This window comes from Dendrobium catenatum, unplaced genomic scaffold (assembly GCF_001605985.2).
Source record: "Dendrobium catenatum unplaced genomic scaffold, ASM160598v2 fragScaff_scaffold_1659, whole genome shotgun sequence".
NCBI classification, from domain to species: domain Eukaryota; kingdom Viridiplantae; phylum Streptophyta; class Magnoliopsida; order Asparagales; family Orchidaceae; genus Dendrobium; species Dendrobium catenatum.
In genome coordinates this window covers 273263-345005 of record NW_021320121.1, presented here as the reverse complement: position 1 = coordinate 345005, position 71743 = coordinate 273263, and the positions used below count along the sequence as shown (strand labels likewise).

The following is a 71743-nucleotide window of genomic DNA, read 5'->3' as shown; positions in this document are numbered from 1 at the left end:
ATGGTTGATTTGTTGCTCTGGTAATGGAGACTATGCTATGCTAGTATGAAAACTCTTAGAAAGATTAACTAAAATGGTGTAATTTCAGGCATTCCCAAGCTAGATTTCTATGGGGATCATCTCTATTATGCTTTTTAATTAGAAAAGCAATCCTGGAAATTGTTTTATTTCATTAAAGATATCACTACCACTAGACCTTTAGAGATCCTTCTCATGGACTTGTTAAGGCCTATTTGTATAGCTTGTCTAGGTGGTAAGAGTTTTTACTTTATGATTGTATATGACTTTTCTAGATTCACTTGATTCAGATTCTTAGCACATAAAAGCGATTCTTTTAATGAATTTAAGTAGTCTCCACTTGGATTTAGAGAAAGTTAGAAGTTTTGATTTCTATAATTTGAAGTGATCATGGTGGAGAATTTTAGAATGAGAAATTTAAATTATTTTATAAAGGGCGAGGAATTGATCATGATGTTTTTTCCCCTTGGACCTTGCAACAGAATGATATTGATAAAAGAAAAAATATGACACTAGTGGAGACTATTAGTGTTATTTTAGCTGAGTGTACCCCACACAGATATTTTTGGGTAAAAGTAGTGATTACAGCTTACTATATGATAAATATGGTGAATGTTTGATCTAAGTTAAATAAGATACCTTATGCATTGCTTAAGGGTAGGACACCTAAGCTTTCCTAGTTCATATCTTTAAGTTTAAGTATTTTGTGCCCATCAATGGTAAGACTCCTTAAGGAACATTTGATTCAATGTTAGATGAAAGAGTCATCTTAGATTATTCCTTAGTAATGAAAGCCTATATGGCCTTCAATAAAAGAACCTTAGTTATATAGGAAACCACCTATGTTATGTTTAATAAATCAAATAGAGTAGTTCAGCCTAGGTTACAATATAATGACGAGTTAAAAATTACCTATGGATTTGAGGCGGTTGACATAGGAGATAAAGAAGCTCATGAGGACCCTTTGCCTAGAGAGTGAAATTGTTCCTCAAATCTCTATAGGGATCATATCTTAATAGATCCATCAGTAAGGGCTAGGACTAGGCAAGGCCTTAGAAATGAATTCACCCATATAGATTTTATTTCCATGGTTGAATTAACTAACATAAATTAAACCCTTAATCATAAATTTTGGATCTCATCCATATAAGTGTAATTCATAAAGTTAATTAGGATTGATGTACAGGAGCTAGTTAGTAGACCTTTTAATAAAAGTGTAGTTGGCACTGAATGTGTATCTAAGAAAGTTTGAATGATTAAAATTTGTGATTATGAATAAGGCTAGATTAGTAGCTAAGGGTAACAATCAGATAGAAGGAATTGATGTTTAGGGGACCTTTTCCCCTTTAGCTTGATTAAAATCCATTTAGAGGCTTCAATGGGGTGATTATATATAATGTTTATGCTGAACAAACCTTGGGTTTTGAAAATTCATCATTTCTCAACCATGCCTACCAATTTAAGAGAAGTTTATATGGATTAAAACAATAACCTAGGACATGGTATGAGAGACTTAGCTCCTTTCTCCTAAATAGATCATTTATTATAGGTAATGTAGACACTACCCTATTCTTTAAAAAAATAGCTGATCATATTCTTATAGTTTAAATCTTTGTGGATGACATATTGTTTGGATCTACAATTGAAAATATATGTAATGAATTTTCAACTACTTTGAGTAAAAAAATTGAGATGATATGATGGGTGAATTGAGCTATTTTCTTTGATTTAGTGTAAAGAAGAAGAAGAATGATACCTTCCTTAGTTAGGCTAAAAATATTTGAGAGATATTAAAAAATATTATATGGAAGGTTATAAAAGTATAAATTCACCATTAAGCTCAACCCTCCAGGTTGATAAGGATGTAAATGAAAAATTAGTGGATCAAAAAAAAAAAAGGAATAATAAGACACTTCTTTACATGTCTACTAGAAGACCTGATATATATTTAGTGTTTATTTTTGTGCTAGATTTTTGGCTGATATAAAAGAATCCCATATGATTACTGGAAAGAGAAACCATAGGTATCCCATAGGTACCCAAAACTTAAGCATATGTTATCCTATATATAGCCACGGTTATGAAATCATAGGATATTCATATTCAAATTTTATAGAGTGTAGAGTAGATTGGAAAAGTACTTCTAGTTAATATAAGCTTCTTTGTTGATTTATGTTGTGTGTTCGTTTATTTTATGTTATGTTTTATGTTTTCTTTGTCAAAATTATTTGTCTTTATTAAAAATAAATATTATTTGTGAGTATTTTTGGCCTATGGAATTTTTCCTGATCATCAGACATAAAACCCTAAAAAATATGTTCATATTGTACTATACGATATAGGCATTATCAAGCACGCTATAATGTCTCTTTACTCTGGCCCCCGAGGAGATTCCCAGGCGATCTAGGTTTTCCTCTTTTGTGATCTTGGTTTTTCCCTTATGGATTGGATTTCTTTATGATTTTCATTTTCCTCCTTCGTTTTCCTCTGTTCATTCTCATTCTGTTGCTGGTTTTGAGGCTGTTTTTCAGTTAATTGCTATGGGAGATGACCACTCCCTCGTCATCTAACCCGTTAACTTCTTCTCTTATCAAAGGGAAATCTCGCTTTTTCAAAGACATGCTGGCCGATTCTTCGTCATCTTCATCTAAGTTAAATTTTGTTCATTCCTCTTTTAAGGGTTGTTTGGCCTTATTTTTTGAGGATTGTATTATTGAGAAGTAGCTACTCTTTATGCCTTAATGCTGATGGGTAAATTTCTCTTAAGGCAGAAAAATCTTGATGTTATACAAAATCTTTTTCTTAACATAAAACTTTTTGGATCATTTCACATTGGCTTATTGGATCAAAGGCATGTTGCTATCCAAATATCAAATGATCTTGATTAAAATCATATATTTTCTAGAAGATCATATTATATTCAAGCTTGGCAAATGCGTTTATGTAAATGGACGCTAGATTTTGATGTTAGGAAAGAATCTCCTATTGCACCTATATGGATTTCCTTCCATAATTTGAGGCTTCATTTCTTTAGTACTCAAATTTTATTTGGTTTGGCTTAGTTTTTGGAAGGTCGTTACAAATGGATCAAGCCACTGCTTCTGTTTCACAGCCTTCTGTAGCCCATGTTTTGGTGGAATTGGATGTTTCTAAGAAACATCCTAATGAGATATGGATTTGGTCGGGGGTGAAAGGTTATTTCTAAAAAGCATAATTTTAAAATTTATCCATCTTTCATTCTTATTGCAAGATATGCGGTCATGATATTAATGATTGCTTTCAGGAACATCCCCATCTTTGTATAGAGAAGGATTCATTCAAACAAATGCATGGGGTGGAGGCCAATTTGACTCATGATGGTATTAACTTAGAGGACAATATCTCTAAACCTTATCAAATTATTGAAGAGCCTATGCATTTAGCTGGTGATGTTCTTGAACCAAATGTTAACAGTGTTGTTTTGAATCACAATCACGGACTTAATGTTAACACTTCTTATATTTCATTTGCTGATTGTGAGATTAGGGTGAAATGAACCTTGTCTAATATTGCTACCCAAAATAATATTGTTATTGAATCCATCCGTCCTTGTAAGGATAATTAAAATTTGTTATATTTGAATGGTAATCTTATCTCTAACTCTACCTCTATTCCGTTGCTTTTGAATGACAAAGAGAATGTGATTGAAGTTAATGTAGCCATTGGATTAGCTCATAAACGAAGTGACGGGAATGATGATTCATTGGAGGAGGGTGAACTAGTTTTGGTGGAAGATAGCCCCCCTACTGTGGTTTGCTTGCTAGGCAATGCTATGAGGAGTAAGGTGATATGGATGATGGTATGTTTATGGAGGATAAATGTCCTTAATAGGTAAATCAATAAGTCCAACAAATTGATAGTAATATTGCTTCAACTTCTAGTTATAATAGTGATGTTTTAACTGATTCTGAAGATATGGGAATTGTTGCTAAATGCTTTTCTAAAGATGATAATGATATTAGTTTCATTAAATTCCTTAGTAAAAGAGGAAGAAAGAAACAACATGTCATATTGCAATCTCCTCAGACCACTCGCTCGCATACTACTCATTAATGTTATATTTTATGTTTAATTTTATTATTTGGAATGTTAGGGCATTTGTTGTCCCTCTTCTAGAATTTGTGTTAAGAATTTATATCTTGTTCACAATTTGTCTATTCTTATTCTTCTAGATCCTCTTATTTTGTCTATTAGGTTGATTAGTACCTCTCAATTTTTTGGTTTTAATTACACTATTTTGAATTTGGATAACAAGATTTGGGTTCTTTCGAAGGATCCTATTAAAATTGATGTTATTGGTGATTTTACTCAAGTGCTGCATTGTAAAGTTAAGATCTTTAGTTCATTGTTGTGCTTCTTTTGTGTATGTTGCTTCTTCCTATTATAGTAGAAGAATGCTTTGGGATTAAATAAAAATTTTCATAATATTTGCAATTAGCCTTGGCTTGTAAGTGGAGATTTTAATCTTATTGCTAATCCTTCTGAGAGGATAGGAGGCTCTTATCCTTCTTACCGTTCTATGAAGTATTTTAGTAACTTGATTTTGGATTGATATTTGAGTGATACTGGTTCTTCTGACAATAACTTCACTTAGTATATGGGTCACTTTAGGAAACATTTGGATTGTGTGCTCTTTAATGATTCTTGGCATAATTCTTTTAGCTCTATTAATGTGCAACATCTTAGCAGATCTCTTTTTGATCATTATCCTTTGCTTATTAGTCTTAATTTTAGACAATTTAATGCTTCTTCACAATTCAAATTTCAAAACATGTGGTTACATCAAGACTCTTTTTTAGATGTTGTTCAAACAAATTGGCAAGCCCCCTTAAATTCAGATAATTCTAGTTTTGGTATGAGGAAACTTTGGTTTAATCTGAAAAAGCTTAAGCAGGTTTTAAATTGGTGGAACCGTAATGTCTTTAAAAAACTTTTTTTCAATATCTTGAATGCTGAACAACAAATTGATAATATTGAATCTTCTTGTGAAGTTGATCCTGTTGATGATAATATCAGTCTTTTAAGAAATGCTGAAGAGGTACTTTTTAAATTACAAGCCCATGAGGAGGTTTTTTGGAAACAGAAATCTGTGGAAAAGCATCTTGTTGAAGGTGATAATAACACTAGATATTTTCATGCATTGGTTAAAAGAAAAAGGGCTAAAAATTATATTAATAAAATTTAATTTGAGGATGGTTCTTTCACTTAGAATTACGTGGAAATTACTAATTGAGCTATGTAGCATTATCAAAATCACCTCAATAAGAATTTTAGTCCTTCTCAAATTGTTGATCATTCTTTTATTCTCAGTCTTATATCCTAAGGGGATAATGAGAATCTTTCCAAACCTCCTTCTCTTGTGGAAGTTAAATAGACTATTTTTTATATGAATAGTGACTTTGTTGCTAGGCCCAATGGTTTTATTACTCAGTTTTGAAGAAAAACTTGGAACATTATCAATAATGATATATTCTTTGTTGTTTTGGATTTTTTTGTGGTAATGTTATTCTTAAGTTATTTCCTTCAAGTTCTATTGTGCTTATTCCCAAAAACAACTTTGTTAATAATTAAAATGATCTTAGACCTATCTGTCTTTGTACATTTTTTAATAAATTAATTTCTAAAGTTCTCATGAATCATCTTACTTCTGTTTTACCTAGAATTATATCGCCTTCTCAGATGGGTTTTATGATTGGTAGGTCCATTGCGGATAATATTTAATTGCCTAAGAATTTTGCTAAGACCTGGATGTTAGGGTCAGAGGGGGTAACTTGATTTTGAAACTGGATATTGCCAAGGCCCATGATAATATTGATTGGACCTTTATTTATCATATTATGCATTTCTTTATCTTTAATTTGATTTTTATTAACCTTATTAGGAATTGTATTGAAAGTGTTTATTTCTCTATTATTGTGAAAGATTCTAGTAATTGTTATTTTAAATGTTCTCTCAATTTAAAACAAGGTGATCCTATTTCTCCTACTCTCTTTATTGTTGCGGCTAATTCCTTATTTAGGGCCTTAACAATCTTTTTGAGAATACTCCTTAGTCTTTATTTTAGAATGTTGGGAGGTTTTCCCTTATCTTATTTATGCTTTGTTGATGATTTTATTATTTTTACTAATGCTATTGTTAATAGGATTCATAAGCTTTTGGATTTTTTCTATCAATTTGAAAGGGTTAGTGGCTTATCTCTTAATAAAAACAAAAGTATTGTTTCTTAGGGAATTTACAATGATTGTATTGTTGCCATTAAAAATTTAACTAGTTTTATGCATGGCCAATTACCTATTAAATATCTTGGTGTTCCTCCTTTTAAAGGTATAAAGAAAATCTTTCTCTTTGATGATCTTATTTTTTCTATTCAGAATAAACTTTTATCTTGGGATTCTAATTTTTTGAGTTTTGGTGGTAGAGTTATTCTTATCAGCAGTGTTCTTCATTCTTTGTTGGTGTATAATTTTCAAACTATTTTTTCATCTCAAGCAGTTCGCTATAAAGTGCATAAGCTCATCAATAAATTTTTTTGGAAAGGTTCTTCTACTAATTCCATCATTGTTTGGGCCGCTTGGGATAAATGTTATTGTGTTTTGAAAGAAGGGGGTTTAGGTTGCAAGAATATGAATGATTTTGCTATGGCCTTTTCTTTTAAATTGTGGAATAATTTTCATTCTAAAGTTAACCTTTGGGATAAATTTATGTATGCTAAGTACTGTGTTGGTAAGAACCGTACTACTTATTATTTTAATCAAGGTGATTCTAGAGTGTGGCAAAGGATTTGCAAGGTTAAATGGGCTGTTGAGGCTTACATTTCTTGGGGACTAGGTGAAGGCATTGTTTTCTTTTGGCAAGATCATTAGGATGGTAAATAGTCTATTAACTCCGTTATGAATTCTTCTTCTAATACGGCTATTAAGGTGAATTCTTTCTTTTCTGATAATTGTTGGGATTATAAAAATGTTTCAAAAGTTGTTTCCTATTTTATTCTTCATCAAATTTTTAACCTTCCTATTAATACTTATTCTATGGATTCTATTTTATGTGATCTCTCTAAAGATGGTAGCTTTCAATTAAAGAATGCTTGGCATGCTTTTAGAACTAGGAAAAATATTGATAATATTTTCTCTATGATTTGGCATAAACGTATTTCGTCTACTGTAGTCATGTTTGTCTTGAGAATTTTGCATAAATTTGTCCCCACGTATGATAATCTCATCAATAGAGGTTTTATTTTGCCTTCCAAGTGTCAATGTTGTTACCATTTGGAAAATATGCATCATGTTTTTATCTCTGGTCCTATTGCTATTAAAACTTGGGTTTATTTTGATGACAAGTTTCAATTGAATCACTTTAATGCTCATTTATCTCTTTATACTATGCTTAATGTTTGGTTCATTAATTTTAAGGGTCACATCAGAAATATTATTCCTGCTCTCATTTTATGGTATTTATGGCTAGAAAGTAATAACTCTTTTTTTAATGGTGTTTGTATGAATCATCATAAGGTTATTCGGAATGTGAAAGATAAGGTTTTGCTCTTTTTTCTATAAGTTGCTCTCTAGTAATAACTTTAATATTTTTAAATTAAAGCCTGCAGAGGGGCCTACATGTTAATATAAAAAAGCAATTGCAAAGTTCTTAAGGGAGATGATCAACTCACTAATGCTCCGACAACCTACAAAATAAAGATAAAAAAATTTAGGAGCCAACAATTTCCACTAATCAGCAAAACAAAAAAAAACCCTAGGAACATTCTACTGATGCTAGAGAGAAGCATCCAAAAAAGAAAGATAAAGGATTTGAATGAAAGCTTGATCTTTTAGCAAAAAATATTGATGACGATCTAAATCATTTTCATCTGCAAAACAAAAGGACTTCTGAGCAAAAGGATATAGGACAAAATTGTATAATTAAATGAATACATATATAAAAAATTTAAAATAAAGAGGAGAGGAAATTAATAGAAGCTGTTGTAGTAGAACTGATCTAAATGAAGGCACCACAGAAAGAAAGAATAGGGAATTAGACTGATAGAGCTCAAGATTAAAATAATAAAAGAAGCCACATCAAGGTAATCCACAAGCCACTCAATCAAACCCTCAGGTGCAAACACCAACCAGCTATATAAATAACACGAGAAGCATAAGTAATAACTTTAAAAATTATTCCTTTATTGGTTCTGCTTTAGGTCTTAATTTGGATTATGATTCTATTGGGGGGGGTAAATTGGTATATAAATATTCTCCAAGAAAAAATAGAAAAGAAGCTAAACCAAGATTCAACACAAGAGAAATGAAGTGTGAAAATTAAATGTGAAAAAATAATCAGAAAGAACACACAAAATTTATAGTGGTTCAGTCCAACCTAACCTACTTCCACTCCTTAGAGGCACCCTCCGAGTATTGCACTAAACCTTTTGTGTCTCTCCTTTAGCCACCACAGCTAGGTGGAGAATCCCTTACAAAAACAGTTCCACTTTCCCCGGTGTAGTGGAGTAGCCAGGACCTTTGATACCAAAGATATCTTCTTCTTCCCAAAACTTCCTTCACGATGAATCATGATTCCGATGGTACTAAGGTGCAAGCTTTCCATAGCAAACATGTGGAATCCTCTCCACACTCCCTTGAAACCCCCTCCAAGGATCTTCTCCCTCTCTCAAACTCTACCCTTTTCTCTCTCCCTTTCAAGTTCTCTCTACAAGTTTCCTCCAGAAGAATGAAGCTTCAATGGCTACCAAAGACACTAACTTGTATAAAATAGTGGTCTTAAATAGAAGAGCTCTAAACTTTCTCTTAATTGCAACAAACCGATAATATCATACAAGATAATATTCATATCGTCCTGTACGATTAGTTCAAATTATTGAGCATCATCTAGAACATCGCCCTGATTATATGTAAAGGTGATGGAAAAGAAAACTGATTGTTTAGGATTATCTCACGATCGTCTGGGCCGATTAGTACAAAAATGTACATATCATCCAAAGTATTGCATTGAATTGAGCTAGGTCAATGATTGATCGTCCAGAGAGAACTAAGGATTGTGAGCTAATCATCCCGGATGATCCTGCGATTTTCCAGGTTGATATGATCGAGGAATCAAATCTTAATTACTTTCTTTAATTACTAGAAAAATTTAGAAATAATTTCACTTTATCGTCCAGGATGTTGTCCTGGATAATGTCCAAAAATAACACATTCCTAAATAGATATGGAGGCTAATTCTTTTTGAATTTAGCCTATCGTCTCGTACGATAATGCTATGGTCTAGGTCAGTTCGCTTAATTACAGCTGTCTTAACTAGAAAGACCTAATTAGGGTTTCTATTTTTAACTGATCGTCTCATATGATTTTTAGATCGTCCCGACCGATATGATCGAAAATAGAAAACTCTAAACCAGTCAAAAAATTAACTCCAAGTGTATGTATGAAAGGTTACAAAACAAGCATACACCCTTCTTTTGACTATTTTTGGAGAATTTAATCACAACTTACATAAGAATTCAAAGAAAGAAAGGAAGTAGGTTTTTCAATTTTAGAAAAAAGAAAGGTGACATGTGTATGTTGATCAGAGAGATCTTGACAAAAACAAAAAGTAAAGATAAATTTAAAATTTTATTGTAAAAAAAAAAGAAATGAAAAAGAATAAACCCAAAGAAAACACATAAAAAAAAATACAACGAATAAAAACATGCATACACAAATAAATAAACACACAAATAAGGGTTTAAATATCATCTTACTCCTGGTCTGATGAATCAGAAGTTAGGTTTGCGTAGGATATTTTTTGTTTTTCATTATTTATTCTTTTTATAATTTGTTTAGCTTTACCCTTTTTTTTGTAGGAAGAGTTCTCAAATTAGGGCACTAATTTTTCATATGTCCAGGTTTCCTACAACAACAATTGCAATCTAAACGATTTAATTTTCTAATAAGAAAATAGTCAATCTGGGTTGTACTATATCCAGGTTTCCTACATCCAAAGAAAATAACGTCTGAAGAAATCTTAAAATTTTAACCATTTTTACCTTTATTCCACTTTTGTTGATGTTTATTCTTTAGTTAGATTTCTAATTTACTTGATAAGTCATCGCTTTCATCACCAACTAAGCCACCTTTCTCCATGTTTTCAGTATTTAGCACTATCATTTCACTTGCTTCCAAAAGTCTTTGGCCCAAACTTTGCTCATAGGCAATTAGTGAGCCAATCAAATTATCAATATAATATTCTTCCAAAAATTTTAATTCACAAATAGCAACAACTTTGACATCAAACTTATCAAGTAGATAACGTAGGATTTTATTGACTTTTTCAAAAGTTTGAAAATTCTTTACCTATTTTTTTTTTTTTTGAAGAAATGCAATTGCATTAAAAAGAAGAAACAATGTATACAATCTAGAAAGCAAAAGCAAATACTTTAAAACTACAATAATGGATATGTGATTCACTAAGTTCCATTTTAGATTCATCGGGGTATGGGGATAGCAAATATTAAAACAACCTAAAAGGTTGGTTAGTATCCCAGCTTTCCCAAAAGATAAAAAATAAAACCTAGTAAAAATCCCATATTTCATCGTAATGGTTTTAAAAAGGTCCAAGAAACCTAACATCAAAACAAGCAAAAGATTACAAGTTTCAAAAAAAATAAAAACAACTAATAAACCGGCTATCCAATCATCAAACAAAAACTCATCAATCTTAGGGTCCAACAAGCTCCAATCAAGAGTAGAATTTTCTGATGTTGCATCAACACAACCAACAACATCTACTAAGAACGAACCAATCATCAACGACAAAGTAAAAACATCAATTGTCTCCTCAATAGTCCAAGAAACAGCCTCTTCACAAGCAGAGTCATATAGATTGAAAATCACCACCATATCCATCATACCGGCAAGAACAATTCAAGAAATATTCAAATGTAAAGCCATAACACCTACAACCACCTCAAGAAGCCAATATTTGACCTCATCACTGCCAAAGTCAACTGAACTAATAATCATCACCATTCTCTTCATATTATCAAGAGAAACCCAAAAAAATTCAAATCCTTCAAATCTTTAACCAATAAGACTTGATCTTCAAAGAGCAACTGAAAAATAAGTGACCAAACAGCCAAATCTTCATAAAAAACCTTTACCAACAACTTCCTCAATGTAAACAATCCACGGGCAGACCAATTTGATGATCCAACCAAAGTTGAAAAAGAAAAAAACAACATCTCCAAATTGAATAGACCAAATTATGGAATCAATAAATTCTAGCACTCTCGAATTCCAGTAAACGAACATAATTTGAATAAACCTAATATACATGTCTAAGATCATCTCATAAGATTTAATGTAAAATAGTTCATAATCATGCATTAAAGTATTTAACCTGGATTACTTGATTTCACTAGTGCATTTATATATAGTGTGTAATTTATCCCAAATTTTCTTGCCAGTAGTGCAGGTGGATACAAACATACAATCTTCATAATTTAAAGTATATAAAAAAAAAATAGTTTAACGATTTAGCATTCAATTGAGCATTGATTTGTTCTTCCTTACTCCATTTATTAAAATGAATATCAATTTAAATTCCATTTATAACACGTAATGGTAAAGAATAACCAGTTAAAATCAATTGTCAAATTCGATAATCAATTGATTGTAAGAAAGTTGAAATGCAAATTTTCCAAAAATTAGAAGTAATATTTTAGAATAAAGATGGTCGTGTGATTGAATAACATTTGGCAACATTACGATTACAAAATTTAGCCATTGACCAAAATTCAAAAAGTTTTCAAACTTAAATTTATGAATTTCATTCTGATTCCACTTGAAAGTTCGTCAAGGATGTTAAGCCCTTATGAACTAGTCCCAAGGCTAACCAAGGGGGTGAATTGGTATTTAAAAATTTCTTAAAGAAAAAACATAAAAATAACAAAACCAAGATTCACCATAAGAGAAATGAAGTGCGGAAAAATAATCAGAAAGAACATATCAGACTTATAGTGGTTCGGTCAAACCTGAACTACATCCACTCCCCGGAGGCACCCTCCGAGTTTTGCACTAAACCTTTAATATGTCTCCTTTAGCCCCCACAGCTAAGTGGAGAAGCCCTTACAAAATCACTTCCACCTTCCCTGATGCGGAAATGTAGCCGGGCCCTTTAACACCAAAAGAGATCTTCTTCTTCCAAAAACTTCCCTCAAGACGAACCTTGAATCTGATGGTACTAAGGTGAAAGCTTTTTGGAGAAACCATGTGGAATCCTCTCCACACTCCTTTGAAATCTCCTCCAAGGATCTTCTACCTCTCTCAAACTCCACCCTTTCTTCTCTCCCTTCAAAGTTCTCACTTTAAGTTTTCTCCAAAAGAATGAAGCTTCAATGGCTGCCAAAGACACCGACTTGTATAAATAAGAGGTCTTAATTAAAAGAGTTACAATTTTGTTTTTAATTGCAACAAAATGATAATATCATCAAGGACAATATTCAAATCATTGAGCATCGTTTAGAACATCACCCTGATTTAATGTCTAGATGACGGAAAAGTAAACTGATTATCCTGGATGATCTCATGATCGTCCGAGCTGATTAGTACAGAAAGGCACACATCATCCAGAGCATCACCCTAAATGGAGCTAAGCTGATTATTGAACTTCCTGAGAGAATTAAGCTTTGTGAACTGATCGTCCTAGATGATCCTACGATATTCCAGGTCAATATAATCAAGTAATTAAACCTTAAATACTTTCCTTAATTACCAGGTTAATTTAGGCATAATTACACTTCATCGTTTAGGATGATGTCCAAAAATAATACATGCCTAAAGAGATCTGGAGGCTGATTCTTTCTTAATTGAGCCTATCATCCCATACGATGATACTATCATTTATGATGATTCTCTTAATTATAACTGCCACAACCAGGATGCCCTAATTATGAATTTTTTTTAACTGATCATCTAGGATGATTTTTGGATCATCCCGGCCAATGTGATCGAAAATAGAAAACTCTTTACCAGTCAAAAACTTTCTCCCAAGTGTGTATATGCAAGGTTACAAAGCAAGTATACACCCTTACAGGACATAACTAAAAAAAATATCAATGAATATTACAAATAAAACTTCTTCTACCAATTCTTGAGCATTGAATGGTGCACTGTAATCCTAAAAAGTTAGTATAGACACAAACAAAAATATATTGCAAATATAAGTAGACTATAGAAAGTGAGCCATAATATGCGTTATCATCAAAACATAAACTCATAAGCTCAAGTTGCAACAAATACCCCCCTTTTTTATGATGGAAAAAATACCCCCCTTTTTTATGATGGCAAATATTTATGTTTGAATTTACAAAATTAAAAATATTTTCTCCTAATCTCCCCCTCACGAGAATAAAAATTAAAAATTAGGGAAAATAAAATTTTTGTTGTTCATATTTTTTTTTTAAATAAAAGGTCATAAAAAAGATAAAAATATAACAGTACATTCCCCCCCCCCTTTAAAATTATCAAAAAGAGGAGGGGCACAAACAATCAATACAATAAAAAAATAATTTAAAAAAATGATCCTTCTTCTAGTGAAAAAATTAAATATTCTTAAAATGAGAAAGTTGGCTCTTGATTTTATTCAAAAACTTAGTAAGAAATGTATTGACAATGCATAACCCAGAAATATTAGAAATTCAGAAATTGTTAATCCTTTTAAATGCTAAAAAATATTTTAATCTAATATCTAAATCAAGGAACAAATTAGAAAAAGAAACACTAATTTTTTTTTCAAAACTCATTTTATAATACATATCTAATAGAAGATTAATGCAAAAATTGGTGAATCAAGAATAATGATTTTCAAGCTTCAGTATCCAAAAAATCAAGGGTTTTCTTAAGATTTAAAAAGTACAAGAAAGGTAAGCTTACCTTTTATGAGCTCATTTTATGCCTCTTGTGAGTTGTTTGGTGTACTTTACATTTTTTTAATTTTTGATACACTTGATGTATCTTTCTCAATTTGACGTCATTTCACATTTTTTTATTTGGAGTCATTGGCCACTTTTTTTTCAATCAAATATCCTACCTTTCTAAAGTTTTAATAACTAAAAAAACCTATTCTATTGATAAATTGAACTACTTGATTAAGTAAATTATAAGGTGGATTAAACAACTTGCAAAATATCCCTATACGAAAGACAAAATGTAAGGAGATGAAAAAAGTTCAATTTCAAAATTTAATTTATAATATGATGAAGATTTTGAATCAAAAGTACAATAACTTTTTTAATAAAAGGGATAGAAAGACAAAAATATGAGTTTTCTTTCTTTGATTGTTTTTAGAGAAGTTAGTCACAACTTACATAAGAATTCAAGAAAAAATAGGAGGTAGGTTTTTCTTTTTTTTTTAAAAAAAAGAAATGTGACATGTGTGTGTTAGGGGGGTAAGTGAGCCGAGCCGGCTCGCGAGCCGGCTCGCAAAGTGTGAAATTTTGCTTATTAGTCGAATTCAAGGGTGTAAGTGAGCCGAGCCGCTCGAGCTCGACTCATTTATGGGCTCGCGAGCTGAGCTTATTGAGCTCACGAGTCGAGTTCGAGCTTGATGAGGCTCGGCTCGTGAGCTTGCGAGCCAGCTCGAATAAAATTTAAATTTTTTAATTAAATAATTCATATTATTTATTACATGTAAATCATAAAAAATGATAAACTATTTAAATCTTAAAAAAAGATAATGCTCAGTTTTTAAGAAAAAAAGCTGCATATACGGTTGTAACAGTTCCCAAAACAAACCATTAAATATTTTATTATATTTCCAATACTCTTGCTGTCAAAAAACAGAATAGGTCTTTCTTTTATCTATAGGAAAAAGCAAGGTGGACTATTGGGAGCTGTGAGTCGAGCGCCCCTAGGTATTTTGTTGTCAGCCTGTAACTATGTACGAGCTATTAAAAAAAAAATGAATGTCTTATCGTGTGGCTGGCTTGCTTACCGAAAAATGAGCGGGGATACTAAACGGCTTGGGCGGGAATTCAAAATTTAGCGGCTCGACGAGCAGCTCGATGAGCTCGTTTATGTTACCCGAGTCGAGTTCGAGCTCGACTTTTAAGCTCGACTCGAGCTCGAGCTCGAGTTTGAGCTCGGTGTTTGACTCGCGAGTCGAGCTCGAACACCTCTTGACTTGAGCTCGACTCGACTCGTTTGCACCCCTAGCAGGGACAGCACATGGGCTAAGGCTCTCTTTGATGAATCCTCATTGCAGGAGTTCATCTACCTGTTTCTTCAATTCAGCATGTTTAGTTGGGTTCATGCGGTAGTGAGGAAGGTTTGGTAAGGAAGCTCTAGGTAATAGGTATATTACGTGTTGAATGTCCCTAAGGGACGGGAGTTGGTTGGGTAAGTCTTCCGGGAAGACATCAGCGAAAGCTTCCAAAAGAGGTTTAATCTCCTCGGGGACAGGCTCTTCCTGATCATCATTAACTTCACTAGCTACCAGTGCGTACATGGGGGATCCTTGGGTAAATTCCATATCCATTTCTTTGGCAGTCACAAGGTGCGGGTCTTTACCGATTTTAGGGGTAGTGGGCTTATCTTCATCCTTACTGTTCTTTGGTTGGGAGGGAATAAGTTTAATCTTTTTACCGTTATGTTCAAATACGCAGGTATTTGTTCTCCCATAAATGTGGACGTCATTGTCAAAAAGCCACGGGCGCCCAAGGATGATCTGGCCAACATCCATAGTCAAAACGTCACACCAAATCTTTTCCTGATATCCAGCAAAAGTAATAGGGATGAGGCTCCTATCCTTAATTTCAATTGTCGTTGAGTTAATCCAAGCAACTTTATAGGGATTTGGGTGTGGTGTTGCCTTGATATTAAGCTTGGAAATCATGGCGGAGGAGACAACATTAATGCAACTTCCACTGTCTATGATGACTTTACAACTCTTGTCTCCTATCTTGGTAAAAGTGTGGAAAATGGACGTCCTACGCCAGTCATCATTAGGTTTAGGGTGGGACAATGCACATCTAACGACCATCAGATCAGCAGGGGTATCCTCCTCAAAGAAATCTTCCTCATCTTCCACATGGTGGACCAAATCAGTGTCGGGTCCTTCTTCTTCCTCAACAACTTCCTCAATTATAGTTACCTTGTACGGGCTGGAACATTGGGAGGCAATGTGTCCATATTCGTGACATCTAAAACACTTAGTGCCGGCAGAGGTCTTGGGGGTTTCCCGCTCAGGTGTTTTGCCTTTATAGTCTGGACGAGGTTGGGTTTGATTTGGGGAGGGTCGACTACTCGGGAGCCCAGCGGGTTTGTTGGACGGTTGGCTAGAGGAAGACCTGAACGGGTTGGGGCGAGGGTCGAGGTTTATAGAAGTGTGACTCCTAGATTCTTCCAGATCTAACACGAGACTACAGGCGGCTTCAAACGTGTTCACTCCTCTTGCAAACAATTCATTCCTAAGATCTTCTCTTAATCCTGCTCTAAACATCGATAGAAGTTGGACAGGAGTGGTGGTTTCTTCCCCGTTGCAGCGTATGATGAAATCATCAAAGGCCGCAATGTATTCTTTCACGGGCTTGTGTCCTTGGGTCAACCTATTCCAATGATCCAATAGCCTAGGGTAGTAGGACGGGGGAAGGTACTTCCGTTTCAATTCTTGTTTCATTGTTCCCCAGTCAGTCACGGGGTACTCTCCTCGGGTTTCGCGCATGTGTTTTAAGTTGGCCCAATACTGGTTAGCTCTACCAGTCAACTTCATTTCAGCGAATCAGACCTTTCTCTCTTCTGAAATATTGTACCACTTAAAATAGCTATCCATCCCTTTGAGCCAATCAAGAAAAACTTGGGGATCTAACGTACCATCAAAAGTCGGGGCATCTATCTAAATACTCTTAAGAAGTTGGGTATCGTTGTCTCTCCAAGGTGTGTCACGTCCTATCGATTCTTGATTGGGTCGGTAGTGGTCTCTAAGAGGTCCGTATTCAGTGCGGTTGTCGTCTCCGTAAGGAGAGTGGGGTCTAGAAGGGTGTAGATGGCCGGGTTTCCTATCCTTTCAATGTTGTCTAGTCTATCACCCGTTTGGCGTCTAAACTCAGCTAAATTCGTTTTAGTATCCCTAATTTGTTGTGTAACCGTTCCCAATTGGCCTACAATTAAGTCTAAAGTGGCTTGAGTGTGTTCCGGATCCATGGTTGGGTGCTAGGGGACACTAGGGAGAGTTTCTAAGTCAAGGGCAGCAGCTAATCACACTAGATTGCTCACTAAAAGGGTACCAACCGTAGCGGGGAAGTTCAGAGCAGCAACTAATATGAAGGACGAAGTTACCTAAGCAATTTAGGTGCAATTTAGGTGGACTCCGGAGTGTGGACAGCAAGTGACTACTACCTAAAACTCGCCCAAAAAGGCTAAAACAGGTGCAGAAATTAAGTGGTCAGCAAGTGTAGTCAACTATCTAAGTGGCCTAGACTAATGTAGATGTTATGGAGAAGAAGGCAGCACTCAAACAAAGAGATATGCTTATGTAAGATGAAGAAATCATGGCAGATTTTTCTGGACAGCAAAATGAAAACACAAATTAAGACTATCTAAATGATGTTATGCATGCCAGCCACTAAGGACAAGTTAAAGTGGACTCCTAGGATGCATCTAGCACAAGTAAAGCATGCTAACCTGGCTCTGATACCAAGATGATAGGAATCAATTAGGAGTTGCTTGCGGAAATTAAAATGACGATTAAGTAAAGCGTTACCACCACAAAGTTATCACCAACAAAATAGATGATTAAAGAAATTCTAGGTAATCAACTTGCTTAGGCGAAGAAATGCTTTGAGATAACCAAACAATTCAAAAAAAAAAAAAAACATCCAATGATAAAAGAAATACTTAAATGTTCATAACAAAATCTTACGCTTAATAATGAGAAAATTCACCTCGAGCACCTTCTCACTCATTTACTCTTGGCTTTTAGCGGAGGAGAAAGAACCATACAAAGATGGAGAGCACCACTACGGAGAAGGAGACGAATGACTTCGTTACCGGAGAGGTAGCCGCTGGTGGAGGTGGTAGTGGATGGCGTCCGGTGATTGTCCAAGCGTAGTCTTGAAATTGGCCGTCGATGACGTGCACAAGCGTGGGGAGGATTCGATCCAAGTAATCTCCAACTGTGTCTTCGTGATCAAACCCCACGTCGAAGAACGGAGATCAGAGAACGTGGATATTTCTGTAGGCGTCGAATACGAGTCCACCTTCAAATTCTGGATCCGCCATTCATAATGGGATCGAATGGGAAGAAGAAAAAGAGAGGAGGAGTTTGCCGTGAGCTAGGGAGAGGGATTAGGAGGGAGATCTTGTTTGGAGAAAATCTGAACTTGATTTTCAGATTTTCTTGGATTGGAGGGAGAGATTATTTGCCATTAAAATCTCCATAAATTAGGTTAGAGAGAGGGGCGGCTATTAGGGGGGGATTAATAGGCTAATTAATGGAGGCTTAGGTGGCAAGTGGAGAGAGAAACGGCTATGTGGGGTGGCCAGCCATGCAAGGAGGAAAAAAGGGGGGAAATTGATTAATTAGTGGGGCCAAGGGAATTAATCCAAATCTCATTTTGAATTTCAGATTTTAATTAATTTAGGAAAGTTTCCAAATGGGGGGAGAGAAGAGAGGGATTTGAATTTGAATTCAAAATAGATTGTGCCTCAATTAAATCTCTTTCCTATTTGGGGTGAACTAATTTAGGAAAGAATTAATAAGGGTTTTAATTTTGAAATTCAAATTTCATAGGGAGGGGGGCCCGGCGGGATTGCTCCAGGGGGAAGAGGGGCTGGGCTAGTGGGGGACGGAGAGCTGGATTGGGCCGGCGGCTGGCATAGCTTTCCTATGTCTCCTCTCTTTCTCTCAAGCTCTCAAGCAAGAAGAAGAATGAAATCTCAGAATTTTATTAATCAAACATTAAGCTCATACAATAGTAGAAGACCTCTTTATATAGGTCTCGTCAAAAGAAAATAACATGACTCAAATGCCCACAGGGCTACAACAAAGACTAAACATCCATAAGGGCGAAATAGTAAACTAAAAACTTGAAATTAAAAGATACATGGAAAATATCAAAAATGACATGGAAAACATCAGAAATATAAGCTCCTAATCGTAGCCATCGATCTACGATTCCTTCGCCGATAGACCTGCCTAAAATGTTTGTCGATGACCTCATCAATTTGAATTTGCTTTTATTACTAAAATAACTCTACCATTAGTCTCTCCAAAGCAACAAGTACAGTCCATGAGCATGCCAAAGACCACCCGGTGAAAATGAGTCCTTTGATCATCCCACAAGTTTATTGTTAAGTTGTGGAAATTAATTAATACCCTACAAAGATAAGTCTTACAATGATATTAGTGAGTTGTTTCATTAAAGATGTTTTAGGAATTTTATTGTATTTTTTTATTGCTCTATAATTTAGTTGAAGGGAAGATTATGAGGTATGATAAAAAAAGGAAATAGAGTTGTCAATTTCTCAGTAAAACTATATTATAATCATAGTGAAATCTATAGTGGTGGCAATATAACTTAGTCATCAATTGGATAAACCTATATAAAATTCATATTTGATTTGTGTGGAAATTATATTTTTTATTGCCCTCTATTATTTTATTTGCTATGGATGATTTGAATTAAGTCTCGCCTAATTCTCAATAAATATGTAATTAGTTTACTTTAGTCAAAACAATTGAGGTAGTGATATATTAATATGAAAGAATATATTAAATTGGTATGATAGCAATATTTTATATTATGGTCATATACCATTAAATTTGCAAGTTTAGAACAGTAAATCAACAAAAAAAAACAACAATATACTAAAGAAAATAAAATTTGAAATAGTACCTCGCCTGAGATTAAAACAAAAAAAATATATATATATATATATCAGCATGAATCAAGGCCTTCAACTATAACAAAACCAACTCCAAAATGGCAATTTTTTTAAACAGAACATTGACCAACTATATATTAAAATAATGAACATTAAAAAAATTTAAATATAGGCCTAATGGGAGAGCGATTCATGCTGCTATGTTGGGAGCTTGTGTCGATGTGCCAGACAAGTCAACCCAAAGGGGCTATTGGCTATATTTATTTAGTTTTTAAATGCATTTGGTCTCTGTGAACTACACATTGGATGTCAACTAACTGTTGCCCTCCACTCCAAGCCTTTCTTTAACCTTTTTTAAATGTATTTAAACCTATGTTGCACCGATACGGATACAGCGACACTGATACGACACGATACGGATACGGGACACGTCAATTCTTAAAAATACAGGATACGGGTACGGCGCGGATACGACATCATAATTTATAAATCAAACATAAAAATTAAGAAAGCAATCAAAGCATAATATTTGAAATTACCCAAAAAAAAAATGACAACAACATCATTTGTAGCCTTGTAGCTTATAATATCAAAATATAAGTAAGCATTAAATGTCTAGTACAACTATTCAATAGAAGGAATGATATGATTAGCTTCTTCAGTGGTTTATCTTTGAACTTCTATATCATCTTCAATAAATATCATAGCTTTTAATTCAGTCTCTTCAAGTGAAAGGTTAGTAATTTATAATATTCTCATATCATCAAGAGACTCAAATCCATCTCGGAAATGAGAGAACTTTGCTCGCAGCCGCGGAAGTAAATACGACACATCTTTTTTTTCGGATTTCTTTTTGTTTTTCAACGGACACGTGTATCGGATACACGTGTCCTTTTGAAATTAAATAATATTTTAATTGGATACGTCTATGGCGTATCCGACACGTATCGGTGGAGTATCGGAGGCGTATCCGTGTATCGGATACAGCACACCTTCATAAATAGGTGTATCGGTGCAACATAGATTTAAACCATCTTAACCTCTCATTATATTCCCTTCTCACCCCCTTTCTTCTTTCCCTCTCTCCCCCTTTCTTCCTTTCTCCGTTTCTACATCTTCTCCAAATATTTTCCACCCAAATCAAAATTTCTTAGAAAATTAAATGATATAATTCATTTCCTAAAATATATTTAATAGTTACTAAAGGATATCAATATTCATTTGAAAAGATTAAGGTATATATATATGTCATAAAATAGCAAAAAAACTTAGTTAAATTCTATTATCACTTCTAAAGTATAAATTAAAAATATTTTATTCATTTTCTTAAATTGAACAATGAACTACCAGTAAGCATTTTCTAGCCATTTAAATTACCATTTTTCACAATAAAAAATAAATAAATAACGTAAGTGCCCTCAATGTGCGATTAATTATTCTGTGCGGATGTCAAATGCCATCCAGAGACCAACCAGAATGCGCCACGTCACCACTTGCTCGATACCGCGGCTCAGTACTCCTGATGTGGAGCATTCTGGTTGTTCTCCGAACGACATTCTATGTCCGGTCTCCGCACATAATAATTTCTTTCAATGTGGTGACTAAGCCAAGTATAATTTTTTTTTTTTCAGTATTTCTGTCCTTAATACAATTTTAGGTAATGTTTAGTTCAAAGTTTTCGCCAGAGATCAATATGAAGCATAGATTAAAATGATATAATAGCAATGAATTATATTATGGTGAAATATCATTCAATTCATACAGTTAGAACAGTACACCAGCAAAGAAAATTCAGCTAAATACTGAAGAAAATAAAATTCGAAATTGTATCCCATCTAACATAAAAAATAATTAAAACAAAAAACCATTACCGGGAAGCAAGACCCTCAGCTGCAGCGAAACCAATGCCAGAATTTCCTCCTGTCACCAAACAATTCTTTCCTTCCATTTGGACTTGCATATCCTCCGCCTTGAACTTCTTCGAATGTTCTCTGAATCAAAATATTGCAGAATCAGCACATTATTTTCATAAGATTTCATCAATCAAAATGCGAATCCTTCCGACTCAAACAAACTTTTCAGCTAAATTAATCCACTTCCCCAACTTCATACACAGAAAAAAAAAAAGTTCTAAGAATCTACAAAAATTTAAACAAAGGAAGACATGAGAATTTACTGAAAACCGGATTTGGTGAATTGGGTGAATCCGTATACTCCAAAAGCAACTTGCCTCCATGCCTACAGAATACGAACTTCTTGGATAAGAAGATGAAAGCAGCTTTTGTAAACCCTAGAAATTTCTATGAAGGGGAAGGTCGATTGAATGATTACCCTTTGAAGAAACATGCTTCCGGTAAGCGAAATTGCTTGTGATGAGTCACAAAAATAGCCTTCATGGGTACGAATATATATGCAAATTTGATGTAGCCTCAAAATTAAATTTGGAATCATTCAAACTCAAACAAATTTTAATCAAATTGAACATCTCAATGAGACAAACTCAATTACACCAAATTCATTTCAATATGAACCCAAATAAGTCCAAATCAAATGGCCAAAGTCTATTTGAAAGCTTCAAAACATTAATGAGATGGCAAGAGGATATATGAATATGGTATGCTTATAGTTGAATCGAGTGGCTCGATGAAAATAATCTAGCAAGTCCAAGATAGCCAAATTCTGACATTATTAATGCACTTAAATGCTTAATGAACTTTCTATTATCAAGGGAATCAATATGGGTCATCCGATTGAACACTCCAAAATTATCCTGAATCTTTTTCATGTTACTCCAAAAAATTTATAAATAAATCATCATTATTAACATGAAAGGGGCAAGAGGAGGTAGGAGGAAGAAGAGAATAGCTACGGGGTTTGAAAAATCCTGAAGCTCCAACTCGACACCACATCCGAAGAATTCGAGCCACTGAGTCGCCATTGCTAAACCTCTACTCGACCATCACCGTTGGGCCTCTATCTAGCAACCATTGTCGGGTCTACCTCTAATCACTGTCAACCAACAACTACAGTCCATCTAACCACATCATCCGACTATGATCCATTCGACCTCTATCGTCCTTTGATTATGTCATTCTGACTACCATTCCCAAACTACAAACCTTCCGATTACCTTTTCCAGACTACGGTTCTTCCAACCACCGTTGCTAGACTATAGTCCTTTCAACCTTCGTTGCTTGCTAACTACGATCATTCTGACCACTATCATCGACTACGGCCCTACCAAATAAATGAAAGCAACTCTAATGTCATCGGATCCTCCCAACTTCAACTATGTAATATGCTCCATGTAATGTATATTTACTATATTGAGCCAAAACCTTCGTCGCAAGAAGAGCATCATTTGCAATCAACTACCAACACTAGTGGACTTATTTAAATTAGGCAAGACATCGTGGTTTTCTCTTTTGGGAGTTTTTTATGTTAAAATCATGATGACTCTTATGCACGATGCACCATAATCTTTTTTTTTTTTTTTGTGCTGGATTTTTCTATAAAGCTAAGATGCTAAACTTTATATTTATCTATCGTCACAAATATTCCAGGATGCAACAGATTGCCTTCGAACTGTTATGTTTGTCTACATATCACTAAGCTTTGATGACCATTGCTCTAATAATGCTAGAGAAAAAAATATGGATAAAAATTTTGGTGCTGCCATTTTTTTGGGAATTTACACAAATTTTGTATATGCTTATACGTTTAACCCCGAACTTTTCATATTTATTTACATAATATTTAAATTTTAAAATTATATTACGACCGATTCAGGAACCGACCCAACACAAACCTCAAGTTCGAACAAAGATTATAATACAAGTTAAACAAAATCAAATAGATTCAAATCTAAATATATAAGACCTTAATAAGAAGCACATAAATCTAAAATTTACCCCTATTGAAAATAATTTAGCCCAAAAAAATGTAATTTTTTAGAAAAATAAAGATATTTGCCCAAATAATTGTATCATGAGGCATATAATTCATGTACCTTGTTATTCAGCTCTACTTAGGCAATTTCCTCTTATAAAATCTGCATATTCAGATATTCTAACTGTAACGCGTCAGTCATATAAATTCAGGCTGTGTTTCTTTTTGGACGGAGGTGTTGGTGGGAAAAAAATGGAGACAGAACCTAGACCTCGAGCAGTGTTCATGGCCTTCGGCACTAAAGGCGACGTCTTTCCTCTTGCGGTAATTTATTTCATTCTTTTCTCACCTTAAGTAGCTGCACGGAAGAATCAAAGTAGCAAACCCTAAGGGGTGTAACAACTTCTTAATCAAAAATTTTTTTTTTTTCATTTTATTTTCTTCCGCTTGAGAATGAGTATCTATGGCATCGTCTTACTAAATACAAGGTAGTTTGTTCGTACTCACTGCCGAATCAGTTATGTCATGATCTTCTAAATCTCATGTCTTTCTGCTTAGTTGTTTGGCTTATGTTCGTCGTATTGCAATGCGGTCCGGATGGCTATGAAATTAGATTTTTACTTAAACCTGTATAGTTCGGAGGCATCTGTATACTTCTTCAAGTGGTGTTTCTAATGATTCCTTTAGCTTTCAATTCACCTCTGATAATGAAATGAAGAGGCTGTTTGGTTTGCGGACATTGCAATGCTATTTAATGTTACGAGAAGACGTCAGATTTATGCTTCATTGGCATCTTTAAATAAGAAATTGAAAAGCGGAATTTATGTTTGAGGACTTATTGTAATAACTCAAACTCTTAATTATAGATATGCTATCTACTTTGGCCCAATAGCCTCAAGATTTTGTACCATTGGTGTAACTTCTCAGGAGATCATCCATCCTAAGAGTGCTCTTATACGAGCATGCTTAACTTTGGAATATCTAATAAAATTTCAATTGTTACACAAAATGAGTTTCGATGTTAAGAGTAGGTTCATTTTCATGAGGGGTTTCACAGTTGTAGATGTCACTCAAAACAGGGCAACATCCATATATTGCTCAACATCTACATATTTGAAGCCCCAAAAGTGTCATGTTATGCACCTCACGGTCGATGAGTTGCAATAGTCTCTTCTCGAGCATATGATGGCGAATCTCCTATTGCGCTTTCCCTTTTTCTATGATGCATGAGCTTCCTATCTGTTGGAACTTGTCACTCTGACTTCCAGTTTTGCAAATCAATCTTGTTCAAAATGACATAGTAGCTCTTTCATACTTCATCTTGTGAATGACAAGGTAAAAAATTAATTTTATGTGTTTATTCTAATGAGGTTTCCCCTAATTAATACTAAATATTGTTCGATGGGTTCGATGGTAATTTTACCACAAGTGTATAGGACTCTAAAGATAACATTGAACCAAACAATTATATTTTTGAAAATATTGACATTATAAAATAGAATAACATTGAATCAAACATATATTATTTTACAAATAGAGTATGATATCTTAGTAATATTGATATCTCAATAACATAGAATTATATAAACCCGAAATGCGAATAACCCATCTTCCTCTCTTCCAAACAAGAGAGTATATCTGGTTCTATGCTCACTTAAAAAAAAGTCTAATCCACAATTCCACATTATCACATTTCTTGAGTCAATAAATTTTCATGAGGAATTATTGAACTTTATCACTTGTTACCAAAAACAAAATTTTGATGATGTCTATCGCATAGAGATACTTCAGCTGGATCAATGTTTGATTCCCACTTTTTTATATGTAGTTATATAGTTGTATTTGATCTACAACAAACATGGCTGATATCTAAAACTTCACTTATTTTTTTGTCAGGCTATTGCCGCTGCTCTTGCAAATGACCAGAAACACTACCATGTGGTGTTCATCAGCCATGCAGAGCATCAGGTTGTAAAACAATGATCTCTGCATACCAGTTGATTCTGAATTGTGAGTCCATATTTACGTCTTTGTTTTTAATCGCTTTTACAGAATTTAATCTATCATCTGAAAGCCAAAAATGTTTCCTATATATCAGTTTCAACTCCATCAGTACTTTCTGCACATCAGTTTGACGCCGTATCAGGTGAGACCACTTGGGTGAATCTTAGTTTGAATTCCCTCTTTCATCATGAGCTATGAGCCTATGACCTTCAATTGGGGTTTTGACTTAGATGATCCCAAGTCCCCATCCTTTGCGATGTACAAGATGAAGATTAAAACCGAACATAAACAAGAGTGCTTATCTGCTGTTGCAAAAGTTTTTGGAGATGGTCCTTGCTTAAAGGGTGATTTTATTGTGATCAATTTCTTTGCCTTGGTACTGATTAATAAAAAAAGAAAAAAAGAAAAAAAAAAACTTATTCTGCTATCTTTCCTTTGGATTCATTTAAATAACATTGTCCCAAATGGCGATGCTATTTTCAAGGCCTTCATATGTTGGTTAACCAAATATTTTAACTGAACACTTTTCTTAATATGCGTTATTCCAGGAAGGCTGGAGTATTGCAGAATTATATCAAATACAATGTGTGGTTGCTGCTCCTTATGTTGTTCCCTATAGGTACTGAAATCACATTTATTTTTAATATGCTATAGATAGCAGTTTTATGAACTGACAATTCCATTTGGCCCGTTCCTATTCTCGTGTTAGCATAGGTTATTTCATATGAAATGCAAATATCGGCAAAACATTTTGAATTCTTGCTTCCTTCATGCACTAGCTTGTTAATGCTAGACTCACAAAATCAGAACGTTATTTTTATGATTTTATCATGTTCTCTTCATTATATTCTTATGTAGTTTCTTGCAAATTGCTGTTTTAACATCCTGCTCATGTGTCTTTTAGGCTTCGTTTGGGACGGCTTTCTTGCTGCTTCTTAAAACAACTTTCTAGTACAAAAGTTAAAATTTTTGTACTCAAAAGCTACTTTAAGAAGCAGTAAAAAAGCCATCCCAAATGAAGCCTTAATGTGAATTAAAAATGACATTTACTTTGCATTTTGTCAGCGCTCCTTCTTCATTTGAACGCTGTTTCAAAAAGGAGTTCACTCTTTTATACAAATATTTTCATGAAGCTTATGCTAATGATGTAACTTTCTAAGGCCTTTTTTCACCCTGTCAATCTAAATTGCTTCCTTCATCTTTTATTTTTTGAGAACTGTCATCTTTCCATATAAGCAGATCTGCTGGAATGATGTTATCCACTGGATGTGGCCACTCTTCACGGAAGAATGGGGTTCATGGAGAAGTGAATGTTTACATCTAGGCTCTCTTCCTTTTACGGTGTGTATAAGCATATTTGGAATCAATGCTTGCTAAAATTTTCCTATTTTTTATTGATTTCTACAAACCTATAATTTATTTGTGTCAATATGCTTAATAATAACTTCAGGATCCTGTAACCAATCTACCAATGTGGCACATGAGGAAAAAATCATCATTGCTGCTGTAAGAATCCTAAATTTCAACACTTGTGAGGCATAAATTGCTTATAATTTCAATATCTGTGTGATTTATCTTGTTTTTTATCATATCAGAACTGAATTATACACCTTGGATCCATTTTTTAAGATTGACTGAATTTGTGATCAAATGAGGAACCACACAATTATTTTTTACCATCACACTGTGATCCAGGAGGCTCTTAGAAAAATTGTAAAATTAACCTTGAAGGATAAAATTGAATTGAGCTGGGATTTAATTGCAAAATTGCCCTTTGAATTTCCAGTAAGGGGGGTGGCCAAGGAGGGTAGAAAGAGAAATGCTCTTCAAGAGAATCAAATCACTCCACCAATTTTTCATACTTATCTAAAGGGCCGACCACTTTTAATGGAGAGAATCTAGGTGTTGCTAGTTATTTTTAAGGATTAGTTCCTATTTTTCTAGCTTCTTTGAATTCAAATAGATTGATGTATTTTTTATTTCTATAAATAAAGATCAAGTCTGTAATCTGAAATTAAGTTTTTATTATATGAAAATTGATTCCTATTATTCTATGATTTCCTTTTCTTCAAATACTGGTTATATTTCTCCTTTCCCTCTATCAATCCGTTTTCAGATTCCTTCAGTTAGAACTTAGAACCAAAAATTTCCTCTATTTTTTGCCTGCACCAGCCGGCAACCTAGCTCTAGGCCAATTCAATGCATGTACACTACTAGCCACCAGCACGACAAGTACAAGGAAGGAGACAACTATTTAACTGCTGTCCTTTTCTTGTTTTACCCATAAAAGTGAGAAAAGATCAAGGGGAAACCCATTGCCCCTCAATGTATGCTGTAGAAAGTAAAAAATCTGTCTTAGATTTAACCTATCAGTACAATGAATCCTCCACACCACAAATTGGGATCACACCAACGGTACAACGTATGAATTTATAATTGTGATAATTGGGGAAGTTTACTCAGAACTTTTACTTATTTTTTGTTGCAACAACATAAAATAATATACTTCCATGATTTTATTCATATGAACACATTGAACTAATCATTGTGCTTGATTTTTAGCTGTTGGAATCTTTTTGGCTCCAGTATCAAATAAACTAGATAGCATACAACTCATCTTTTTTCAGAAAGCTTGATGGGCTGAACAACTTCAGATTGAAAAGTTTGAAATACTCTCTGATCCCACTACTACATCTTGGTAATATAGTGATGAGGACATCGTCAGCATTTTCGACGCCGGAGATCGACGGCCACGAGCATGACTTGTATTTTGTCATTTTATGTAGTAGCGTATTTTATTCTATAATTTCCTAAAGTAACTCCATCGCATGTACGTTTCACATCATATAGGCTGTGTTCTATTGCTAATTTTAAGGGAAGAGATGATAAAATCCTTAGAAGAAGTAGCTGCTACTCATCGAAATTGATAACTCCATGCACCCAAATTCATTTTCTTCGTAGTATTTCATAGCACCCAATAATTAGTGTAAAATTTATTGAATTTATAAAGATGTAATATATGCAATAGTGTAATTTTTAAAATTTTCACTATACAGGTCACTCTAGCCGACAATTTTTTTATTTTTTTATTTTTGTTTGTTAAATTGTGGAGGTTAGTTTTTGCTCCACAAAGAAAATACTTTCACTTACTTAGTAGTGGGATGCCGAGTTATATTTGTATTAGAGGAATTAAAGTTGCAATTCTTCACAATCAAATCATTGTGAAATATGCAGTTGCATCAAGAGATATTTGCCATCAATTGAATGAATATGTATTAAATTCTGTGTGTTTTTGTGCATTGATCTTCTTTTAAATTTTCTATTTTTCCCTCTCTATGTTTAAATAGGTTCACACTAGCAAATGATGGTATGTAGTAATGGCTATTAACTACTTGTATATTTAGTATAACAACCAAACCGTACATAAAATATGAGCAGCTTGGCTCTGGAGGTTGAATATAAATGATAAGGTGCTTGTAAATCAATAATAATAATTTTTAGCCCCATTTATTGTTGAGGGCTTAATAGTAGTCAGTGAAACTTAAATATGGACTACATCAAGTTTTTTCAATTTTTGAACTATGAACCAGCAACTCCTTCCAGTTTTCCTCTACACCAAGGCAACGAGTGGAAGTAGGTTAACGGCAGATAGGTAATTGAAATTCAGAGTTGGTTTTTTTATCTGAAGTTTTACTTTCTGGTCTGCTAATTTGAGCAAGTTTGATGGCTTGGCCATGAGCTTTTTCCTGCCACTCTTGAATTCAAAAAAAGATTTTTTGTTTTGTCAGAAAGCTGCCACAACTTATTTGTTTATAAATTTCTTATCGTCTTTCAGAATATTTTGTGATTAGAGTTCTTTTAAACAATTAAATCTGCTTGTTATCCAACTTAAAGAAATTATAGTACTTACAATAACTAAAAAAAAAACTTTTCTCTACGGTAACTCTACTTTTACGTTTATAAATAGTCATAGCAACCCCAAATGAATTGAATGTTATTATATTAATATCCTTGCATTTTCTAGTTTGAGTTGTTTTATTTTTAATTGGCTAAAATACTGCTAACATTTGTGAGTTTGTATTTTAATGATCAGATATGGGTTCAGCAAGGAGATTGTGGAATGCCCGGGTATAATACCTGAACTTCAATGCAAGGAATATTTTGTCCCATTTTTTTTGTTTCTAATGTTCTATATATTTTAGCTCCATTTGCTTTTACCTTATTATTTCAATTAATTTTGGTCTTGTAATCTTCTTTTGGTGAAAAAAATGGAGTTAACTGAATTTATGGTCGTCAGTGTAAACATCATTTAAACTAAACATCATTGGAATTATGTAGTTATGCTATTAAAGGTGTTATGGGTATTTGTAAAAATATTTGTAAAGTTGTTGCGGTAATAATGCATTTTTTTAAAGCTATTGTGGGTTTTATAAATTTTGCTTTTTTTTGAAATGTTTGTATAACAACTTTCTTACAAATAGCACATTCTAGCGGATCTAATCGTAAAAAATATTTTTGAAAAGCAACAATAATATTTAGCAAAATTAAGACGTGACTTTGTGAAAAAGCTGCCACAAACAAACCCTAAATTTAATTGATGAGATGCATATCACTAAAGTTATTTCAATGGATTCTTAAATGTAGTAAGGAGGTATTCCGGAAGTAGGTCATTATCAACTTAATTAGATCTCATTAGTCTTATTGTTATATGAGGATTTATTTTATCTCTATCTGGCCTAGATTATCTAGAACTTTTTTTGTGCATACATGTCTCCTTTTGACTTGTGTTATGTTCTCTCTCCTCATTATTTTTCCTTTCCTTTTGTTTCTTAGATAAAAAGGAATATCTTTAATTTCTCTATGTGCTTTTAATTTGAACTGCGTCAAACCACCAATTTTACAAGCTTTTTGTACCTTCTTTATTTTATGTATGTAGGAACTATTACTTGTGTTCAAAGATAAGGTGGTTCGTGTCACGATCCGGCCTGGTTAGCTCGTATATACGAGGCGCGAACGAAATTGAACATTCAGATCAATCACTATTCATCTTTCATGTAAACAAAATTTTTCTAAACAATCTTCAAGAACAAAAAGCGCATCTAAAATTTTATTTCCATTCCATAGAGTTTTCACAATATACAAGATGACAAACTTCTAACTATTCATGCTATGCACGCCATCCAAAAGTAAAGCAAGGAACCACAACTAAGAAAAGCAATAAAAGAACCTGTCACCCGTTGCTCGACGACTGTAAGTATACCTCGGGTGATCCGCCATCACTTATGAGAAGGTTCTCCTGAAAATTTTCAAATCTAGGGAGTGAGCTACGCTCAGTAATTGACAACTACAGCTAAAGTTCATGTGCATATAAAAGAAGATAGTTTGTAGGTTAATAACATGTGCTAATGTATGTCTTGAAGTAGGTACTAAGTTGACTATGTGCTCAACATGAGATATACTTGCTTAACATGAGATATGCTTGCTTAACATTAGATATGCTTTCATATGCTTATCTTTCTACATCCGTCCCGGAGTACCGAATTGTACTGATCAGGTACACATCATTAATGACCATATCATTTTCATTTCGTTCCATATTGCCTCAAAGGCCGTCTTTGCTCAAAGAGCCACATATTGATACTCTGCCATCAACAATCACAAGCTATGCATTTCATATATGGTACACATTTCATAGGTATGATAGATTTAAGCATGAAAATACGAAAATGCTCATGATTTCATATGAATTGCTAAGGAGTTTTCTAACATATAATTTAAAACCATTAAGTAACAATTGAGCGTGAACATGACATATAGACTTTGAACATAAAATTTCTATCTTCTTTGCAAATAATAACATAAAACAATATATATGTATATATAACGAAATGAACACGTTCCCTAGCATGTAGAGTCACTTACCCTCAAGCTTTTCTTTGCAAAATTCCCGCACAAATCCTCACCACCTTTCCTTATTCCAACCTAAGGGAAAAGAGATTATCAATTACTTTTACAAGTATTTAAATCTCCAATATTTTTAATTTTATTTAAAATTAAATGTTATTTTCGGATTTGTCAAAAATCCCAAAATTTAGACTTTCAATATTTGATATTTTCATCTCTTAAGCATGCAAAAACATTCCCTTCATCTAATTAGTAAATAATATTAATAATTTTCGGATTAATTTTAGATAAAAATTAGGAAAAATGTTTTTCTCTCAAATTCCTCAATTAGAGGCTTCTCTAAGCCCTTAGGAACATACTTAGTGAACATGCAACCTACAAAAACTAAGTTTGCAAAAAAATCCTAAACTTTCCCAAATTTTTACACTCAAAATTGCTTAAAGAAAAATTACATTTTTTATACCAAAAGCCTCCCCTAATATTCTTCTAGCCATTCCCATAAAAATTTCATAAAAAAAGAGACCCTAATTTTAGGATTTAATGTTTTTCTTCAAAAATTTTAACTTGTTGGATAGGAAATCATAGACCTAAACAAACCCTAAAGATTTCCTAAAGAAATTTCTAAAAAAAATCAAACCCTAAAATTTTTTTCTATGAAAAATCTCAAGAAAACCTTCATATCCTTTAAGAAGAGCTTACCTCAAGTCTCCCCCTACGCTTTTCCTAAAGACTCTCGCCGGAAACTCGCCGTAATCTTGCCGGAGAGACCAAGCCGACGCCGTTTCTCCCCTTCTCCCTTTGGCTGATGAGGGCTTAAGGAAAATGGGCAAAGGAAAATTATGCATGTGCCCTTATCCTATTAATATTTCTATTATCATATGAAAGGGTAAAATGGGTAAAACAAGCCAAATGTTACTTAAAGCACTTCGGCGAATTTTAATTCCCAAACCGAGCGAAATTAACTACAAGTTTTTTATACCGTTTCGATCAAAATTTCTTGACGAATTTAATAAAATTTATTTCGTCGAATTCCGACGACATCGAAATTTCACTTAAGTTCGTCGCGGCGCATCGATATGCGTGCGACGCACTCAAATGACGAATTTCGGGTTTTACAGTTCGACCAAGTATTTTCCTATTTTAATTGGATTATGTCAAGGATCATCTTTAAACCCATATCTTTTTGCTTTAGTCTTGGATGTTCTTACTAGACATTTGCAATTTGTGTATGCTTTGTACTGATGATATTCTTCTTGTTGATAATACTAGAGAGGGAGTTGAAGAAAAATTTGAATTTTGGAGGTCAACCTTAGAGTCTAAAGGTTGGAGTAACTCTAGTGACATATAAGATTAGAGAGAGTCGCCTTAGCTGGTTTGGATACAAAACATCAGCCTTCTGATGACTTAGTTGGAGAGTTGATGTATTAGATTTGGCTTATGTTAAAAAAGGTAGAGATAGACTTAAAAAGACTTGGTTAGAAAATATTAAAAATGTTTTTTTTTATATATATATTAGATTTAAATGAGAGTTTGACTCTTAGCAAGACATAATAGAGAAGAAGGATTCATATAGCCGACCTCACAAAGTGGGATGAAGAAGGATTCATGTAGCCGACCTCACAAAGTGGGATAAAGGCTTAATGTTACTGTTGTTGTCTATTTTATCCTTTCTTTTTATCTTGTTTTTATTGTTTTGACTTGAATGACATGTATAACAGGGTACTGGCCATCAAATGCTCATGTGTGTGGATTTTGGTTTCTACCTCTAGAATGGCAATTTTCGTGCAGTAGATGCAGGGAAATGCTGTCCTCAACTTCCTCTAAATGCTTAATCAAGAAAAGCGAGCTCTGTGCAAATCATGCTGATTTACAAAGCTTTCTCATGGATGAATCTAGTTCACGGTTATCCATTTTTATTGGACTAAGTTCTATTGGAAGGCAAGTTCTAAACTTTTTATTTTGCATAAATACTTGTTTGTTTCTGACACTTTGGCTAGTTTCTTTTTTTTTTTTTTATGAATCACATTTCTTGAAATCTCTTACAACATATGCTATCGTTTTTCATTATGTTGGTCAATTCGGTTTACGATGGTACTTCTCTTAATATTGACTCCAACGAGTCAATAAAATTGTAAAGACATTGATGTAGGCAAGCTTTGGGTGTACAAGTTGCTTGGGTTCTTTTGATTTTTGGGCTGCTAGTTGCCTCTCGGGTTGGGCCTTGGCTGCTTAGGTTTTGAGCTAAATTATTGGGAGCTACTTGGTTCTAGCTCATTATTACTTGAGCTGATGTTTTAGCTCATTATTTGGAGGAGTAATTGCACTTGATAGCTCATTAATGGAGTGGTTTCTTGCCTCTTTCCTTTCCCTGTGTCCCCTTAGTTTCCTCCCCTTGGCTGCCTTCCCGTGAATGGTTCCTTCCCCTTGTGCTGTCTGTTTCGGTTCCCTGGATGCTGTCCCGGCTCCCTGTGCTGCCCCTTCGATTCCTTCCCTGGCTGCTTCTCCCGTGGCTGCTTTTGCCTCTTCGATTCCTCCCCTGGCTGCTTGTCTCGTGACTGCTTTTGTTGATTTTTTGTGTGGCCTTTTTGGGTGCTGTTATGGAATTAATTTTGGCCTTTTTTTGGGCTGTTTGGTTGTTGTTTCTGGACAGCCAGCCGGCCTTTCATTTCCCTTACATGATTGGTTTATTTGGAGGTGTTTTATGGGCTGTTTGGCTGCTCTCTTTTCTCCTATAAATATTAGGTGTTTTGTATGAATAAAAAAAAGGGTTATGGAGTGATTTTTGGAAGCCAAAACCTGCAGATTTGTTCGTGGAAAAGCTTGCGAGCTTGTTCCATTCCTCTCTTCCTCTAGGAAAGCTTGCGAGCTTGTCCTCTCTTTCGTCTCGGTTTCTTATCTCATTCTTCTATCCGCATGTGACTACCCCAATTGTATCCTTCTTCTCAGGCGATGGAAATGCAATTTTAGGTCTTTTATGTTTTGTCAAAAGTTGTGTCTTTCTATTATAAAAGTGAAGTTGTTTTTGGTTTAATTGTTGTATTTTGTCTACTTTAGGGTATTTTATGTATTTTCTTTAATCCTAGGAAGTGTTTCTTTTGCTTGCAAAAAATTAGGGGCTTTCCTAATTTTTTGCTTGCATCAAATATTAAAACGTGCTAGTCTGCTTTTCCAAATATCTGACATGATGAATTTGAGCATAAAAGAACCATGGGGATTGAACCGAGAAAAATCATCAACCAAATGGCTTTAAATACCAGTTATCTCCATCTTCCACATATTTTTTCCAGCCTAGCTGTGCTAATCTCGTATATAATCTGCCATTTGCCTTGGCGGTCATCCTTTTTTGTCAATCCTTCTTAGATATCACTTGATGTTTTTTGACATAGAAAAATTTGGTCCTTTGTTTATGTTTTTAGACAATTCTTTGAAACTTAATATTTCTAATTCGTAATGATGCCTTGCACATTGAAAAGCTTCATTGTTTTTTGAAACATCTGCTACTACACAATGTTTGCAATGTTTGATTAATCTGGTGATCTGGTCATACCAACCGATTTGACTGGGTATTGATTGGTTTCCTTTTTTTGTCCATCTGTCACTCAAGACCAAAGTCTTAGTGTAATGTTTGATTAATCTATGCCTTAGATTATTTGGTCACATAAAATGTCGGCCTTCCGATAATCATGTTAGGAGAGTATATGTATTAGATCCAATCTATGTTAAAAAAGATAGAGGTAGATCTAAAAAGACTTAGTTAAAAAGTTTAGAAATGACTTTTTTCTTATTGGATTTAAATAAGAATTTGATTTTTAATATGACACGATGAAGAAAAATGATTCATTTACTTGACCCATATAGTGGGATAAAGGCTTCTTGTTATTATTGTCACCCAAGACCAAAGTCTTAGTTGTGTTGAATAGAACAAAGCTGAATTGAAAAGACTGAACCCAATTTACCCTGTTCAGTTAGTATTCTTGGAGCGATGTAGTTGGTATTCCTTCCCCTTTTTGATGATCACTATGACTGTTGTCTTTGAGAAATTGCACTGATAACTTCACTGTCAATGATAGTGTTAGACCGGTCCCTAGTGGACCGGCCCAACCCCAACCGGCCTCTTTGAATAGGCCGGTTCTTTGCTACAGGAGGAGGGGCAGCAGCATAAGGAGAGAGGAAGGAGTGGGGCCCACTAGGGATTCAAATTCGAAGGAATTGGAGGCAAAGGATGGGGCGGCAAGGGCAAGGGAGTAATTTAGCTTTAAATAATTAATTGTATGCTTTACGTATGAGAGGAGGGATTACGGTTAGGGTTATGCATGATTTGGAGTTGTTCTCTTGGAGTTTTCTTGCTTTCTTGGGCTCTAGATCCACAATCTAGAGATTGAGAGAGACGATCCTCCTCTTGAATTGAGGATCAATTGTATCTTGCTTGGAGTTTGCTTTGCTTTGATTCTACTATTGCAATCTATCATTTTTTAGATTGATTTATTCCAGATTTTCTTGTTTTTCTCGCTGTTTTGGCCAATTATTGCTAGGTTTGCTTGCAAACTCGAGCATTTCTTCTTGGATTACTTGCGAACTCAAGTATTTTCTATCAGATAGCTCCTTTGATTGATGCATGATTTCTATACTATTGCTTTATCCTATGTCAATCAAGATGTTCAGACCACCTTACCAACCTACCTCACTTCCATACCATTGTTTATAGTAGAAGTACTACATTGTTATTGCAGAAAAGTTGAAAAGTAAAAAAGTAGAAAAATTACTTTGAATTTTATGTTTTGATTCTATACAAAGTGTGGAAGTATATTTATAAACTTCTTCAAAATTCTTACAATGGACATAAATTAAGGCTATTTAAAAAAAAAAAAAGTACTCAAGAGGGTTAATATGGCTAGAAGAAGATGTAAGACTCATGAATTTCAATCTAAGGGTCATAAGAGGACCAATCTATGATTGGGAGCCTTAATCCGTGTGCTTAAGCATCCCTTTTATCAAGATTGGTTAATTTGCGTGTCCTACATATAGCTAGTTGTGTGTGGGAGAATGGAAGAAGCTCTATTTGTGATGTCAGTTGTGATGTGAGCCCCAAGATCATTCAATAATTATCAATGTCTAATGTCGCCTCAATTTTACCAGGTTATTCTCCATCCCTTGCTTATGCACTGGTGTCATCATGAACCAAGGCACTGCATAACTGCATGGTTTGAAATATTCAAGCCTTATCAAAGATGCATATCCAAATATCTTAAAGATAGTTTTAACTTGAGTCGGTCTGGTTCCGTATGCTAAGTAAAATGTATAATATTGAATTTGCTAGAGGTATAGTGAAGTCTTCAAGGACTCGCAGCAACTTGCAACATTATAACGAGTACCGTGTACATGAAATTATTTTTGAACTCATCTGATACTACAAGCTTGAAATTATTTTTGAATTCATCTGAGACTACACGCTCTTAAGTCACTTCTACTTCAGAATGACTCGCCTGAGCTTTGAAGTTACTGACTACATTTGCTAAAGCAGCCCCCGCCTTCTCCTAGAGTGTTGGCTTCAACTAAGGATCTTCAATGGATTCTGGCCATTCAGCTCATTTATTATTACAACAAGCAACTTTCTGTAGCGCCAAAACTTGGCTTGAACCTTTAAAAATAGTGAAGTCATCAAAGACTCTCAGAAACTCAAAACATAATGATGTACTCACAGCAATCATTAGAGAGCTTCAGCCTAGAGTACCGAGTACATGAAATTGTTTTTGAACTTACCTGAGACTACTCGCTTTAAGTCACTCCTACTTTAGAATGACTTGCCTGAGCTTTGAATTTATTGACTACATTTGCCAAAGTCAGCCACGGCCTTCTCCTCGAATGTTGGCTTCAACTAAGGAACTTCAATGTATTCTGTTCACACATCTCATGTATTATTACAACAAGAAACTGCTAAGCCTAGCTATGTATGTTCTTATTGGATATTATTTCTCCAGTAGTGCCAAAATTTGGCTTGAACCTATAAATATGTGGTTAAAGGGAAGGCCTGGCTCACTAAGTTATTTCTACTCAAGGGGAAGGCTTGGGATTCCAATTCATATATACTCGTTGTATTTGTCGTGTTATGCTTGTCAGTAAGATTCTAGTATTATCCATGAACATTTTTGGATCCAACAGTTCAAGCTTTGTCGAAATGTTAGTGATGCAAGAGAGCTAGGATAGTTTAGAGAAAGCCTTCGTAAACACCAGCTATAATTTCAACATTTGGAGTGATGGACGCCTTGAGTTAGCTTGCAAGGAGGGATGGACGAAGGGAATGGGAATGTTAAAATTCTCTTGTTTTGGAGGCTTTTTTTTAAAAAAGTCATGAACATATTTAAACCTTATTTTGTTTTTGGAATGATTGAACGAACGAGCTGACTGGTCCGATGCTAATCCATTCCCATTAGGATTCTCATTATGTTGATTTCTTTTGAAAGCCACCATAACTTGTTAAGTTTCCATGGCTAGAAATGCTCTTACTTGCATGAATAATTATGAAAAGCAGTGTAAGAGGATAAATTATTCTGTGTGGACGCCGAACGCTGTCCGGAGATCAACCAGAATACGTCACGTCACCCCTTCACTTTGTACCATGGCTCGGTATTGCTCGGTACCGTTGACGTGGCTGCATTTGATTCGTCTCCGGACGTAGAGCTGTCTCCGGCCTCCGCTCAGAATAGTTTCTCCATGGTTGAAATTGTGAAATGCAATGTCATGCAATACTAGCAATGGACATGTATAATGCACCTACAACGCCCATTTCATTTTTTAATTTGCAATAAATACAATCTGCATTATCCAACTAACACTTGATTTTTACATTCATAAATTCTACAGCATGGGCTTCATTAGAAATCCCGTGGCATTTCTTTCAGTTCTTGAAGCTGTTATAAAGAGCACAAGTTACAGATTTATCCTTTTCTCAGCAGGATATGAGCCATTAGATGCTGCCATACGTTTATTTTCTGGCACCTCACCAAGTTCAGAGAATCTATCCAATCCAAATTGTGGGAAAGATTGCAGACTTATTTTTAGTGATAGGCTCCTTTGTTTTTCTGGGTAAGCACCTTTTAGGCTTTGTTTGGGACGGTTTTTTACTGCTTCTTGAAGTAAAATTTTTATACTAAAAAGCTGCTTTAAGAAGCATAAAGAAAGCCGTCCCAAACGAAGCTTTAATCTTCCATGCAGGGCATTATCAAGTTCTATTTTACAAATCTGATGATGACCTGAGACTTTTTTGTTGTTTTATTTGATTAAAAATAAACAGAACCGCTCCATACATCTGGCTGTTCCCAAGGTGTGCAGCTGTAGTTCATCATGGAGGCAGGTGCTGTTCTATTTCAGCTAAATCTTTTTTTTTTTTATCACTTTCAATATTTTAACAAGAAAACTTATGGAATTGGTCACAGCGGAACCACTGCTGCAGCACTTCATGCTGGTGTTCCCCAGGTTGTCTTCTACTAACTACAAAGTACCCTTTCATTTTTACTTTTGTAATAGAATTTTCCAAAACATGGATGGCATGAAAATAAAATATAATTTTGCATTTTAACTGCTGATCTTCCAACCATGCATGGGACAGCCAAGCAGGGAATGATGATAAGTCTTCTTGCTTTAATTTTGAATTCTTCCTTTACGACTCTATTGAAAATGCCTCCAATCTTTCATGGGGCCGGCCATCAAAGTCTTTAAAATGCATTCATCATTAGTTTTGACCTATAATTTTTACCTTTGGAATCAGTTTTGAATGCATTAAATGAACTTGACCACAAATTTTGATTCATCAAGAAAAAAATTTAGATGAGAAAATCAATCCAAACAGGCTATAGTTTGGGTCTATCAAAGATCAACCCAATTAAAGTATGACAAACTTATCATTTGCATCTTTGACCTTCATCTAAGTGATAGTTATTATTCTTAAAATTATAATCAATTCATAAATATTGCGAACCTTAGTACTTTCATTTTTATTTAATTCTATTTTCTTGAAATATGAAAGTTCGTTTCATGTTTCATGTCTTAAATTTAGGCTTGGGGATTGCATTTAGGGATAAAAATCATTTTTATGCATTCTTATCTATTCTAATTATTTATTTAAATTTTGTTATCCCTTTTGTACGTCAATAAATAGGAAATTAAGATGGGTTTTATCATCAGTTAGTTTTGGGCTGAATCAAAATTTCAATTTCAATACTCCTTCAATTTCTCTAGCAATGGATCTTTCCTATCCCCATACTATCACACCGGGGTCCGGTTGCCGGGGACACGATTAAGGGATAAAAAGACATGTTTTGAGCATGCATATACAAGAGATATAACATTATATATATATATATATATATATATATATACCAATTCATTAATAGAAGATCAAATAATCAATGCATCAAAATAACAATAGTTTCTGATACAAGTCAAAATGAATATAAATAGAACAAAAAGTAGAAAAGAAACTACCCATTCCTCATAATCAAAAAGCATAATCAATTGCTACAAAATAATAAATACCAAAGCAATCTATTGCTGGTGACCCTGCTCCTGAGGTGGCAGTCCACCAAACACATTTGCAGGACCTGCTGAAAAAGACAACAGGTGTTCATCAAATTACTCCTATATATCAAAATATAAATGGAAAAATAGTGGGTCATGTAGTATGAACAGCCAAATGAGGAGAGTAGTAACCTATAATCACTAAATAAATAAATAAAACAACCATGAGATATGCTATGTTTCTACAACATAATCTAATATGCATGTATATATGCCAATTAGCTATTGATGTCAAATCATTTCAATGTTCTCAAATGCACCACAATAGGTATCCTTGAACCTCACAATGACCTGTAAGTCATTTATTATTTTCAATTCATATTCACTTATATTTTCTTACATTAATGCATATATATCTATTATAGGTTTATCATATACCCGTCATCTGGAAGGTAAACTCTAACCTAAGGAAATCTAATGATTTTTTGTCGAGTTGTTACTCTGGGAGTCCGTCGACTCTAACTAGCCAAAAACCAATATGGTTTTACCGATATACTCACAATTATTTATTACAAGTTCTTTTACGAATAACTCACATTAATTATCTACATCAACATGCAAATAATAAAGTTTATAACCAAAAAGATTTAAAATATACAAAATTGACATAAAGGAGGTTATGCATCAATAAATCAAAAGATTTTATTTATGAGCTTGCTAATTTATTATGAGCATATGAATAAAATGAAAGGATTTGCAATATTAGGATTGACAATTTAAATAATTTATAAAAGAATATAAATAGCACATGTTACACCTCTTTTAAGGAAGGGTACGTTTACACTAAAATAAATAATAATTACTTACTTTTAGGCGAGCGACACGAAACTCCAAGCTTATACGATAATCAACCGACAAGGGCAATAACTCGAAGGTCCTACAAGCAAGAACAAAGCAATTATAACCACACCTTTGGAAACATTCCTGCTAAATGACCTTAGCTACCATGTTTTAGCATTAACATTAACTATCGCAAAGATTACTATTAACCTTATAATTATTCTAATTAGATTAAGCCGATAACAAGTTAAAAGTTTCCTCACTAAAAGTAATTAATAAAGTAATATTTATGAGGCAATGAAAAGATCAAGACTATATAATTTAATCTACTTGAATCATTAATCACAAATAAGGATTTCTTTCATACAAGCTAAAATCCAAAAACTAGAAATTCTAGGCTATAAAAAAATCAATATGAATCAAAACTTGATTCTCATTATAAACAAAAAAATTATTTAATACGGTGACTAAAACTATAAGAAGAAGAAAGAGAGGAGAGGAAAATGAGCTTACTATAGAATAAGAGGAGATTGGGATATGTTTGCCAAAGGCTGTGCTCGGGAGGAGAAGTTGTTGCCAAAGAAGAAGTAGGAGAGGGGAGGAGAAGTTGTTGCCAAAGAAGAAGTAGGAGAGGGTGCTCGACGGCTATTGTTTGCAAGAGAAACAAAAAGGAAGGATATGGGAGGTCTGGCAGCTGCTGCAAGAGGGAGAAGGGAAATTCGATGCCTTAAGTTTTCTTTGTTTCCTTAAATGGCGAGAGAGAGCATGGAGTGGGAGAATTGAAAGCAGTGGCGGGATTGCGAAATTATCGCGATTGCACAGGAGGGGAAAGAGGCTTGCGAGCAGGCGACTGATTGCATGCGATTTGTTGCGATCCGGGCGAAGGAGAGGGAGGGGTCAGTCTGGGGCGTGAGATTTGGAGATAGAAATACCTGGACCAGTCCATGCTTTTAAATATTACACATGCAGACCTAGTTCCTACTACAATAACAGCACCTGAACTCCCTCCTGCCATACTAGTCCTTGCCAACAGTAACAGTGTGGTAGATTTTGTTGCCAGCAAGCGCCAATTCCCTTCATCACAGTAGTAGTAGTTGTAGTTTTACTTCTACGAAACAAATACTTTAAAATCCAACTTCTTAAACATTTAACACTATTATCACGATCATAAAGATATTAATTGATGGGGACATCAGATTTCGACACGTGTATCATCGCCGGCGACGCAGATCGACGGCTACGATCCAGAGCCTCTATTTCTGATTTATTTACAGCTTATTTCATATGTACTTTTAGTTTTCCGAGTTTGCCCCTGAGGGCATTGTTTTGCTTATGTAGCCCCGAGGGTATTTCTGTCTTTTCATTTTTTTTAAATAATTTTTGGACCTCCTTATATGAGGCATCATGTATTGGAATGAGTTAGTTTTGATGAAATGAAATTTGATCATTGTTCTCTTTATGAGTTCCTCCCTCCAAGATCTCTTAGTGAGTTCGCCGGAGAAGACTAGATCTCTTTGTGAGTTCTAGTTTCGTATTAGCCAATCTTGTGGAAATTCAAATTGATTATAATTGAGGTTAGTAATTTCATGGTCGCTCGAATCCCTTGAATTTTCCCTCTCTTCCCCTCCCTTGCTTTTGCCGCCGCCTAGCCTTGACCTGCTCAAGCCGCCGGCCACCTTGGCTGCCTTCTCCCGTCGGCCACCCCACTCTCCAGACTTTTGGCCGCCGGCCCAGTGTCCTCCTTAGCCACCACCCCCTCCTCCAATCCCCAACTCCACAGCTGACAGCCCCCACCGTGAGCCCAGCCCACTGAAATTTTTTCTGCAGCCCTTGCCGCCGGCTCTCCCTGTTTGCCCAGCCCGTGAATTTCAAACGTCTGAGGATTGATTAATTGCCTAATTAATAATCCATATTATGGCAGGCAATTAATAGCATTTGATTATATTTGAAATTCAAACTCCTATTTCCCTCTCATTTAAATCAATTTTGGGCAGTTACTTAAACCTAAATAAAATCTGAAATTAATATTTTAGAATTAATTGCGGAATTATTTATTCAAACGTGGGCCCCACCTTCCAAATTCCATAATCTCTCTCCTTGCTATATGGCCGGCCACCCTTGCCTATTAATTCTCCTTTCAATTATATTAATTGCTTCCCATTAAAACCTCTAATCCCTCATTAACCGTTGGCACTTCATTTGGAAACTATTTTGATTTTCAAATTGGCTTTCCCACCCCACGTCTCCTCCCTAAATCAAATTTCAAAAAATCTGAAATTGCCTTGGTCTGAGGCTTGTTTCTCCTACCCGAGCTCCTCCTTGGCGTTGGCTGGATTTCTCCCACCCAAGCCATTCCTCCAACTACAGCAACCTGACGTTATTTCATATTTGGTGACCTCTTGCTTCTCCTCCCAGCATGTTCCATCAGCTCCCGGCAAGAACGCATGGAGGAACCCGAGTGGAACTTCGGGTTTGAGTACGACAACCAAGGAAGAGTTGACATCCTCAAATCACCCTTCTTCGACGTTGGCTTTGATTTCAACGACACCGTCGAAGAATACTTGGATCGGATCTTACCAACACTAGTGGATTCCATTGACGACCACTTCTCCGTCTACACGTGGATCATTGACGGCCGTCCACCCTCTCCTCCGAAACCGGCTTCTTTCCCGGCGACAAGTCCTCTCAAGATCACTTTCCTATTAGTGGCATCGCTAAGTCTACTTACCGTTCTCTTCCGCTAGCCACCACTTTCAATATGAGTGACGGATCTCAAGGTGAAGGATCTAGATATTAAATTTGAGGCTTTTGATTATTTCGAGCTATTTGTATTAGTTGAATTTTGGTGTTATTTTGTGAGGCTCCTCAACTGTCTACATGTAATTTATTGTCATTGCTTAATCTATCTATGTCTTACTCTTAAACTCAACTTGAGTAAACAAAGAGTTTTGGTAGCAAGCTAAAGGTCATTGCTTCTATTAATTTCTTAAGTGCAATTCGTGATTCACCGCATGTTGTTTCACATTATTAATGATACTTTCAACTCTTTTTAACTTATGTCATCTATTTATATTTTCTCAAATCCCCCCATTTTTCTTCTTTTGTTAGATCCTCTGTCCTTTCATACTAGATCAGTTTTATTGGGCTGAGAGATTATGTTGGTTGGGAGTTGCACCAGAGCCATTAGAGAGACAAAATCTTGTTCCAGATAACAATGATGCCACAAGCGTCAAGAAAGCTGCAGATAAGTTAACCAAGGCTATAAATTTGGCCTTATCTTCCACAATGAAGGAGCAAGCACTGAAGATTGCTGAAAGTTTATCAGTTGAGGTTTGTTTATACAGTATTGTTAACAAGCCTTCCTTTTTGTGAATAATTAAAACTGGAGTTTTGACTTAACTGATTATATAATTGCCTGTTGTATTAGGATGGTGTTGCAGAGGCTCTCAGGATCCTCAGGGAACAGGTGATTAATCCGGCTAGAGATGGAATAATCTGTCATAATCAAGGTATGGAAGTTAAAATTCTGCTAAGAACTGTAATTTTTATATATTTGAGTATTTTTCGGTAAAAAAAATGTTGAGCAGTTTAAATGAGAATATTAAAGTATATGTGTTGCAAATTAGGAAATGATTATATAAGAGGGATGGATGGAGTGACATCCATGGATGATAAGATAGGTGAACATAGTCTTAAATGGTTTGGACATGTACAATGAAGATTAGAAATTGCATTTGGATATAGTAATAAACATAATATAGAAAGATTTTGAGGAAAAAAGAGTAGACTTTAGATAACATCAATAAAAGTTGTTCAAATTGATCTTATGATGAATAGGCTTAAACTGTTAAACAACACCCAACACTAGAAAATAAAAAATAATGATTCCTAATGCCAAAAGCCCAAATAGTTGGGATATTATTAATGTTGATGATGCACAAAAAGAAGAATGGAGAATGAGGTTCATATGACTAACCTCATATAATTAGAGTAAGGCTAATAATGATGGTAATTTTGATTATGTGTTTGTAATTTCGACAACATTTCTTTGTACGTATCTTTCATTTGCCACTCATAATTATAGTCACCTCTAATCCCTTCTCCTCCTCTTATTCATCGCCATCTTCACTCGCTTTACGATCTATGTATGAGTAGCATGCTTCTAGGGTTTTGTCTTCATATGCCAGTCTTTTTCTTCTTATGGTTTGAGTTCGAGGTCTCTTAATCACAAATCAACGTATGTTTATTGAATATTAAAACATCATGCTTAATTAAAAAATGAGCTTAAGCTAAACTATAATTAAATACTTTTCTTAGTTTAATGTTAACTTACATTAATTTATTTTTTCATCAGCCAAACTGCTCAACTCTACTTAGGCTTTGTTTGGGACGGCTTTTATATTGTTTATTAAAGCAATTTTTTAGTACAAAATTTTTAATAAGAAGCAGGAAGAAAGCCATCCCAAACGAAGCTTTAATCTTGCCGTTTGAAGCCCCCAACCAAACATGTCCCAAGTTCAAAGAAGCAATTAAGCCTATTAAGTCTAAGAATAAGAAGATTTTTTTTTCTGGTTAAATATTATTTTTTATTCAAAAAATGAGGTAGAGGGCTTATAGTAATTTGTGCTTGACTAAACTAAAGCTTTGATATTCAAATTTGATCTGGACTAATGTTATATATACACTATGTAAGCAAGCCAATGGTTTATTTCATAATGAATTTGGTCTGTCCATTCACAAGCATCATCATATCATGTCAGCTAGCTCAAAGTCACCTAATCTTTTGATTAGGTAGATCAACAAAAGCTCTCCCAAAGTAAAAAAAATTGGATGTTCTCTCAATTGATTAGGCTCTAATGATTTTTTTCTATGTAGATTTCTTTGGAGGGTGCTCCAACTAAAGTTTTCTATTCATAGCCAGCATTTATTTTTTTGGTGAAAAGATTGAGCACCAATGTATAAATTTGACAATAATTTTGAAGATTTTTGCAAACTTGACACCAAAAATATTTATTCATAATCATGATAAAATTTAATGAAATGATATTTTTCATGTTTAGGGGGGCCTAAATGCAGTGAAAGTCTGACAAAGCAATGAACATTTCAAAGCAACTGCTGGAGATATATATGATGTAAGAGATGTTGATGCTTGTATTTAACTGAAGTGTCGGTTGTATGTTTATTGCTTTTTGAATGATTTAGGTCTCGTTTGGGACGTCTTTCTTACTACTTTTTAAAGCAATTTTTTAGTAAACGAAGTCTTAATTTGAACTCATAGGCTCCGTTCGGAATAGCTTTTTTAGTACTTTCTAAAATAGCTTTTTAGTAAGAAAAATTTTAAAACTAGAAAATTTTGAATTAAAAAGTTATTTTAGAAAACAGTAAGAAAGCTGTCTTAAACGAAATCTTAATTTCTGAAGTAATAAAGTTGAAGTTGTGTCGAAGATTTTGATGCTTTCATTTTTCATAGAAGAAAATTTCATTCAGAAAATTTTTTCTTTTTTCTTATGCTTCCATGTAAGAAATAAAGATTTATCTGTGATTTTCTTTCTGCTTTCTGAATTTTCATTTTTAATTTCCTGCAATTTATGTAAATATATTTCTTTGGTTTTCTGGTTAGAACAAAGGCATACTCTGTATAAAATTTACTATTTTCACCTCCATTTTAAAAAATTTGCATCTAAACATTAAAATTCATCATAAAATTACATATCATATATTTAATTTTTATCAAAACTTTTATGATTTGATTGTGCTATATTCAAGTATATAAATTTGATTGTGAAGAACAATAATTAGATCATTTATTTTAAAAATAAGAATATGTTGATATGATTTGCATAAATATTTCTATATAATTATAAATTATTTGTGATTTTATGAAAGCTGACAAATTAATTTATGCTTTATTTGAGATAGTTTTATTATTATTTTCTAAAGTAATTTTTTAGTATAAAATTTATTGAATAAAAAATTTTTGTATTAAAAAGTTATAAGAAAATTGTCTCAAATGAAATTATAATGATGAGCTATGATTATGTTTGGTTAACATAAATATCTCTATATAATACTTTTTTGTTATTATTATCATGTTTTAAACTGTTGATTGTGTGTAGAATCTTCTAGAATAATAATTGGGGTGGAAAATATGATGAATTTGTGCTGAGTCAAATTAGAATAAATTTTAAAATTAATAAATTCTGGCTGATTTGTACTTTTTATAAAGTAATTATTATTATTTATTTCTGAGTTTATGGAATAAATTTTATTTTATTAGAAAAAGTCAGATATATAAATTTATTTATTTATTTTATTTTAATAGATAGAAGTTATAAGAGTCATTAGAAATTTTTATGTGAAATTTTTAAAAATGAAAAAAAAAATTTATGAGTTTAAAATTAGTTGGAATATTCGACTATATAATTCAAGATACAACAATATCTTCTTTCTTAAATTGATAAAGACATGATTATATAATTGAGAATAATTGTCATATTATTGTTATAGGGATTATAGAAGAATTGATAGAGAGCAAAAATGATTATATAATGTTAGTAAGCATAAAAAATGTAACATAAATCAGGTGCCCATTATTGAATAGATGAAGTCAAATGATAGGGGGTTGATACGTCACAAAAAATCGTCTTGATCGTGCACGAATCTTGAGGCATATTCAAGTTGGAAATTTTTAAAATTAAATTCAAGACCATTTGAACTCCATTTTTAGCAAACTTATAGTCAAGCTGAACATCTCAAAGAGACGAACCAAACGACACCAAAATCAGTCCAATGCGAGCCTAAATGGGTCCAAATCAGAGGCCCGAAGTTTATTGGGAAAGTTCAAAGGCTTAATTGGATGATAAAATGATATCCAAATATGTTATGCTTATAGTCCAATCGAGTGGCTCGACAAGGTGAATCGAATGAGTCTAAGATCGCTGAATTCCGACATCATTAAGACACTTAAACACTTGAAAAATGTTCTACGATCGGGGGATCAATATGGGCAGTCCGATTGAGCACTCTAAATCTTCCCTAGATTTTCTCCATATTTATGAGGCATTCCACTCTAAAAAAAACTATAAAAAAACCCCATTTTCTCTCATGAAATGGGCTTGGGGTTGGAGGATTGGATCATTGGCTACATATTGGAGAGAACTCTTAGGCTTTAAGAGCTTCAACACCACCGTCGGCGAACCTGACCTTTGTCAGACTACTGCATGGTCGTCGAACCTCCACCCAGTTGTCGAAAGCCGCCGAACTTCCTTCCACAATCGTCGAACTACCACCTTACCATCGACCACCGTTAGAATTCCTCCTAACCATCTTTGGACCTCTGCCGGACCACCACCAATCGCCGACTACGATCCTTTGCCGGCCGACTACGGTCCCTTTGACCTCCATCGCCCAATCCCTCCAACCTCATTTGCCCGCCGACTACGATACCTCTAACCATTGTTGCCTTCTAACTATGGTCCTTACGTCCACCATCGCTCGCCAACTATATTCCCTCCGACCTCTTGTTGATCACCGACTAGGTCCTCTTACCAATGTCTCCCGTTGACTACAGTCACTGTGACATCCACCACCTGCCGACTACGATCCCTCCGGCCTACGTCGGCAGCAGACTACGGTCCCTTTGACCGCCATCGTCCGTCGACTATGGTCCCTCCGACCTCCCATCAATCGCCAACTGAGGTCTCTCTTAACACTGTTGCCTATTGATTACAGTCCTTGTAGCCTCTGTCGCATGCCGACTACAGTCACTTGGACCACCATCGCCCGTTGACTATGGTCCCTCCGACCAACATTGCCCACTAACTACGGTCCCTCGGACCACCATAGCCCATTGAGTACGGTCTGTCTAATCACTGTCGTCTGCAAACTACGATCCCTCCGACCACAGTTGTCCGACTACGATCTTGCTGGCTAAATGAACAGGCCCACACTCTCTTGAGAACAATTCTCATATCATTAGATTCTTCCAACTACCACCTTGTAATGTTCTATATATGATGTATATTTACTACATTAAGCCAAAACCTTCCCTCCATGAAAGGGCCTCATTTGTAATCAACAATAAACACTAGTGGAACCATTTCAACAAGGTCAACCTCGTGGTTTTTCCTCTTTTTAGGATTTTTCATGTAAAAATCTTAGTGTCTCTTATGACTCTCTCACGTCTCTCTCTTTATTTGTATGTGTGTAAGATCTTTGTTCAAAACTAAGACATTAAGCCATTTCTCTCTACCATTGCGAATGTTCCAGTCCACAATAGGGTTAATGTTAGCAGTTAGGTGAATGTGATCATGGTTATTGATTGTGATAATTAATGACAATTATCAAATAAAATAATCAAATTCTTCAACTTTCTAAGCTCCCAAATTCCCTTTATGTAGAAAATATAATCTCATTTATAGCTTTTTTAGATGTTTTTTCCTTAAAATTAGGTTAGAATAAGGAAAAAAAACACTATATCGAAATGATCTATATTGATCCCTTTAATCATATATCATTTATTAAGTATTTGAGTGCTTTGATAACTCTTAATTGAATGACATTGAGTTCATGGGATTAGTATTGTCGAGCTGCTCGATTTGATCATAAACAAGATGATTTTAGTTATCATTGAGTTATAATGCCTCGAAGTCCTTATAAATACTTTAAATGTTTGATTTGGATTCATTTTGACTCATATTAGTTCACTTTTTGTGTCATTGAGTTAGTCTAGTTGAAGCATTCAGTTTTATTATAAATTTGTTACAAATCAAATTTAAATTATTAAAAATTTATTTTTGAAAATTTTCAAATGAAATATTATCTTAAGATTCATGTTGATTAAGTTAATTTTCTAAAGAAATTATATTTTAAGGGTTAAAAGCAATATTCAATAATGCAAATATTGTCTTTAAGACATTGTCTTAATAAAGTCAATGCAAATATATCACTCCTTTTAATTTGTTGGGAAAAAGTTTTTTTTACAAAGTAGAAAATAAATGAATTCAAAAATAAGTTATTTAATAAAAAGTAATCATTAGTAGGAATTTAATTTTTTAAAATTTTAAAATTAATCTATTATAAAATTTTAATGTGTAAAATTTATTTAAAATAAATTTAATAACTTCAAGTCATATTAATATAATTTATAAATTAATATTTCTGTATAGTTTTTTCCTAATTTATATAAATTTAGAAAATTAATTTAAAATAATATAAAATATTTGCATATTAATGCATTAAATAATTTATTCATTATTAAAAAATTTCCATCCAATTGCCTCTCTCTCTCTCTCTCTCTGTACGAGACTCGACCCGTTTCTATATATTTGGACTTTTCTCCCTCGAGCGTTTGCGTTCATTCTCCGCGGCTGACTCCGATCTCCCTTCTCCTCACTCGAATTTTCTCAATGGATTGCTTCTTCTGATCTTAGCCTCTCTTTTCTGTTACACTCAGCCGGAAGAAAGCGATGAGATTTATCTTGTTGTAGAGAAGAATCAGCGGTCACCGGTTTAACCCTAGGAAGATCCGAATTTGTCGCTAAAATTTGGTTGTCAGGTGAAGGGGCTTTTCCTGTCGCTCTATTCTTTGATTATTCTTGTTTATCAGTTGGATTTGTTTTGCTGCCTTTGCGGGGGATTGGCGACCGATTCGTTGGAATAGTACCTGTTTTGTGTTGAATGTCGAAACCCTCCTTCTGGCCTTGACCTGCTCATTAATATTCTTTAGGTTTAGCGTCGGTGGCAGGAGGGGTAGTTTTTTGGGCTGATTGTTGTGTATGTTATTAGTCGGGGAGTTGATTAGATTTTAACATCGATGCGGTGTGTTTAGTTATGTGTGGCTGGTGTTCATTCAATAAGGTGAATTTACTCCTTTTTTTTAGTGAATTATGTGTTCGGAGCCTTTCTGCAGTTATAATTGCGTGCGTGTGACCTTCAGGTCATTGAATTCGGCCGAATTTGTAGAATTTTGCATGGTTATTTGATTGTAGAGTGTGCAAGCTTTCTTATCAAATTTCGTTACTTAAATATTGTGACTTGTGAGAAGTATTTGTATGAATTGAAAAGAATGCTTCATTCTGTGGCATATGGCATTTTTATAGCACTACAAGTTTTTTTTTAAACATAGTTATAGCACTTTTATCTATTTGGATGTGCTGAAATTACGTCTTTCACCGTTTTTCTTCTTATTGGCATTTATTCTATGATGATAATTTAGGTTGTGAGAATGTCTACTCCATCAAGGAAAAGATTAATGAGGGACTTTAAACGATTGCAGCATGACCCACCTGCAGGCATCAGTGGTGCACCTCATGATAATAACATTATGCTCTGGAATGCTGTCATATTTGGGTATCCATGATTTTAATTTGTTGGTTGCTATTGTTTATGGTTTTGCAAATATAAAGCCTGAATTCTGATTTTTCTTGTGATTGTGCAGCCCCGATGACACCCCTTGGGATGGAGGTGAGGCAGTTGGTGTTCATTTAGTGATTTTATAAGAGAAGATTTAAAAGGAGGCTACTCTTTTTTGCTATATGAGTTTAGTTAATATGCTTTGGTTTTAGTTTTATTGTTGATGCTAGTTATTTCTATCACTATTTTCTTCTTTGTTTTTTTAAAAATTTAAAAATTTCCTTTTTTGAACTCACTGCTGCTTTTTTTTGCTTGAGTTTTATTACTGCTAGGTGACATCGCTTTATTTGATTTAAAAGTTTTGTTACCCACATGAATTTTAGGCTTTCTTCATGCCTTTGCACGTTGCTTCTTAAAGAATCAATTTGGTTTCAGGCTAGGAAGATTTACAATGGAAACAAATTTTGTGTTTAGACAATTGATGGTGAAGTATATAGAACAAAGAAAATATATTTATATGATTTTTATTGCTCTTGAGAAAGCATATAATCGAGTACCATAAGAATTTGTTTGGTATGCTTTAAGACATAAATTTGTGTCAAATATAAATTGTTATTATTAAAGATATGCATAGTGAAAAATTGATTAGTATTAGAAATAGGTGTGGATTGACCCAAGAGTTTTTAATTATAGTAGGGTTGCGTCAAAGATCGACATTAATTAAATATCTTTTTGTGTTGGTTATGTAGATGCTTAAAAAACATGTTTAAAGCAGGATTTCTTTGTGTATATGTTTTTTTGTGAGTGATATAGTTCTAATTAGTGAGGCATCAAGTGAATCATTATAACAATGTCAGAAATGTTCTGATGAATAAGCCTTAGAATTAGTTAATAGAAAATTAAGTATATGGTAAATATTATTTTAGTGGGTACGATGTTAATAATTATTTTTCAATATTATTAGAAGATAAGGTGTGATATAAATGTTTTTCTCATCAGCATGATACAATACTTCCATGTGAAATTTGCTATAAGTTCCCCTCAAATTTTATTTGTGACTACTCTATTTTAAGTGGCTCTGATTTTCAGGTACGTTCAAGCTGACACTTCAGTTTACAGAGGATTATCCAAATAAGCCACCAACTGTGCGGTTTGTTTCACGGATGTTCCATCCAAATAGTAAGTTGTCATTTGGAAAAGTTTCAGACAAAGCTTTGTATTTACATCTTGTATTATTTGTTGCTCCTTACTTTGGAAGTATGCTTTGTTAGTATCTAAGTATGATAATAGAAATATCTTTTATACATTGTGGCTGAAGTTGAATTTTGAGGGATTTTGTAGCAGTAGGTTTAACTATGCATTGTAATCCTATCTGTCATTACTTGATTGCATTTTTTTGTAGCATATATGATGATATTTATTTGCATATCATGAATAAAAAATCTTCCATATTAAGTGCTTGCAGTTTGTAGAGTTATATAAAGATAAATTGTGGCTTGCAAAGAGGAAATAAACGGGACTTTATAGTCTTATTGATGCTTTTTGATGTGATGATGCCTTCCTAGCATAGGCATGTATCCCATACTAGAATTATAAATTGATATGGAGTAGAATGATATATCACTGAAACTACATAGGTGTTTCAAGTGAGAACAGTGACAATTGTTTAGGCACATGCAAAAATAGAAGTAGCACCAATAATTTTACGAAGAGAAGGTGCTCTGTGCATTCTTTTTTTGGTTTTGGGGTTTATGAATACTATGATGCATTATAAAGGTTAGAGTGTATGGGTAAAAAGCATAGATAACAAATTATCATGGAAGTCTAATCTACAGTATGTTTTGATGAGATGAATGCTTCAGTAATGTTGCTAATGTTGGGCATTATAGTTAGAGATATATCTTTTATTTGTATGCTCCCGCAAGCTGTTTATGTTTGATTTTTTTTAAATGCAGCACATGCTTACGTATACATATCAGAATCGACAAGACCATTGCTAGCTGAGTCTGGCTTAGAAAGTTTCTTTATTTTCAATCTGGCATTGTTTTACTTATCATCCTAACAACATAAAATGTTAACTTGGATTCATGTTCACGTGCATTACCACAAATCTAGTAAGGAAACCATTCCACTCATGTCTTAGATTGATGACAGACAAGCCATATGCCTCGTATCTCTTCATATTGCTTGAGTCAACTACAAGACAAAAAGTTATGAACATAAGTAGCCTTTGAACATAACCCCAATGCTAGATTTTAACCTAAGTTGGTGATCCTGCTTCCAGCCCATGTTGAACTCCGTTCCAACCAAGACTTGCCTTCCTGCTTTAGATTAAAGTTGGCCCTCCCGCTTGCAACCATATGGGAGAAGTAACCTAATTCACCTTTTTTTTTTTACATTTACCAGTTCTATTAGATATGGGAGAAACCAAGTAACCTAATTCACCTTGTTTTATATTTCGAGCGGTCTTGAAATGATTTCAAGCAAGTCTCAATCTGGACATGAAATCTGTTTGAAATAATTTTTGAGCTCCATTCTAGGCCACCTTATCTCAACTTGAAATTGATCTACTATATCTAGATTTGACTAGAAGTTCATGTGAACTTGCCATGTTATTTTTTTAGGATTGAACATTTTTTTCCCCTTGATTAGAGTGGATTTTAGTTGATGAAGAAATGAGAATGTCTTTTTTTTGCCCACAGCATTGTGAGTTGGAATTGAAATGGCTTGTGGAATAGTTAATTTTATTGTCATTCTTGACCTTTTCTGCTTTGATGCCTCTTTTACCTTGATTTTTTTTTTTTGGTTTTTTTTTTGGGTTTCTGAAGTAACCTATGTTAGGACCTGATATGATGATTGTCAAAGCTGTTATATGGGCCTGCTGCTTTAACTAATAGATGGTATGTGCTGCTTGATAACTAAGCAGCACTAGGATGTGATAGTTTGAGCCAGTTGAGATGTTTACTAGGATGTGCTAATATGCTGTTGTTAATCGAGTTTGGCGTTGAAACTTTTGAGTTGAGATTTTGCATCGTAGTGTTAGTTTTATCTTTCTTTTGCTTTTATTTTCTTAATGTGACCAGTTCATACTATTTATCTTGAGAGGCCCTGGAATTGTTACCGATGATTTCTCATCATTGAGAGACTGATAGGACCTGTTAGATGATTTTGTAGAAAATTTCATTTCCAGCTAAGCTTCCAAAGTACTTGGATGCAGTATTTTATTTTATTTTTCAATATTTTTAAAAAAATTATTGTTGCTTGACAGTCATAGCTGCACTAGCTACCTTCTTCATAAGAATCCACTTGATTAATTTTCTGGGTTGCATTAGACATTACTTTCAGTGAAGCCCTTTTCTATGGAAGTTTAATATAGTAAAATCTGGAGATATAAATGAGCTGGCCAAGCCTAATGCTATCGTGTTTAAGCTATTGTTATTGTATTTTGTCTTTTTCCAAGCTGAGCCCAGCTTGAGCATGTCCTTTGTTTTAAAATCTTATTCAATCTTGGTTATATAATTGCTTTATCAAGTTAGAGGTGAAATTAACGTTTGATCCAACTTGAATAAATTTGTGATAGTAGATGCCGCAGTAAATGTACATAATTCTCAATTGTAAATTTTTCCGTAGTTGTTGAATGGTGATACGAATTTTGACCTTTTTTATGTTTTTGAAATGAAGTGGTAACTGAAAAAATTGATCAATCTTGTTCAAACATGATCATTATTTTCTCGTTAATCATATGCCAAATTGACGAGCTTGAATGTCTTTCTTTTTATTACTTATCTTTTATTTATTTACTTTTATTTTAGTTTGAGGTGGAATTGGATATCATCCGGATTGATTTAATTTATGTTAGTTGAAAATGGTGAATATGACATCATATTTGAACATTAAATTTATTTGATGTTTTTCTTAAGAATTTTAACAGTGCATTTGTATAATGTATTTGGAATTTATAAATTTATAGAAATACAGAACATGGTTAAATTGTCCTAGATAATGTTTTATTTAATATGAGCGACGATTCTTTTCATACCCATACGAATTTGTCTTTTTTATAAGTGCATGAGAGAAAAACAAGCTTGATAAAAAAAATATGAAGTGCATCTTTAATGTACTATTAAACATCAACATATGATTTAGTCTTTATCTTTTTATTGAATAACAAACAAGCATGCTAACCATCCTAAATGGACAATTTGACGGTTGTTGTTTGTTAATTTAACAAAAATGAGCATTCAGTGGCTCTGAGCATGAAATATGAATCTACTTTTGTCAAAAACACAAGTTACACCCCTCAATATCTTCTTAATTATAAAAAATCTTCATTAGAAAATTGGAGTGATGCTTTCCTTCCAAACCGTTTCCACTTTTGTGATTAGCAAAATCCTCAATTCTCCGCTGGTTGGCGAAGAAAGATATATATGATCTGATAACAATTTAAATACCTTGTAAAAGCAAGGTTGTACGAAAGCAACACTCTACCTCCATGAAAGAAACAAAAACAACAATATCAAGCCTTTATCCCACTACGTGGGGTTGGCTATATGAATTTTTTTTCTCCATTGTGTCCTATTAAGAGTGAAATTCTCATTTAAATCTAATAAAAAATGTCATTTCTAATATTTCATAACCTAGTATTTTTAGGTCAACCTCTACCCTTTTTAACATTAATCAAATCTAATACATCTACTCTCATAAATGAGTCATCAAAAGGTCAATGTTTTATGTTAACAAACCATCTAAGATGACTCTCTCAAATCATATCTACTGTTGGAGTTACTCTAATCTTTTCACGTATATGTATGCATCGCATTTTTTCTCTAAGAGTAAAGTCACTCATCCACCTGAGCATCTTTATCTTTGCAACACTCAACTTAATTTTATACTTCTCTTTTAATAGCAAACATTTTGCTCTATAAAACATTGCAGTTGTCACTATCATCTTATAAAATTCTCTCTTAAGTTTGAGGGGTTCTTTTCTATCACAAAACAGGCCCAATGCATTCCTCCGCTTCAATCATCCAACTTGAATTCTATTAATAATATCCCCATCTATTCACCATCGCTTTAGATAATAAACCTGAGATATCTAAAACATGTTCTCTTATTAATGACTTGATCGCACAATCCCCCACTAGATCTATTACTACTTAAATTTCCCTAAAGATGAAAAAAAAAAACCTAGCAATGGCCACCACCAATTTTCTAAATTGTGATTTAGCTGGAGTTTTTTGATAATTCATGTTCTTTTGGATGGAATAATCACTCTGCTAGTGTATTGAATTCGTATAAACTTATCAGATTAGTTGATAATCTAACTTCAATGTGCTAAAATATAGTTGCTTGATTTGAAGGGATACCCGCTACTTGACCTCTGTACCATTCAATTGGAAAAAATACTTCTTATGTGGCTAGGTTATATCGATGACCTCAGGGCCTCAGGCTGCTGCTAATATCTGAACATTTTTTTTTCTTGGATAATGGAATAAAATAAATGGAAGCCTTTAAAAAACTAATGCATTCGTGTGTTTTTTTTAATGAATAGTTTTTAACTTGCAATTATATTTCTGGATCATAACAAAGATTTTTGTTTTTGACCAATTTATTTCCACCCCCGCCCCCCTCCCCCCCCCCCCCCCCACCTCTCTCTCTCTCTCTCTCTCTCTCCAATCATTCCTAATGATTGCAGTTTTCTCTAAGCAATTCTATTTTGTATTCAGGCTAATATGTTATCTACTGTGTTTGTATTTGACAGTTTGGTCCCACTAATATCTGTATTTTTTTATTTTGATAGTTTATGCAGACGGAAGTATTTGTTTGGATATTTTGCAGAATCAGTGGAGCCCAATATATGATGTAGCAGCGATTCTTACATCAATACAGGTACTTTTAAATGATTAAATATATTTCTTTCTCAAAATAATTTGTTTTGTATTATTTCATTGAAAGTGGTTGTTTTAATACTCGAGCATTCATGTGTGCGTCTTATTGCAAATGAATTTTATTCATGTTTCAGGCATATAGTAATTTTTTTTTTCAATTTGTACTGTCGTTTTAGTGCCACTCTATTTTTCTTTCACTCATTTCTCTTTCATACTTTGATCCAAAAGAACAAGGTAAAGTTGACTGAAGAAGATGCATAGATGTAAGGTTTTTAGCTCTTTAGATGAGACTCCTTTTAATATTTTGAGATTTATTGGAGGATATTGCAATAATTCAGTTAATAAAAATTTCTAGAATATTAACAACTAAAAGGATGCAAATAATTGGAGAGGGCACTAAGATTTAAGTACAAAAATGATATTCAACATTGTGCCAGAGGAAGCAAACTTATTAGTTACCCAATGAATCTATTGTAGAGTAATAAGTTAGAAAATGACATCAATTTTTTAAGGATCCCATTTTGTTTCATGCCAAAAAAATTACTCAGAAAGCAATTTTTGTGCGTTATCAAGTGAATTGATTTTGCATGCATTAAAGTATAATTATCAACTTAGCCTTGTATCAAAGGTATGAAGTATTGATTAATATTAATAGTTATGTTTTAGGCATAAGTTCACATTAGGGATCAACATTGAGTCTATCATTTATATTTATTATAGAGATACAAAATGTATTCAAAACAAGGTGTTTTGGTGTATATGCTTTGGGTAATAATATTTTCTAAATGATGAGAAATCTAACTAAACAATTGAAAAATGAAAATACCGGAGGAAATGTTTATAGCGTGACTTAAAATTACTATAGCTAAAACATGAATATATGATACAAAATTTTAGTGGTATGATGTTAATAACTATAATTAATTTTACTGGAATATAATGTGATACATAGATGTTATAGGTTTAAGTATCTTGGATTTATTACATTAAAGAATGAATATATTATGAGGATAAAACATTTGGAGTTAATTTTGGATGGGTTTTGTGCAACATGAACGTTCAAAGATCAATTTTGTACAACCGCAATTATGTTGAAGATCTTATATAGACCTGAATATTGGATTGTTAAAAAATCTTTCATACCAAGTTGAGTGTGACAATAATAAGTGTGTTAAGATAAATGTGTAGCAAATTTAAGTTGGATAAATTAAGTAAGAATTATGTTAGAGAAATTATTGGATACTCCATTGAAAATAGAAGGGTTGAAAATAGACATGTTTGGACGTTTACATTGAAAGCTACAAAATGCTTGTGTTAGATGAGTGTATAAAGCTAATGTCAAAGGATTAGGAATTAAAATGTTAAAAATATAGTTTATGGATAGAAATTGTTCAAAATGATTTGTAAAGAATGAAAATGTAATTCTTCAAATGACATTTGACAGGAACAAATGAAAAATGAGGACTTGTAATGTCGAATCCCAATAGTTAGGAAAAGGATGAAATAGGCGCTAGCTTTACTATATTTGGATATTGGGCAATTTTTGTCTCGCCAGTGGTTTGTAGAGCTTTGTTTGTCCTACTCAGCACACACTGCATATTTTGTGGCCTGCGTCTTCTTCATCCCTTTGCAACCCTAATTGTATGGCAGTAGCATTGAGATGTGGTGCATAGATACAACAACAACAACATCAAGCCTTTATCCCACTACGTGGTGCATAGATAAATAATAATAATAATAATAATAAATTAAAAAAAAAAAGTGGTGCATAGATGTTAGTTTGGCTTATGGACTACTTACCAGATTGTTTAGTTCGTTTGATACAAAACCTTCTTATCTACACATTAAAAACCACTTGGCATATTGGGTTTCCTGGCCGCAATATTGAAATTGCGATCCATTATTCTCTTTTTATGTTGCACCATTTGATTTTCTTTAGAATCTGCTAAGCGGTATAGGATTTTGCATCATGGGATAGATACCTTTCATTGTCTGTGGGCCTCCCCTGTGGTTGAGACGAGGTACAAGTTTATTTTTTTTCTTGAGAAGGTAGGGGTGTCAATTTTGGGTCACGGGTCGGGTTCGGGTCAAACCTGAAATTGATCCAACACTATTCAGGTCAACCTGAACCCGACCTATTTTTGCAAACTGGTCGGTTTTCCTGACCTGAACTTGACCCGCTTCGGTCCCGGGTCTATCGGACATGACCGGAATGACTTAAAAATGCTAGGTTTCAGGTCAAAAAATAAGTCAATCTCTGATTTTCGGGTAAAAACGGGTCATTCTCGGGTTTCCCAATAAAAAAAAGGATCAATTTCGGGTTTCTAGGTCAACCTGAATCCAACCCGGTTTTTGAAACGCGCCGATTTGTTGAATCCAAACTCGACCCATTTCGGGTTTGGGTTGACCATAACTTAGAATTTTCAGGTCGGATTCGTATCGGGTTTTCGGGTCGTGTCAAATATTGACACCCCTAAGAGAAGTTTTATTTCTTACCCAAGGCAGAGCTTTTCTAGCTCTCCAATTTTAGTTGGCGTCGCTATTAAAGGATACTTTGTTTGTTGCATGTATTTGGAAGTGATTGGAGCTACAGGAGTTAATTTACTAAAAAAAAAAAAAAAACAAATTTTCAGGTCTATATAAGAACTTTACTCTATGTGATCCAAATCCTTTTAACCTAAATTCGTTCTTAATTTTGCAGTCATTGCTATGTGATCCAAATCCCAATTCACCTGCAAACTCAGAAGCAGCTCGTATGTTCAGTGAGAACAAGAGGGAGTACAACCGGAGAGTTAGGGAGATTGTTGAACAAAGCTGGACAGCAGATTGAAATATCACTACAACAAACCAAAAAAGAAGAAAGAAAAAAAAGCATATGGTTTGCTGCTTCATTCCCTCCTGTCATTTCCATCTAAAAAAAAACAAAACTTGTAGGTTTTATTTCCAGAATGAAATGATTGAACCTTATGAAATGCTTTGTATTCCAAAAACTGCTGCTACCTATAGTGTTTGTTATATTTGAACTCAGCTGCTCTGTATTTCTTTGCTTAAAAGAATCAATGATGCGCATCTTCTCTTTAGAAATTTGCCATTTCCTTCCCTTAACTGCATTACGAAAAATTATTCTGTTCGGACTCCGAACACCGTCCGGAGACCAATCAGAATGCGTCACGTCATCTTTCGCTCGGTATCAAGCACCGGTTTTCTGTACCACGACTTAGTACTGTTGACATAGCTGTACATGATTTACCTCTGGACGTAGAGTTGTGTCCGGCCTCCGCACATAATAATCTCTCTTGCATTAAAACTTAAGAAGTGTATTATGTTTCTAAATTTGAATCATTAAATATTTCCCTGTGATTCAATTATTTTGGTAAATTACTTCCTGTCAGCTCTGGTGCTACAAATAATTGTCATGTACATTGATTTAAAGTTCTTTCTTTATTCTTTATAGGTTCCCAAAAGCTATATTCTAAACCATAATATTTATGTTGCTTTTTTCTAAAATAATCTTTTGAAGTAAATTTTGAAAGAAAGTGAAAACAAGTTTCATAAAAAATTGCTATGAAATATGAATGCATAGTCAAATTTGATGAATATTAAGTTTATTATACTATTCTTTTTTTTTTTAATATATTATGTTTCTTTTAGACTCTGTTTCATTTTTACTCTTTTTTTTCAACAAAATAAACAATCTCTAAAAAGCTTCTCTAAACCAAAGTTTTTTCCTAATGTTCCTAATGAATATGGGTTAAAAAGGCCCCAAGAAATCTACCAAAATTCCACCATATAATAAGTATTCATTTTGGACGACTTTGTTCCTGCTTTCTTAAAGCAAAAGATAAAATTTTTATACTAAAAAGTTACTTTAAAAAGTAGCAAAAAAATGTCCCAAATGAAACTTAAAACTACTAATAAAAGAGAATTATCATAAGAATAATGAATACTGATCTTTCAATCAAACCAAACCTTCAGGAAGAGAATAAGAAATTGAAACATTATAATATACAACTGACTGAAGTATATAAGCAACATAAAAGAAAAATAAGTGCAAATAATGATATTTCAGTAGTACTTAAGCTGACAACTTTGTTACCAAAATAATGATATCTCCTTTGATATATAGGTTGAGTAACATAGCATCTCACTTATTGTATCATACAGCTTATTCAATAATTTACAAGCAGTTCATTTTCCAAAATGACTAAAGAATCACATATGCTCAAGCAATACCTATAAACAATATTCAGATCCAATCTAACAATGAGGAGCTACTAAGGCTTCGTTTGGACCGATTTTTTTATTGTTTTTTAAAAATTTTATATTAGGAAGTTGCTTTAAGAAGCAGTAAGAAAGCTGTCCCAAACGAAGCCTGTGTTTTTGTGACTTATAATCTGCAAATTGTTGAAACTTATAATCTGCAAATTGTTGAAGCATGGTTGGATTTGGATGAACTCTTCTGAGATGTATTTCTTTTTTGAGAAATTACTATAAGCAAATGAGGAAGATGCAGAAGATGAAACCAGCCAATCAGAAGCTGATATGTGGCATATATACACAATTGTGCACAGCTTTATAAAGACTCCTTAATGGCTGAAAAAGCCTTTCACACTTAATAATTAATGCCAGCATTCAGTAGTTTATTTCAGCTATTTCAAGTTTAGAACTGTCTGATTCATCAGATCCGGTTTCTGAAAATCTCTGAAAAGAGTAGCTATGTGCATAGGTTCTTTCAGAATGAAGCACTGGTTTATCAACCCTGTAAATAGTTGGGGAGTTGATTAAACCATCCATGTATTGTCAATATAAAGAAGATTTAAAAGTTAGGCTTCATTTGGGAGAGCTTTCTTATTGTTTTTTAAAGCAATTTTTTAATACAAAAATTTCTTGAACTGAAATTTTTTGTACTAGAAAGTTGTTTTACAAAGCATTAAGAAAGCTGTCCCAAACGAAGTCTTAGCAGTTAGAATTACCTGAAACTGTTATAAAACTGATTATCAAGATGTTCTGAATTTGGTACTGGAGGAACAGGCCATGGACTAGGTGCAGGTTGTTCATCAGGGAACTGCATTTGTGGATCTCCAAATGATCAAATTCCCTATTAGGAACAGCAGGTTTTGATTTTCAGCAGCAATAGCAAGATCGCATCATCATTTTGTACTTTTTCTTCTGATAGATTTCTTTGATCTCAGCAAGAAGTGCTGCAAAGAAGAGGCCGCCACTAATAACTCAAAAAAAAAAAAAAAAAACAATATTAGATCTTAACAAGCAAATTCTTCCTACATGGCCAAAAAATTACAGCCAAATACCTCAAGGACCTAGCTCATCAAATCTTATTGAGTAAAATTAATACTGAGTCATTTGTAATAGTAATATGCATAAATTTCAGACCATACCTTATTAAAGTTAGCACGGTAACTAGTCCATTCCTCTTGTTTCTGCTTCAGACGGTCCAATATGAGGGGCAAAGCAACACTAGCATTGTTTTTCAAAGCATCCATTACGTCCAAGCCATTATCACCATATACCCGTTCAATGCAGTTCAAATTTCGAGCTTTCAAAAAGTAAAGATTTCTCATAAGGAAAAATAATTAAGAAGAAAATATAATTAAGCATGCATGTAAAATGATTGTGATGAACACAAACCGGTTAAGTGATCCTCAATGCGAAACGGTGATTCTAATTTGTTGATATCATTATCATCCTGCATCTTTTTTATCAAATTCTGAACTTTCTCAACAGTTGTATTTGCCAACTCTACTAGCATATCCAGCTCATATCTGAACATTTATATCAAATATTATGAAATGGCAAAAACAATTTCATTAAACAAAATGTGGCACCAACAAAACAAGAACTAAAAAATAAATAAAAAAATACTTAAAAAATATTAAGGGAATAAAATTTGTCACCTATCATCTTCACATTTAAATAAGCTTTCCTCGTATTGACTTTTCCTCGATGGACTAGAAGAAGTTCCAGATCTTACTGAAACCCAAACATCATTTAGAACAGATTTGTCAAGTTCAGTTCTATGGCTAGAGACAGGTGCACGACACTGCCAGTCAACAACAATTTAAATAAAACCAAGTTAAAACAATTCATAGAGATTGTGATAGCTAAAAGCGAATAGAATAAATTGATATATAATACTAACATTTTCTGGCAATAGCCGATAACTAGGAGTACAACTTGGGCAGTTCGAGAGATCCAAGTCTTTGTAATCCATTATACTGGGGGATAAAGAAACTTTGTGATTAGCCACGTCTTTTGAGACATCTGGAGAACCTTGATTGATTTGCTTGTTTTCTCTATGTTTAACACTTTCAACGGTCATATTTGCATCCTTTTTTTCATGTTCCTTATCCATATCTCTATCCTGAATCTGAAAGATGGAGAGAAATGTCAGCAAAAATTTCATTTAATGGAACCAATTTAGGTTGGGACGATTAACACCAAAGTTTTTTCAGGAGATACCTTTTGCATGCAAGGTGGCTTCATAGTTCTGAACTTATCACGCCTAGCAAAACGTCTACCAGGTGATACAAGTTGAGCATTTGAGGTAGATGCATCAGGCAAAAAATGTAAAAATTCCATAAATAAATCTTCATGATTTTTAAAAAGCAATGCCACCTATAGAATAATACAACTGAGATCAGAAATACGTCAAACCATGAGTGCTATATGGCTAAAAAAACAAAAACAAATGATCACTACATACCTCCCGGCGAACCTCACTGCTTGATTTAGTATGATTCCTATACATTTCAAGAGTATTTAAGAATGATCTGTAAGTAAGTTGATCATTTTCAAATCGGCTCTGCAAGAAGGCGAGTGATTAGATTGAACCCAATAAAAGCACATTGAGGTAAATAATCTGAATCAGTAAACAACTTAGCCTATAGATTAGCACCTTAATTTTGCTCACGAAGTTGAAAGCTTCATGGAAATCAGCAGGCTTCTTTTCCTCGGGCTTCTTCTCCTCTGGAACCTTAATCTTGTAGCCATTAGGCAAAAATTTGCTGAAACCAAGGATCAAATCGCTATGCCCTTTAAAGAGTTCTTGCACCTTCATAATCACTTCATATGTATTAATCCTGCAACCAACATAAATCTGAGAAAACCAACCAAAAAACATTGATATGAATGCAAAAGCAACCACAAACATATTTATCGACTAAAAAACAAGACAAACTCAAAACCTCTGGCTCTTGAAACCCCTCATAACTTCGAGAAACTCATTGTACTTCTCCTTATTGTCCTTAAAAAAATCTTTAACGCACTTTAAATACGCCAAGGCATCACTGGTCGTTAACTGCTGCGCACTTGTATCCGTATCCGAAGCCATATGAGATTGCCCAAATCTTCACCAAAACTACGAAAATAAATGAATTAGAGCAGATCGAATGCAAAGACAAAACTTTCCTGCAGGAAATAATATCATTATAAGGTTCACCACAACAAAAACTTCACTTTCCCTCCCGCTCAATTCTTCATCTAAGAATATGTTTGGTAATTGGTAGAGAACTTAGTTAAATCTTACTCCGAATAATAAAAAAATTTCTACGGTATTATCAATCCCGATTTACCTCCGATTGCCCCAAATTTTAGATTTAGTAAGTCCTGTAGTTCTGCCGATTTAAGAGATTCAAACGAACTAATACTCGATCCCGTCGATACCTTCGCCAGCCAGCTCCCGTCGCGAATTCCTGCCTGCTTTTCTTTGAGGATTTCTGGTAGGAACAGAGGATTAAAAGAGAGGAGGATTTCGGACACGCCACTGGATCCCGTGGAAGCGTTCGCCAGCAAGCTCCCGTGGCAAATTCCGCGCTTCTTTTGCGTCGAGGATTAGGCGAAAGTGAAGACCGGGAATGGAGACGAGACGGTTATCAGGTGAGCACGCTGAGCCGCTGAGGTTAGGTTAGTTTATAAGGCAATTGCGCGTATTCATTTATTTGATAACTGAAATTTGATCTCATTACGTAGATTAATTAATATTAATTTTATTTAATTTCACTAAAGAGAAGTTATTCTTCAATTATCTTGGTACTTTATTAATTAATAATCAATACAGAAATGATTATGCTTAATTATAATTAAATTTATCTAATTAAGATCAATTTAGATTAAATTAGCATAACTAAAATATCATGAAGATCAACTCTATGGCTTCATATCCCTAATCCAGACCCTGCAATCCAGCTTCCCTAAGATCATCATTATCATCATATCATTACGCCTCCACAACTTTTTTATCACACCAATGATTTCAACAGGCCAAAGGAAGAGGATCTCAGTTGAAAGTTGCCTAGTTTAAATAAATGTTGGCGAGTATCTTATGAGCTTAGATGAGTCGGCTTAGTTAAGTATTAGGTCGAGTATGCTCCGGCAATTACTATGGCCTTGGCGAATTCGTCATCTCTATTTAGGGAATTTTTATTGGGTCAGGTAATCTGATGTAGTGATACATCAGGTACCCAATGAAAAAATGCCACATGCACTTATTATAAAATTTCCTCAGCTTTAAACAAAAAGCACTCAGCTTTAAACAAAAAGTAAGTGCATGTGGCATTTTTTTATTAGGTACCAGATGTATCTCTACATCAGGTTACCTGACCCAATAAAAATTCCTATTTAGGGGTGCAAACTAGTCGAGCCGAGCTCAAATTTGAGGGTGTTCGAGTCGAGCTCGTGTGTCAAATACTGAGCTCGAACTCGAGTCGAGCTCAAAAGTCAAGCTCGAGCTCGACTCAATAGAGGAAAGAAAATCTAGTCAAGTTGCTCAAGCTATATTCTAAACCATAATATTTATGTTGCTTTTTTCTAAAATAATCTTTTAAAGTAAATATTGAAAGAAAGTGAAAACAAGTTTATAAGAAATTACTATGAAATATGAATGCATAACAATAATGAATACTGATCCTTCAATCAAACCAAACCTTCAGGAAGAGAATAAGAAATTGAAACATTATAATATACAACTGACTGGAGTATATAGAAGACACAAAAGAAAACTAAGTACAAATAATGATATTTCATTAGTACTTAAGCTGACAACTTTGTTAACAAAATAATGATATTTCCTTTGATATATAGGTTGAGTAACATAGCATTTCACTTATTGTATCATACAGCTTATTCAATAATTTACAAGCAGTTCATTTTCCAAAATGACTAAAGAATCACATATGCTCAAGCAATAACTATAAACAATATTCAGATCCAGTATACAACAAATCTAACAATGAGGAGCTATAAGACTTCGTTTGAGACGACTTTTTATTGCTTTTTAAAACATCTTTCTATTATAAAAAAATAAAATTTTTATACTAGAAAACAACTTCAAGAATTAAGGAAATAAAGTAAATTGTTGAAGCATGGTTGGATTTGGATGAACTCTTCTGAGATGTCTTTCTTCTTTGAGAAATTACTGTAAGCAAATGAGGAAGATGCAGCAGATGCAACCAGACAATCAGAAGCTGATATGTGGCATATATACACAACTGTGCACAGGTTTATACAGACTCCTTATATGCTAAAAAAGCCTTTCACACTTGATAATTAATGCCAGCATTCAGTAGTTTATTTCAGCTATTTCAAGTTTAGAACTGTCTGATTCATCAGATCTGATTTCTGAAAATCTCTGAAAAGAATAGCTATGTGCATAGGTTCTTTGAGAATGAAGCACTGGTTTATCAACCCTGTAAATAGTTGGGGAGTTGATTAAACCATCCATGTATTGTCGATATACAGAAGATTTAAAAGTTAGGCTTCGTTTGGGAGAGCTTTCTTATTGCTTTTTAAAGCAATTTTTTAATACAAAAATTTCTTGAACTGAAATTTTTTTACTAGAAAGTTGATTTAAAAAGCATTAAGAAAGCTGTCCCAAATGAAGACTTAGCAGTTAGAATTACCTGAAACTGCTATAAAACTGATTATCAAGATGTTCTGAATTTGGGACTGGAGGAACAGGCCATGGACTAGGTGCAGGTTGTTCATCAGGGAAGTACCTTCTTCTAATCAACTGTAAATATGTTTCAACATATCGTGATTAGAATGTAGACAGTTTGAAGAACTAAAGAAGCACTAGTTAGGTCATAATTCTTTACAGAATAATGTAAAAAGTGTAAACTCATACCTGTTTAAAAAATTTCATTACAGCTTCTTTGTCATATCTTGCTTCTTTAGCAGCCTGCAATTTTATTCAAATTTGAAATGAAATTCAACCCATGTATAATGCAAAACTTTTGAACCGATGCGGCCAGCTCGACTTTGATTAAAATGTTTCAGATGCTATAGATCGGCGAGAGACATAGTTTTTTGAGATATAATATGATCTTTGTGTTTTGTGGATCTTAGGCTTCATTTGGGACGGCTTTCTTACTGCTTCTTAAAACAGCTTTCTAGTATTAAAATTTTATTTTTTGAACTAAAAAATTACTTTAAAAAAAAGTAAGAAAGCCGTCCCAAATGAAGCCTTACTTTTTGCCCTACTAAGAAAATAAACTACACAAACTTAGGATATATTTGAGGAAGCTTTTTTCACAACTTTGCTTTGCGAAAAGTACTCATAATTTTGTAGTTTTATCATTTTTTAAAATTTTTCTTGATAATCAGTTTTTTTATCGTCATATATATATATATATATATATTTCAGTGTGATAGTTGTAAACAAATTAATGTTGGAGCATTAAACAAGATTTTTTTTTAATAACATCTATAACAGCTTTTGAAAATTTTGTTTTTAAATAGTTCGATTATTTTTAGAGACAAATGTAGCCGCCCAAATAGATTTATTTGTGCCCTGAAGAACTAAAGCTATAATTCTCTACAATCAAATTATAGTGAAATCGTGTAGTGAAGGGGAGAAGATATAGCTATCATTTAGGTGAATAAAATGATTTGTGTTTTTATTGCTTTGATGTTTTTCCTACTATCTATATTTTACCCTCTCAGTAATTGAATTAATTTTAGCCATTTTCTAAAACTTTACTTAGGTGACATCCCCAAAAGAAAAGTAAACTTGCTATTATATTTTTATCAATATAATTTCATTCAGCAGTTACACTGCAAACCTAAGATTTGATTGTGTATACTTAAAGCAATTGATACTAAACCAAAAATGTATAGAGAGTTCTTAAATGAAAATAAATGTCATTTTAAAGAAAGAAAATTAAATAAATTCTTATTCAATACAATAATAATACAAAAGTGCTAGAGGAATTGCAAAAAAGATGGTGAACAAATGCCAAACCTATAATTTTTAAAGATTTACAACACATTAGTTATTAAAAAAGTGAAGAAGGATGCAAAGAGCGTATGGAACAATTATTACGTCCTCTGACCGGACGTAGAACTACGTTTGGCCGCCAATAACATGTCGCCACGTGCTCTTACTCTTTACCGCGCGGCCCGACGACTTGACCCGGACCGGAACCCAGGAATGCTATGTTCGCGTATTGCGAGGTATTACTCGGTATTTGCTCGGTATTGCTAGGTATTGCTTGGCAATAACGAAAAATACCGCTCTGTGAAGACCAATACCGAGTAATACCGAGCAATACCGAGTTGTACCGAGTTTTTCTAGAAAAACTCGTTACAACTCGGTATTTCTCGGTATTACTCAGTATTTGCTCGGTATTGGTTATTGCTCGGTATTGGTTATTGCCGAGCAAAATCGACCAATACCTAGCAATACTGAGCAATACCTAGCAAAATCGAGAAATATCGAGCCATCCTGGGTCCGTTCTGGGTTGGGTTGTCGGGGCGCGCGGTAAATAGTGAGAACGCGTTGCGCGATTCTACTAGTGGCTGAACGTAGAGCTACGTCCTGTGACCAGACCAAATAAAAGTTCTAGTGAGACTTCCACCAATGAGGGTCATAAAAAAAAAGGAAATGTATAAAATAATTCAAATACAGAAAATGAGATCCAGACACTTTTGAGTTAAAGGAAATTCGCATCAGTATCAGGTAATCAACTTGGTTTCATGTAAGGATGATCAATTATAGAAGCCATTTTTGTGTTAGAACAACTGAGAAGTTATAATAGTATCAAGATGTTTTTCATATGAAAGTTGTTGCCTTTAAGAAATCATATAATATAATCGATTGACATGAAGTTTTGTTTGATGGAGACTAGTAAAAAATTGTGAGATCAAAAACATTTTAAGTTATTAGAGATTAACATAGGAGAATATTAAAAATAATTGAAGAGTAAGCAAAAAGTTCTAGATGAAGATCAAGTTACACTAAAAATAAAAATCAAGGATACACCTTATGTTGGTTATGTAATGCCTTTACAACAAAGATCCAAAATTAGATACCTCAGTCTATATTATTTGTAACTGATAGTCTTAATAGGAGGCAATATTTTTCAAGCGGAAATTTTATAATAAAGTTTAGAAAATAGGGGCTTAAGGTTACAAGAAACAACTAAATGCATTATATGTAATTTTTCAACATGTCAATTTAACTGTGAATAGTCAATAATGATGAAGGATCGAGACACAGGTTTTTATTGGTTACAATATTAGAACTATTTCAAATAAAAAAGCAATAAAAGAGATGGGGATGCAACTTGAAGAGCCGAAGATGAGCGCTTAAAACAAATTAGCCTATCATATCTATAAAATAGAATATCGTGAGGAAACTTAGAAGACAAACTTTGTATAATGGCAATAAGTTTGACTGTGTTGTATGAATTTGAGTGCTGGGCGAAAAATCACCAACAACCAGAATGTGTAATCAAAACAAGAATGCTTTTATGATGCCAGTATGATAAAACAAGGAAGAGTTGATTGTGAAATACTCTGGTTAGATCTGGGAGGTATCCAAATGCATGAAAATCATGTTTTAGAAGATAGCCTTTCGATAGTTCGCATGTATTATGTAAAGCAGAATATGCACGACCAAGGTGATAAGACAATGTGAAATGAATAGGAAGGAGAGTATAGGTGTCAATTTCGGGTCACGGGTCGGATTCGGGTCGAACCCGAAACTAACCCGGCAATATTCGGGTGAACCCGAACCCGATCCATTCTTGCAAACGGGTTGGTTTTACGGACCCAAACCCGACCCACTTCGGATCCGGGTCAAGACGAAACGACCCGAATGACTCGGCAACAATAAAAAATTGCTAATTTTCGCGTCCAAAAATGGATCAATCTCCGCTTTTCGGGTAAAAAACGGGTCAATCTGGGGTTACCGTGTCAAAAGTGGGTTTTTGGGTCAATTTTGGGTCAAAGGGTCAATCTGAACCCGACCTGATTTTTGAAACGGGTCGAATTGTTGAACCTGCGGTTCGGGTTGACCCTAACTCGGAATTTTCGGGTCAGGTTCGAGTCGGATTTTCGGGTTGTGTCAAATATTGACACCCCTAAAGGAGAAGGGTCAAAACTAAGCTAAATGCTTATAAAGATCTGTGATGGGGCTCAATGAAATTAGAGAAAACACTAAATGCAACACCCAATATGAATAACTAACAAACAAGCATTCACAAGCACATGCATTGCCCAACATTTACTGTGTTTGTCTGTATGTTTTTCAATCCACAAATACCATGATTTTGTTCAAAACAAGTTCTCTGCAAATGCAAACGTGAATTAGAGAACAAAATTATAACTTACTGATAAATGCTCAAACAATGACAAACTCACCCTTCTTAGAAATAAGCGATAAGAAAAACAAATAAGCTTCACAGAGCGTTGGTTAGGGTATATGAACTTGTTATTGACAGCAGCAAAAGAAAACAATTTGTATGTTCATCAGAAGTCTTACCGCAAGAAGGCTTGAGCTGCCAGGAAAGCTATCTATCAGTGGAAGTTCCTCACTAGATGAAAGAAGGCCTTGCTTCTCAACCCACATTCGAGCAACATCAACTAGATTGCCACTGCTTGCATGGCGTTGATTTGAAGATATGTCAGTTTTGTTGGCAATAATAAGATAAGGAACAGGTAGGCCTCCAGGACCACCAGATCCAAGAGGAACTGAAAATGTCCCAGTTGATGCAATCTCTGCAGCCCAGTTCTGCAAGCTAGCCTTCGTCCTCCTTTGAGAGAGATCATGGACAAATATAACACCTAGTGCAAGAAGGACTTCTTTAGGTATTTCTCACGAAGAATCAAGCAAAGTAATTACAGATTAAACAATGCTTCCAAAGAAATAAGTAACCATCACTATCTTTGATCAGATTCCACTGAGAGACCCCTCAAAAAGTTATAAAAAAAAACTAAGTATATGTCCAAGTAGTCAGTTTTAATATCCTTTCTAAAGCTGAAGAAAATGTCAATTATGTAGGTCTCTCCAAGTTTTGTTGCAACTTTTAATATCCTTTCTAAAGCCTATATTCTGATACAGAAACTGTGGACTCTCAAAATGATGAAGCATAAATGGCCAGGTTCACATTCCATCCATCCTATCTTTAACATATG

General features: G+C 34.0%; 5 protein-coding genes and 1 long non-coding RNA gene across 12 annotated transcripts in view; 2 read left to right on the top strand and 4 right to left on the bottom strand.

Moving 5' to 3' along the window:
• Positions 1 to 15294: 15294 nt before the first annotated feature.
• LOC110097627 lies at positions 15295 to 16809 on the bottom strand. Its single transcript, XM_020824125.1, has one exon. It carries the CDS (start codon positions 16807 to 16809, stop codon positions 15295 to 15297), a length of 1515 nt encoding a protein of 504 aa, XP_020679784.1.
• Positions 16810 to 21538: 4729 nt separating this feature from the next.
• LOC110097618 lies at positions 21539 to 22330 on the bottom strand. The gene is made up of 3 exons (XR_002303217.2): positions 22254 to 22330; positions 22099 to 22160; positions 21539 to 21913 (listed from the first exon to the last, which is right to left on the bottom strand). It is a non-coding gene; the product is annotated as an uncharacterized LOC110097618 (long non-coding RNA).
• A 1647-nt stretch (positions 22331 to 23977) lies between these two features.
• On the top strand, positions 23978 to 46365 carry LOC110097635 (sterol 3-beta-glucosyltransferase). Of its 4 annotated transcripts, none has more exons than XM_020824138.2 (16): positions 23978 to 24134; positions 25707 to 25778; positions 25863 to 25956; positions 26045 to 26158; positions 26367 to 26433; positions 26880 to 26961; positions 27054 to 27155; positions 27265 to 27320; positions 29908 to 29942; positions 33437 to 33656; positions 38580 to 38801; positions 39010 to 39069; positions 39152 to 39191; positions 44181 to 44402; positions 44500 to 44581; positions 46133 to 46365. In XM_020824138.2, exons 1-16 carry the CDS (start codon positions 24063 to 24065, stop codon positions 46168 to 46170), a joined length of 1578 nt encoding a protein of 525 aa, XP_020679797.1. In that variant the 5' UTR covers positions 23978 to 24062; the 3' UTR covers positions 46171 to 46365. The 4 variants fall into 4 exon arrangements, with proteins under 4 accessions (XP_020679797.1, XP_020679796.1, XP_028557094.1 ...); XM_020824137.2 differs by having other exon boundaries at positions 26045 to 26190; positions 26363 to 26433; XM_028701261.1 differs by lacking the exon at positions 26045 to 26158 and having other exon boundaries at positions 24065 to 24134; positions 26363 to 26433.
• Positions 46366 to 50379: 4014 nt separating this feature from the next.
• LOC110097620 (ubiquitin-conjugating enzyme E2 2) lies at positions 50380 to 60397 on the top strand. The gene is made up of 6 exons (XM_020824113.2): positions 50380 to 50628; positions 51289 to 51422; positions 51511 to 51536; positions 52515 to 52604; positions 57226 to 57314; positions 60015 to 60397. The coding sequence occupies exons 2-6, from the start codon at positions 51298 to 51300 to the stop codon at positions 60141 to 60143; spliced, it is 459 nt and encodes a 152-aa protein (XP_020679772.1). The 5' UTR covers positions 50380 to 50628; positions 51289 to 51297; the 3' UTR covers positions 60144 to 60397.
• Positions 60398 to 61405: 1008 nt separating this feature from the next.
• On the bottom strand, positions 61406 to 65228 carry LOC110097625 (paired amphipathic helix protein Sin3-like 5). Of its 4 annotated transcripts, none has more exons than XM_020824123.2 (11): positions 64903 to 65228; positions 64516 to 64688; positions 64227 to 64410; positions 64035 to 64133; positions 63791 to 63946; positions 63471 to 63698; positions 63226 to 63371; positions 62960 to 63093; positions 62710 to 62867; positions 62287 to 62534; positions 61406 to 62072 (listed from the first exon to the last, which is right to left on the bottom strand). In XM_020824123.2, exons 2-10 carry the CDS (start codon positions 64659 to 64661, stop codon positions 62502 to 62504), a joined length of 1284 nt encoding a protein of 427 aa, XP_020679782.2. In that variant the 5' UTR covers positions 64662 to 64688; positions 64903 to 65228; the 3' UTR covers positions 61406 to 62072; positions 62287 to 62501. The 4 variants fall into 4 exon arrangements, with proteins under 4 accessions (XP_020679782.2, XP_020679778.2, XP_020679780.2 ...); XM_020824119.2 differs by having other exon boundaries at positions 62287 to 62514; positions 64516 to 64677; XM_020824121.2 differs by having other exon boundaries at positions 62287 to 62514; positions 64994 to 65228.
• A 1556-nt stretch (positions 65229 to 66784) lies between these two features.
• The window catches only part of LOC110097626 (small GTPase LIP1-like), a 15342-nt gene continuing 10383 nt past the window's right edge, over positions 66785 to 71743 (bottom strand). The window contains exons 4-7 of the mRNA XM_020824124.2: positions 71091 to 71392; positions 67452 to 67505; positions 67228 to 67337; positions 66785 to 67014 (exon numbers count right to left, since the gene is read on the bottom strand). Coding sequence (XP_020679783.1) covers positions 66888 to 67014; positions 67228 to 67337; positions 67452 to 67505; positions 71091 to 71392 — 593 coding nt within the window. The 3' untranslated portion in view covers positions 66785 to 66887. The remainder of the gene's footprint in view (positions 67015 to 67227; positions 67338 to 67451; positions 67506 to 71090; positions 71393 to 71743) is intronic.

Bases quoted from the DNA above. Each gene is read 5' to 3' on its own strand.
- LOC110097627 (XM_020824125.1), bottom strand. From the start codon at position 16,809: ATGAAGTTGACTGGTAGAGCTAACCAGTATTGGGCCAACTTAAAACAC.
- LOC110097635 (XM_020824137.2), top strand. From the start codon at position 24,063: ATGGAGACAGAACCTAGACCTCGAGCAGTGTTCATGGCCTTCGGCACT. The intron at 29,943-33,436 runs GTATAATACCTG...CATGTATAACAG, and splicing joins GGAGATTGTGGAATGCCCGG to GGTACTGGCCATCAAATGCT. The intron at 38,802-39,009 runs GTAAGCACCTTT...AAAAATAAACAG, and splicing joins AGGCTCCTTTGTTTTTCTGG to AACCGCTCCATACATCTGGC.
- LOC110097620 (XM_020824113.2), top strand. From the start codon at position 51,298: ATGTCTACTCCATCAAGGAAAAGATTAATGAGGGACTTTAAACGATTG. The intron at 51,423-51,510 runs GTATCCATGATT...GTGATTGTGCAG, and splicing joins TGGAATGCTGTCATATTTGG to CCCCGATGACACCCCTTGGG. The intron at 57,315-60,014 runs GTACTTTTAAAT...TTAATTTTGCAG, and splicing joins CGATTCTTACATCAATACAG to TCATTGCTATGTGATCCAAA.
- LOC110097625 (XM_020824119.2), bottom strand. From the start codon at position 64,661: ATGGCTTCGGATACGGATACAAGTGCGCAGCAGTTAACGACCAGTGAT. The intron at 64,411-64,515 runs GTTTTGAGTTTG...TGTTGGTTGCAG, and splicing joins AGGGGTTTCAAGAGCCAGAG to GATTAATACATATGAAGTGA. The intron at 63,094-63,225 runs GTGACAAATTTT...ATAAATGTTCAG, and splicing joins TTTAAATGTGAAGATGATAG to ATATGAGCTGGATATGCTAG.